The 71,119-nt window shown below is 47.1% G+C and overlaps 7 protein-coding genes across 7 annotated transcripts; 2 read left to right on the plus strand and 5 right to left on the minus strand.

Annotated features, from left to right (window-relative positions):
- Positions 1 to 16,796: 16,796 nt before the first annotated feature.
- Positions 16,797 to 18,082, minus strand: CTRU02_215756 (uncharacterized protein; the record flags this gene model as incomplete). Its single annotated transcript, XM_070206554.1, has 2 exons — positions 16,797 to 17,651; positions 17,717 to 18,082. The coding sequence occupies 2 exons, from the start codon at positions 18,080 to 18,082 to the stop codon at positions 16,797 to 16,799; spliced, it is 1,221 nt and encodes a 406-aa protein (XP_070059763.1).
- Positions 18,083 to 18,427: 345 nt separating this feature from the next.
- Positions 18,428 to 24,775, minus strand: CTRU02_215757 (uncharacterized protein; the record flags this gene model as incomplete). Its single annotated transcript, XM_036733979.2, has 1 exon — positions 18,428 to 24,775. The coding sequence occupies one exon, from the start codon at positions 24,773 to 24,775 to the stop codon at positions 18,428 to 18,430; it is 6,348 nt and encodes a 2,115-aa protein (XP_036574291.2).
- A 5,010-nt stretch (positions 24,776 to 29,785) lies between these two features.
- Positions 29,786 to 31,263, plus strand: CTRU02_215758 (uncharacterized protein; the record flags this gene model as incomplete). The annotated part of the gene is made up of 2 exons (XM_036733413.1): positions 29,786 to 29,853; positions 29,907 to 31,263. 2 exons carry the CDS (start codon positions 29,786 to 29,788, stop codon positions 31,261 to 31,263), a joined length of 1,425 nt encoding a protein of 474 aa, XP_036574852.1.
- A 4,917-nt stretch (positions 31,264 to 36,180) lies between these two features.
- Positions 36,181 to 37,092, minus strand: CTRU02_215759 (uncharacterized protein; the record flags this gene model as incomplete). Its single annotated transcript, XM_070206555.1, has 3 exons — positions 36,181 to 36,186; positions 36,278 to 36,715; positions 37,042 to 37,092. The coding sequence occupies 3 exons, from the start codon at positions 37,090 to 37,092 to the stop codon at positions 36,181 to 36,183; spliced, it is 495 nt and encodes a 164-aa protein (XP_070059764.1).
- A 553-nt stretch (positions 37,093 to 37,645) lies between these two features.
- On the minus strand, positions 37,646 to 37,972 carry CTRU02_215760 (uncharacterized protein; the record flags this gene model as incomplete). The annotated part of the gene is made up of 1 exon (XM_070206556.1): positions 37,646 to 37,972. The coding sequence occupies one exon, from the start codon at positions 37,970 to 37,972 to the stop codon at positions 37,646 to 37,648; it is 327 nt and encodes a 108-aa protein (XP_070059765.1).
- A 2,396-nt stretch (positions 37,973 to 40,368) lies between these two features.
- CTRU02_215761 (toxin subunit protein) lies at positions 40,369 to 42,607 on the minus strand (the record flags this gene model as incomplete). Its single annotated transcript, XM_070206557.1, has 3 exons — positions 40,369 to 40,945; positions 41,589 to 42,498; positions 42,583 to 42,607. The coding sequence occupies 3 exons, from the start codon at positions 42,605 to 42,607 to the stop codon at positions 40,369 to 40,371; spliced, it is 1,512 nt and encodes a 503-aa protein (XP_070059766.1).
- A 6,926-nt stretch (positions 42,608 to 49,533) lies between these two features.
- Positions 49,534 to 51,556, plus strand: CTRU02_215762 (uncharacterized protein; the record flags this gene model as incomplete). The annotated part of the gene is made up of 3 exons (XM_070206558.1): positions 49,534 to 51,223; positions 51,311 to 51,442; positions 51,498 to 51,556. 3 exons carry the CDS (start codon positions 49,534 to 49,536, stop codon positions 51,554 to 51,556), a joined length of 1,881 nt encoding a protein of 626 aa, XP_070059767.1.
- Positions 51,557 to 71,119: the final 19,563 nt, after the last annotated feature.

The raw sequence follows: 71,119 nt of genomic DNA on the forward strand, positions 1-71,119 counted from the left end.
TGATTCTCCACACCATCTGCAGCCAGCACTAGGACATGGCAGTCGCGCTTAAACGCAACGAGGTCGTCGCGGACCTTGGCTCGACTGCAACGATGACTTTTACTTATTCTTGGCTATGATACTGCGCCTGCCGGCATAACCTGCCTCATATCGACGGCGTTGATCTATCCTGTCGACTTATCCGCGTCCGAGCCGCCGGCTCACGCTACGTTTCCCAGCTGTTCTACTCGCGAGAACTTCGGCTGCGAAAAACAAAACTGGTAGGATTTCGCGATAATAATGCTGCTGATGGGCCCTGGCCGCATTTCAGCTTAAGTTGCTTATACCGATGGGCCTCATTCAATGTAGCCGCGGCCGCGACCGAATCAGAGAAAGACCACGCCAGCTACGAAGCCTCCCAGGTTGGAAAAGTGGCTGCCACATCGCGCAGTTATCCGCAAACGAAACCCAATCAACCCAAAGGAAACGGTACTCCTTCGGAGCGCAGAGAGACTTCAATCAGAGACAGCCTTAGGCAAAAACGAGCAACAAGGTGGGCTGTAAAGCCCCAGCAATCGACTGACCGGTACTATCTCAGCACCATTCAAGACCAAGGCTCTACAAATTCATTTCTCGACGACAGAGGCGACTGATTTATGCCCTACAACGACAGGACTAGCCCGTCGCCGAATCGCCGATCTCCGCACAAAAATATTGGTCCGTATCCTGGCCATCGAGGAATAGGCCGAAGGCTGCTTTGAAACGAGGACGAGTTGTGCTCCGTCTTCGAGGCAAGGGCGGAGTCGGTTCACAGCAGCAGATCGACAAAGAAAGACCGCCTCAGTCTTCAGGAAGCGTGTGGCCGAACGAGTCTATTAGACCTAGTCAGCGAAGCGACTATGGGTTCTTGAAGCGATACAAAGGGTGCGTGACGCTCTGAAGGAGCTGGAGCGGGCGGTAAAGGAGCTTTTGCTTCCTTGATGATGGTGTAGCTATTAAATTACGCTGTCTAAATCACGGCCTTGACGTTCCACCGAGACGAGAACGGCAATAGAGAAATGCTGACAGTACCTTTCTTTGCCTATATACGTCCAAGGTTGTTGACGTTTCGAAATGGCAAACATGTCTATGTATGTGCGCAGTCTCGTTTAATAGCCTAGTCAGTAGTCACTGCCGATTTAGTGCAGCAACCGGTAGGTACCTACTAACAGTATTGCCCACCACCACCACCACTACTACCAATACATCATCGCAATCATATGTCGCCACCATCCTTATTTCACTATGGATTGCTAACACATTATCTCTAGCACGGCTCCTAGAAAGATTAACCATCCACTAATCCAGAATCAGCTTTTATCATTTCAATTGTCGATAGACAGGCCAGCCTGCCCGATGACCATGCCTATCTGCACCAGCTCCACCATTCACGTCACCAAGCGTCTGGAGCAATTGAAATGCAGCCCAAGCGAAGGCACACTGCCCAGGCCAAAAAGGCTGTGGTACTGATTAGATACCTTGGGATCGGTTCAGGTCTCGTCTGATCTGGTTGAAGCTGGATCGGTCCGGCTCGTAACGGATGCCTCTCCCAGCCCTGCAGGACGCCCTGCTAGTAAAGTTATGATATATCCGGCCTACCTCGTCAACGTACACTTTCATAACACTTGACCGACAGATCACAGCTCCCAAAAAGACTGACCAATTTACGGCACTCTTACTTTACTCTGGGAACCGCCAGCTCCGAATAGCTTTGCCAGTACCAGTAGGGAATCCTTTCTTGCCGTTAACAAAATTAGCATCAACTTCCACCAAACTCGGATTTAGTTTGCATTCTAATTCAGATGTTGGGATGACTCAGGCTCCAAAACAGACTCAATGCCCCCTTCTCGCCATGTATTCGTCCGTCAGGTCTTCCATCTTCCCATCGCCTTCACCTTGCTATCTCTCGCTCTGGTCCTGGACCTCGCTGCAGTCTCCAATCCTCTTGCGACATGGTAGCATGCTGCTCTTCTTCATCTTCATCATCACCACCCATATGACTGTGGTCCTCCTCTATTTGCACGCCAAAAACCCCCGCATCATCCTCGCATATGAACCGCGGTCGCTCAATCCTCTTCTCACCTGTCTTATCACTTTCTACTCCTCCCTTCCTCTTCTTGTCCATACTCACCACCGCTGTTTCAGATAAAGGCGAGACGAGCTCAAACTCGACGTCCGCCTCGACCAAGACTGTTGAAAACTCGGCGTCTAACGTCGCCGCCGATATTAACGCTCAACTGCTCCTGTTATGCACCCAACTCCACTCCCACGCCGTTGCCTCCGCCGTCGACACAAATACAGACACCGCCAGAAACAAAACCTTGCATCTCCCACTTCGCAGCGATGCTGGGCCGCCAAAGATGCTTTCTTGGCCCTGTATTCTGCTTGGCATCAAGTCACCCCCGTCCTCATCCATCAAAGGCCGGCCGTCCGCCGTCGCCGCCGTCGCCAGGGCCATGCTACAAGACTTGCCTGCCGCACCCAAGATCCTCTTGGACGCCAGACTCCATTCGGAAGTTCTCCCTTCCACAACAATACCTTGCGCACCGTCCTCGGGGCCATTGCCCAGCACCTCAATCTCGCCACGCAACACGAGAGTCCCCTCCTCTTTTCGGCTTCCATCTAGGCTGTCCGATAGTGCGTCGTCAATTTAGTTTCGGCCCATAACGATGCAGCCTCGGAGCTTCTAAGGCTTTTACTTGTTGCTTCGAACCTTGGCGTCCATGACCGCCATGATGACGAGAACGAGAACGAGCCCGAACATTACCTTGACTCTCAAGCGACCACAGCGATCATCTGTTCCCCACCGCCAAGCCATCCTTCTCGAGGCAAACAGTATACGGCGTCACATCAACAACCTTCTCCCCTCGATTCAGGAAGCCGGAAACCATGCCTGAGAAACACGTCAGCGCGCACAGGACGTCGTTGGCAGCCAAGAGTATGTCAGTAACTCAACCTTATCGCTTATCGGATCGAGACCACTCACAAACGCCAACAACAGCAACATTGGCAAATCTTTAATCGCAACAACGCAAAAGACTTATATCACGTTCACCCGTCAGCTGTTAGGGTCATCTCTCGCTGTAACTGCCGTACTGCGGCTTTGGAGGTGACACAGCGTCCCGGACCGAACCGCCTTAGTGGAAAGCAGACGCCGCATAAGCTGATCCCCGACACCTTGGAACTGCTATGTGCTCTTAAAGCAACCTTGTGTTACGCCTTTGACTTTGGGGACGTCGTCTGGCCTCTGCAAGCGGACTGCCGCATGTAAGACTTTGATGTGGAGGAGTTATGCACAAGGTTGCGAGCTCAGTGAGAAATGACTTGCGTGGAACCCAACACATGACATTCCTGGCCTGTCGTTGTAATACGCCATTGCTGCAGGTGCCAAGGATTAGTAAAGTAAAGAAGTTTTACCATCAAGTGCTTTTAAGTAAAGTGTCTCATATGACGTTAATCAACGTTGAATCCTTTGCGCTTAAAGCAAGTGGTTCGGACTATCAAGCATATCTACCTTGATCGTGGGGAAACGTCCGGCTGGAAGATGCAAAAATACTATAGCGTACGCAAGGGCTTGTCACAATAGGCGGGTTATCAGCCAGTCAATGGACTAACATGTCATCATTGGAATCGCCGAGCCTCTGTTTTCTCCGTCCTCGACGTTCCGCTCTCTTTCCCGGTCACTGCTGTGGGACATCTATCGGACTCTACTGAGCCAAGCAGGGTGGTTGATATAATCCTCGATGCGAGGGTGAAGAAGTAGAGGCATGAAGATACACATCTTGAATGTCAACTTGACAAAGCTCACAGCGGAATTAGCATCCAGCACTACATATAGAGATCATCCTCGAACAGGATTGACTGGGCTACAAAGTAAGCATATATCGAGGCTGCTAATAAGGTAGGCCCACAAGTGCCAAGTTCATGGAGGATCTCCATAAACTCCTGCCACAGCGTTTAGTGGCAGCTATAGCTTGGGTTTGTCCATGATTTTCAACGCGTGGTTTGCTTGTGAAGGGGGCGTTTCGTTCAAAAGCCTACTCTAATGCCACGTTTATTTAGGCTTTGGCTTCTACCTCAGAAGCTTCCTACACTGCACCCGCGCTGTGACGACAGGCTTCTTGCTCCGAGATGCTGCTAAACGTTAGGTAATCCGTCATACACGTTTCTTCCTCATCTCGCACACTTGTTTTTTCACGAGCGGCGGGAGTTTTTCACCATAGTCTCACGCAATTTTTCAAGGGCCTGGAGCGCAAACTTTGCCGCAGCGTCCACTCTCCGTCTCTTCGCAGCCTCCAAGTTCACGCAGGTCTCTGCGACGCGCTTCATCCAGGTACCTAGTCAACGCAGTTCTTCGATCAACCTAAGCCATAGCCTCCGTCTGCTGGTTGACCAGGGTAATTTCGTCCGCGGCTTATGCGTCAGGATCTCGCAGCAAGGATCCGCCTCCCAGGGGTATGAAAGCCCTCATGCGCTCCATCGCCATGTTTTCCAGACTCTTGATACCTGCTGAAGCGCTGGTATGGTCTGAAAAGACTGTCTATCTGTAGACCTCTTGCAGCTCCACTATCCCGTAACGACAACGGCAGGAACACTTTTTCGTCTTGCCAACGAGACAGTCATGACTTCATGCACCTATAGCAGATAAAGAAGTTTAGTTCAGTATTGTTACTGTCTATCTGTCCTTCCCTTTGCGTAGAGAGAGGAACATGATCTGGGCGAGCTGTATGTTCGAGTTTATCCGGCACAACAGGTTGGAGGCTGACCCAGGGCTAGCCGCCAAATATTTCCACCCGCCCTTAAGTATTCCTAGCGTACATGGATACTAGACGAAGTGGTTGGTAAAGCTAGGTCTGTCGCTTCTGAGCTATGTCAATCTCAAGCTGCTGTCTCTGAGGATCTGCAAACCCTAATGGCGATTACATAGCAAGGTCAATTTTGCCCTCATTAGTTGCCAGCTTGGATCCTAAACAGGTCACTCTCGATTCAGGCATGCTTACAGGAGCCGTTGAGAGGCAAAAGGCCACAACAGATGTGTACATACTTGACCTCTCTTGCAGCTGCAAGTGACAACGAGCAACTGGGTTAGTCTAGCGAGAGTTGAATAAATCCTTCTAGATAGTTGGGAAAACCTAAAGCAGGGAAATGTTTCAAACCCCAATGTTCCTTTCCAAATGAAACTCTGATGATGTAGCCGCATTATACGGATGCTTCATTTTTACCTTTGTAAACGAAGGATATGTGCAAGCCGTTGGCATGGTTGGGAGACAAGGGGGCATTTTTTGCGGGACGTACCGCATGCGGTGACTCGTCGCCCCTGCAAACCGGCAAATGACAAGGACACTGGACATTGTGATGGAAAGATGCAGGCATGTTTTGTGCTGTGCTAATAATAATTTTCAACGACGAAAGCGCGCTCGCAGTTAATACAAAGCATAGATGCCAGGCGGACTCGAGAGTAGGCATTGACAACATGTAAACCGGACCACACTTGATGGGGTGAGTCAAATCACCCTGCCGAGTTTTGTCTTCTTTTCCTTTGCACTCGGATATTGGAAATATGGCTAAATGGGCAAACAAGACAAGATCCACCATGTGTCATAGGCCATCCCCACGACAGCTTAGTTCTCATCACTGCATAGAGTCACTCACTGTAGCCGCGCCAGCTTGGCCTCTCCTGAGCCTCCTCGCCATCCCACCGCCGAGCACGCTTGCGGTTTTGTGGGGGCTCTTGCGGCGCGAGTGTGGTTTCAAGCGGCCGCTGCTAAAATGAGGGAACGGGCTAAAGGGTTACGTCGGACGAGCTGACAACGAAATGAGGTGGCTGGCGAGGGGTGCGCCCCGGGTTGTGCAAACCTGTCGAGTGCGGCTGCTGGTACTCTTGGGTGAAAGGACTCGGAGGCTCGCTGTAGTAATGTCATCGTCCGACAGGATGTGAAAGTAGTCAAATATTCATAAAGGGGCCCAGATGCGACGTCAGCAGACCTGGCAGCACGTATCTGGAAGCTTTGGGCTGCGGCCGCAGGGGTCCAGCGGCGGGTCGACTTGCGTCGCTGAGGACTGAGTGAGCGCGGCAAGCAGAATGAAAAGGTCGCTTGTGTACTCTGAAGGTGTGTGATACGAGCGATATAAGTCCCACAGAGAGATGTCGGGCTTTTGGAGGGACGTGGAGGTATATGCTGCAGTCGAAAGATCTCTCGCGAGCAGAGCGGATCGCACTGTGATCTGGGTAGGCGATAGAGGGAAGCAGCATCTTGGAAGAGGGTTCGGTGGATGAAGTCGTGTAGGAGTAAACGGCGCACGACATTTGGATCGACTGCGGCGCGTAGTAGAAGAGTTTATTACCTTGGAGAGAGGATCAACAGCCAGTGACCAGTGACCAGTGACCGAAACGACTGAAGAGTTGGGGGAGAGGTAGATGAGTGACCTGGCAGGACAGGCGGCACCCTCTGATCTCAGATGGGGAAAGGGGGTAAAAGCGCAATTCCGGCGTGGTGATAGGAGAGTCGAAAAGGGATCAGGCTGACGTTGGAGGTGACAGCATCAGGGGTTGGCGATGAAGTGGTGGTGGGAGCTGGAAAGGCCTGCTGGAATCGGTCAGCACTTCAGGCGAGGTGTAATTGAGTAGACTGAGCTGGCGCGACGTTCAGTGCAGTAGATGCACCAGTAGGCATTCACGAGAATGCCACCGTAAGATCGCGGAGATGGAGGTATCTTGTTGAATTGATTCTGAGGGTAGGTGTTGGCCGGTCGACGCGTTCCCGGATATGTTCTTGAACCGACCAGAAGCCAGTTGGCTGATGGAAATGTTGCTTCCGCAGTAGGAAGGCTCGCTAATGATGGCACTGCTTGGACAGCTCCGTCTGACAAGCGAGGAATATGTTGAACAAAGTTGTCGATAATGAGTTCGTCAGACTTGTGAAGGGTCGGGGTACAACCGAGAGCGCGGCAGTAAAGAACGCTAGAAAGCAGCTAAGAAGCGAGTGGTCAGCTTCAAGATGTATAAGCCAGGCCATACGACAATCTGATAGCCAAAGGGGGACCAAAGTAAAGTCTGAACGAGGACAAGGTATCCTAAGGGGTTATGACAAGCGTGTTAAGCGAAGCTGAGGGTGGTTATTTTTGTATAGCATCGAGGCGAGTCAGTACCCTCCCAAGGCAACAGCAACAATGTTGCGATGGTTCTAATCAAAGATCGTAATAGTGATGGGGCGGATACGGAAGAGATGAATCCCAGAGATGATAGACTAGACGTTAGATAAGTCGATCAAAACGTTTTTCGGTGTCGGAAGTAAATTTGATAATAGCTTGAATTGGAAATGGTAAGCTCGACATAGGAGAAGGCTATTAAGGACAGCCTCCTCCTCCTTCTCCTCTTCTACTATATAAGCTAAATAGCTTTCAATATATTCTTTTTAATAAGCAGTCTCTAAAGTTCTCTAGCCTAATCTTATATACTTGAAACCTCCGGGAGCTTGCTGCGTAAAGTACGGTGGGTGCAGGTTTGGCCAGGCCATTTGGTATGGGGGTGGACATGGGGGACCGCGAGTGGCGAGCGAGGTTCGGGGCTTCTTTCAAAGTGTCTCCTCATAGAGAAGGGATAGATATGTAGTATTGTGGCGATCGTTTGGTGTTGATTATGCGACTTGACTTGCTTTAATCTTAGATCTTATAGATTATGGGTTTACGACCCTACCTGTAGTATAGAGGAGAATAGCGCCCTTAGCATCTAGGTCACCTTATGAAGGAATATATGCGCCTTAGGCGGGCTGTGTTTAACGGAGTGTAGTAGTGGAAAGCCGAAGAATAAGATCTTGACTTTGATGGCTTCTTATTCTATATTTGAATATGCTAAACCTCTCTAGCGTAACACACCCTCTTGGCCTACACGCGGTCTAGATAGCAAAATACCATCCCCCGAGTTCTCTGCGATCTGTCCTGGGACTTGAGCAGCGCGAATGCTGCGCTCGGGCTGTAAGATTTAACAACTTTAGGGGAGAGGAGGCGCCGCAGGGTTTGTATTGCCTGGCTCCATCGCCTTTTGTTCACTATCCTTAGGTACTACTGCCATACCCAGGCTAAAACCTGAAAAAGGTGATGAGATTTTCACACCTTGTCGCCTGGTATGAAACCTAAGAGCTCGTCCCAGGTATCGCCTTCGTCGTCTCCTAACGCCCGTAGGGAAATGCCCCGCCGCCAAGGAGCGGACTGCTGGCTTTCATCTGTTCTCCTCGAGATACCGCTCTTAGTTCCGTCTATTCCTTTAGTTATAACTCTCACCTCCGCTCCAACCTTGCCATCTTCGGTGTTGGGAATCACGGACCCAACCGCCGTCCCAAACCTGACCGGCCTTGTCCTTGCTGGACAAATCAGTGCGACCAGACTTGATAGACTCTTGGAGTTTTTGTGTGAAGGTCTACTGGAATTACGGCGCTTCGGAAACCCTTATTATTCTGGCTGGGAGTGTCAACGAGGGCGGCCTTTGAACTCCGGCCATGCCATCCAGTGTTGCCGTTGTTACCTTGTTGGTGACTATGGGCTCCCGGTCCCCCGGAAAAGCTGGTCAACTTGTTGCCGAGATTCACGCCAACTTAATGGGATAATTTCGGGGTGGCAAAGTCCATGCCAGGGAGCGTGGCCCAGGATGTTGTCCAGTTGTGCGTTCTGGAGACCTCTTTTTGCAAGACATTCGGAACGCAACTCTCACCCATCAGGGACGTCGTGACTGTCAACTGAAACTTTTAGGCCGCCGATTTGAGCCGCAGGAGGTGGAGAACAAGCTCCTGTCGGCTCTGGGGAATGTCAGGGAGCTGGCCGTGACAGTCGTAACCTTGAAAGGAAATGCCAGTGGGCCTGCTCTCGTGGTGCTCATTGTCCTCCAAAAGCCGTCTATCACAGACAAGCCTTCTCTCGCCCTTTTGGAGTCTTCATGCGAAAGTCTTGTGCAGAACTTGCCTTCCTACATGATTCCAGTTGGGGGCCAATCCGTCGACAAGTTCCCGAGGCTTCCCAACGGCAAGCTCGATCGCAGAAGCCTTGTTTCTCTGGCAGAACAGAGAACCTTGGCCGAATTGATAGACTTGTGGCCTAAGACAGAGAGTCGGCGGCAGAATTATGACGTTGCAGTGGCAGTCAAGATCACTCTTGTATGGACGAACATTTTGGGCTTGGAGGTTGAGTCCATCGATTCTACCCCCCAGCTTCCTTTTCTTAGGCAGCAATTCTCTCTACGCAATTCGGGTTTGCAAAGAGCTGCATGCGGAGTAAGCGAGAAGCTGATCGAGGTGTTCTCGTGCACGCCGATGCAGGCGGCACTGATGACGCTCAGTGAAGTCCAAGACGGTGCGTATGTCGCAGAGCACGCTTTTCGTCTACTAAGAACATGGGCGAAGACGGACTTTCTCGGCGCTTGGAAGGTCGTTTTTATTACAACGCTGATGTTGAGGAGCCACATAGTGCGTCATCCAAAAGAAAGGCTGTACAAACGTCACGATGCTGTTTGATACAAGTCGCGCGCTGCCGTCAGAGTCTTTTACTTGGCCAAATCCAAGGGCATGCGGATCTCAGCTATTCTAGCATTGTATCCATGACGCTCTGGGAGATGATGTTGGCTTAATCTGGCGTTGGCGGATCCATCATTCCGTCTAAGATCGATGGTCAACTAATACGATCCTCGAGATGACCCAGAAAGCCTATAGAGGCCGACAGATAACTCCCCAGACACCATTCTCGGCGTTTTCATACGGCATGACACTAAACAGATGTCCGAAGGAGCGAAAGAATTCTAGAGGTCCAGGCTAGAGTCCTTCACTGGCAGCGTGTTCCCGCCACTCTCTCGATCGTTTTATCTGCCGAGCATTAAGCTGCATCTCTTTCGAGTGCAACATCCAGCATCGATCTTCCGCCGCAACTCAAGCAACATCCATCAAAGCCAATCTTGCTTTAGCGATATCCAAAGTGCACGGTCAGATGTGATCTTTAGCATGACTGTCCATGGGCGGGGGATGTGTCACGCAGCAGTACGTCCCACCAGCCAGCTGGGCCAAAAATGTGATGTATTAGGAAAAGACTGTCTAGATAAGTAAATGGGCTTTTATCCATTTGTCTCATCGGGGTTTCATCTACAGAATGCCGACCTCGTTATTTTAATATAGGAAACAATAACCGAGTGCATAGGTTGAATGCATGCCTCGATATATATAATAGCCAATGTCCGGATCTACCGTCTAACACACCCCCTCAGAGAGGCCACCTGTTGTTAGGTTGTCTCTCTATATTCTTGTCTTAAATACAGAAATAAAGTTATTTACACTTATAGTAGCGACTATGTTTATACGTATCCAATACCTCCTCATATCAAATGTTCAATATTAGATATTCCTAACTAGGCTACAAATCGACTATGTTTCTAAGCTAGCATCGCTTTAGTTATTCCATCTACTACTATTTCGTTAGTTAGAATCTATTTAAAAGTAATAATCCCTTTCTACAGCTCCTAACGTAACTATAAATTATTAATATTGATATAACGAAGTTTGCTAGTTGCTTAAGGTCTCTTAGTAGTTAGAAGTCGAAGCGTCTACTAATTATTATACTACATAATATAGTCATTATCTAATCGAAGATTTAACTATTTAACAAGTCGAATAGTTACTATATACTCTTTTATAGCAGTAGTCAGAGCTGCTAATTTAGCTTTAGTACTTAAAGTAACAACTCTTCGTTGCTTTATTACTTTCTAGTAGATTAGCCTTCCAAATAGCATTATAACATATCCCTAAGTACTCTTACAAGTATTTCGATTATCTATAAATAATATATCTAATCCGTAGTAGAGAACTCCTTTCCCTTTATAGTTAAATTTAATTACAAGATACTTATTATCCTCCAGGTATTATAAGCATTTATCTACTAATTTCTAATATTTTAAAGACGGGTTTGTAAGGAATTTAGCAAGTCTTAAGCATGTTCAAGCAATATCTAGTCTACTAATTACTATAGTATAGTTAGCTAATCCAATCTTTCTTTAGTATAGATAAATCTCTTCTAGAGTTGCTTAACTAGGGTTTAGAACTAAGTTATCTATAGCTATTAATATCTAGCGTCGCTTAGCTAATGGTTTGATCTTGAATTCCTTAGTTATCTTAAAGATATAGTTATCAAGACTTATCTATAAGCGACGGTTATCCCTATCTCTAATAATTCTGACTCTTAAGAAGATATTTAATTCTCCTATTTCTTTTATATCATACTCTCTTTTCAGCTATTAAATCGCTTCTTTCGCCTTAGCTTTATACTTCTTTCGATATGCAAATCCAATATCATCTACAAAGTAAAATACTATAAGATGCTAGCTAATATAGATATAGTTATCTTCTTATAATAGTATAAGGCTAAGATTCTTAAATAACTTCTCTAGACTCTTCTACTATAGCAGCAAGCTCCTCCTTAATCCATAAAGTGCCTTGCAGAGGATTAGACAGTATCCCTCTTATTTATAACCTAGTAGAAACCAGACATAAACCTCTTTATTAAGTATAATATATATAAATATACTAACTGTATCTAATTAAAGAGTTTCTAAGTCAAAACAAGCAACGATCGCTAGCAGACTTCTTAATAATATGCTAGCTAGTATTAAGGCATAAGTCTCTAGTTCGTTGATTAGTTAAAGATCGCCTCGAATACAAATTCTTGCCTTAAACTTCTTAAGAATTCCCTTGCTTCCTTTATATATAAATACCTATTTCAATAGAAGGATCTTTTTAGTATTCTAATCGATATTATCTAAGTTAACTATCTTAAACGTCCCTATTTGCCAAAGTGATTTGTTCTCTATATTTATAATAGCGATCTATTTATAACTAAACTTATAGGAAATCGCTTCGCTATACGTCTTTAGTACTAGCGGAAGTACGTTCTAATAAAGGTTACTAAGATCATCTGCTAATATATCCTATTAATCCTTGTTTTTTACTATATTAGTTATTTATAATGTAAGATAGGATTCTCTTATTCTTCTTAATCTCTATAATAATCTTATAGCCTCTAGCGGTTACTAATTGACTTAACTAACCAGAATAGACCTATTAAAGATATTATAGTTTCTACTTCTAATTAGTCTTCCTCTTCTTAATATCTATATTATTACTAGAGGTAGAGCGATTATCTCTTCTTATTCTAGTTTAATTACTAGTTTAGACTATAAGATTAAGGATTAATATATTAATAATAGTTCTAGCGATAGCGATAGACTTATAGGTGTCTTTAGTAACTGCTATTTAACTTTTTCCTCTTATACCTATATATCTTCTTCTACCCCCTTAGTTAGCTAAGCATCTAGCAACTAGTCTCCTTATAATAATAAGTAAGAAAGCGTTAAGAGCTCCTGATTTACTCCTAAGTCTTTTAGCAGTAGTATTCCTAGTATTATCTCCTGCCTAGTTTTAGGTAGAATCGATCTATTAGTCTTATACGTAAAGTCATCGCTATCCTATATCGCAGTATCAATCTCCCTTTCGCTTAGGTCTATAAATAGGATATCTAGCCTTGCGAACTTATATTCAAGTTCTAGTTAATAAAGTTGACTAATATCTTTAGTTCTTAGGTTATAAAGTTAGCTCTTATTAAACGTAACGTCTCGAGTCCTTATAACTCTTCTAATCGCTAAGACCCAGATTCTGTAAATATTAATACTATTATAGCTATATAAATAGCTAATATAAGCTCTTAGCTTTGATTTATTTAACTTCTATTCTCCTCTTTTATAAGCTTAAGTTAACGGATATGCTTTATACCTATACCTTTTTAAGTAAGCTAATTATAGCTTCTTAGCCTTATTATATATTAATTCTAAGCGAGAATTAAGCTATGTATTTACAAGTCCTAATAGGGTTTTCTAGTCATAGCGTCTTCTTAGCATTCTATTTAATAGATATACCGTAGCTTTTGCTAATTCTAGCGCTAGTAATTCAGGGAAACGTAATTAGAATCGAAGTATTCTTATAACCATAAATACAATTCCTCCCGCTCTTTCTACTAGATTCTATACCCCTATATACTCGGCTAATCGCTTAATAATATAGCTATTTATAGCTACCTATAGTTCGAAAGCATTCCTTAAAGCAACCTCCTAATCTAATCGAAGAATCGAGATTTTGATAAAGTATTGCTTTTTAAGATAGGCGGCTAAGTATAAGATAGCCTAGAGCCCTTCTCTTCGATTTCGGAGAGTTCTTATCTAAACAAAGCCTGACTAGGTATCTCTAACTAGCAATATAACTTTCTCTTTATTATATGCTTTGCTAAGTATAAAGAAATCTAAGATAGATAGTCCCCGATAGTAGTTAAGTTATAGTCTAGGGATCTTCGAGATACTTTTCGGATTGCCTTGCCTATAGCATATGTATTATACTCAAATTTAGTAACTCTATTAACATAGATTCCTATCGCTATCTTTATAAAGTATTTAAGACTCTCGGCGCCTAGGTAACTAAGTCTTTTATACTATAACTTTACTTCTACTAATAAAGTTAGTAATAGTTCCTTTATTAATATAAAACCTCTAGTCTTTTATTTCTCGATAATTAGGCTAAATCTTATAGACTTCTCGTTGTTATTAAAAGATATACTTTTTACTAAGGATAGGCTAGCTTTAATAATATACTATCTATATCGGTTTAGTATCTTGAAAAGCAATTTACTATATAAGTTAACAAGACCTAGAAGTCTTATTATAAATATAATTCCTTTTCTTCTTAGTAGCTTAATTCCTAAGAGAGAAGTAGGATAGTTAGGGACAAGCTATACATTCTTAACTCTAATCTATTTTCCTTAAGTCTTATTACCTTAGTTTAGCATAATAATCATAATACCCTTACTAATAATACTAACATCTCCTCCTCTTATTATAAATTCTTTTATCTCTATATAATCGATATCTTAAAGTCTTAAAGTATTATTATAGATATGGAAGCTAGTTCTAGAGTCTATAATAACGCTATCTCGTAGGGAAATCCCCGAATAGAGACTTATTTCTTCTTACTTCTCGATATAAATAAATAATGATAAGGATAAGTATAATATTTCTCTATTAGAGATCTTTTATATATAATAAGAAGAATAAGTAGTCTTACGATTGCTTCTCTAGTTTGATAATAAAGATGCTTGATAGTCTTATAATCTTAGTAACCTTAGTAACTTTATGTTACGGCCAGCTAACTGACAGTGGGTTTGTGTTAACAGTAAGCCAGGGATTGAGAGTAGTAACAGTCGTTCCGTGGTCCTGGTCGAATAGATCGTAGATCTTCAAAGGTCTTGGTGATCAGTCAAGGCCTCAACAAGAGTCGTAGAGTAGTCGTCACTTAGGTATAGCTGAAAGTACCGGTTAGGGTAATCACAAAGTTGATTGCTGAAGAGCTATGGAAGTCTGACCTTGAGCCAGGCTCAGGTCATACTATATACAAGTCCTGAACAGTGTTTTTTGTCTACCTGGGGGTGATCACCTAGGTGCATGAGGTGATCGCGATCAGTTGGCAATGCCAACTGATCACTGAGCGTCCCGTCCTGTGCTCCACTGATCGTTTCCTTATCTTATCGTCACGTGACTTGTACCATAGTTCTTCCGTGCCGAGTGAGTTCCCGCTGTTCCCGTGATCCTGTAGTACAAATGTCCTGTCCTAGCCGCCCGACGCCCAAGTGGGTCGTTCGGCTGTTATCCTTGTTTACGGGTCGTAACACTTTAGCAGCTATTCGTTTGCCTCTCTTCTTAACTAGTCTACTATTCTTTTTAGAAGTAGCCTGTTTCTAAGGAATTCTTCTAGCTTTTCTAATGCTTTCTTATTTTCTAGGTTATTTTTATTATAAGTTATATCTCTTAGTCTTAGATTAGCGTATTTACAATCCCTAAATCGATAATACTCCTCTATATAAGCAAGACATTTTAAAGTTCTTTAATTCCCCTATTTATTTTCCTTTTACTATATAGTATAACTAGTATCCCTTATTAATAGTAGTAATACCGTTAGGCTTAACTAGTCAGGGTGATATCTCCTAACCTAGCCTTTAAAATAGTTTGATATTTTAATTCTATTAATAATAATATCCTTCTATTAGATAAATAGTTATTCTTCTTCGTTTACTTAATAGTAAAATAATACGGTAGCGAAGTATAATAGTATAATATCCCTAATTACTATTAAGAAATCTATTACTTATCTCTCTATATTGCTAATCGCTTGTTACGGCCCAACCAGTTGGTGCCTGGCCGGCGTAGCTATATAGTGCAGAACAGGGGATAATGATGCCGGAGTCATCATTACCGAAGCTTTTGCTTTGTGCCACAGTTGGTTGCCCTGACCTGCTCGTAACACAATGATGACTCCACCCCGCGTAGAGGGTTGTGGGTTCAAATCCCATACGTCGCCAGTCCTCCCTGGTCCCTGCGACGCCCGACCGTGGGCAGGCAATTATGTAGATTGGTTCCCTACTAGCCTGGAGTTTCCCTGCTTATACCCGCGATATGTCCGATTGGTCCTCGGCATAGGGACATGCCTCTTAGAGGGGAGACATGGTGTTACGGCCCAACCAGTTGGTGCCTGGCCGGCGTAGCTATATAGTGCAGAACAGGGGATAATGATGCCGGAGTCATCATTACCGAAGCTTTTGCTTTGTGCCACAGTTGGTTGCCCTGACCTGCTCGTAACATCGCTCCTATTTCGATTGCTTTCGCCTCTTCTAAGATCTTTTGATAGACTATCAACTATTCGGGGAGTCTAGTTCGTTTAACTAAAGTTAAGTATTTACGATATCAAGCAAGAACTATTTATTCTCTTCTAAAGTTTATTAAAGCTAAAAGAGATCGAAGTAACTTAACTATCTCTCTTACTTCCTTATCTTTCTTAATCTAATTGATTAGTAAAGATGCTACTATATTAAATACCTATCTATTAACTTTCATAAGATTCCTTTAAACTCGTTTATATTTGCTTAATTCCTTTTAATATAAAGCCTTGTAATAGTTAAAGGTATCGTTATAGTTTCCCCTATTCTCCCGACTAATCGTAGTTAGGTCTAGGATGTCGAGTTCCGGTTCGATACTTTCTTTAGTCCCTTTTAAGTTAACATAGTCTTATACCTTATAATATTTTAAGATTATTTATAAACTACTAAACTAGCTGTTCTAGTTAGCATTTAATTATAGCCGTTATATATTCGTTAAAGCTTCCGTAGCTAAACTCATTATTATTAATTAAGAAGAAGGACCTGCCTCTCTTTTCAAATCGCTATATAGTTGATTTTTCGCTAAGACTAAGCTTAAGTTCGTAAATAGCTTCTTTTTATTTTAAGTTAGCGATTTTTCTACTACTACCTAGTATATAACTAATTGTCACAGTTCTTCCTGCTAGCACGTGGCTACAACAGGCAGAGGTCGGAACCGTGATAAGAACAGAGATGTAAATAGAATGATGCAGAAGTCAAACAAACGGTCACAAGGCAATAAACAACGATGAATTGATAAACGTAGGTATAAGCAGTTGGTCTTCTATTGAGTTGGCCTACTGACGATGATGCTATCGAGGGCGTCTCTTATACGGGTACGGCCAGCACGTGAGATATCACGTGCCCCTGATGACTGTTCATAGAACTGTGACAGGTGCCCCTCCCGAAAAAAGGCGATCGTCCCGATCGACAGTAAAATGAAAACTAATTACATGAATTTGTTCCTTCCATTACCCATCTATCGCGAAGAATCACGACCCTGACGATGAAATCCTATCCTAATCGCGGTCCAGCATGTTACTAAAGCGGCTCTGCTTAGCCGGGCCTGCGATGTTCTCGGTGGCGACGCGCTTGTCGCCCTTCTGCAACTTGGCAACAGCTTCGCGCAGTTCCACGATCTTACCGCGGAGGACTGCAATTTCGTCATCCTTGGTAGCGATGACGCGGTTGACCTCTGCGGCGATCATTTCCTTGCTGGCAGCAGTCGCTTCGAGTGCTTTGAGGCGATCGTTGACGCTCGCGACGTCGACGGTGGACTGGGCTTTCTCGTCGAGTTCGTTGAGGCGAGGGATGATCTCCTCGTTGACGCCGTCAACGATTTTCTTCACATTCTTGGTGACCGTCTCGTTCATTCCGTGAACGTCACCTTCGAAAGCCTGAAGCGCCTTTTCCATATTCTTGAGTTGCTTGCGAGCGGTTGTATCGGTGGCGGTCATGTAGCTGATATTCACGAGCGGGGGAACTGAGAGGAGGTCGGCTCGGTGAACAGCAATGAGGTGGCCCGCGATGGTACCGTTGACCTGACCGTCGCCAGTGTAAAAGACGGTTGCGAGAACCTGGGCGCGGGACGGCAAGTGTTCTGTGTACGAGGCGTTGTTGTTGTACGCGGTGTAGGCGCGTTTGCAAGCGTCCTGAACGCGACGAATGAACAGGTTGGAGGAGGGGGTGGCTGGGCCAGTGAAGTTGTCGAGACAAGCCTCGATCTCCTCGAGCAACATATCGTCCGGGTAGAAGGCGAACGCGTCCTGGGCGCGCTTTTTAGCGTCTCGGACCTGGGTGCTATCGACCTTGGTAGCGGCACGCTTCTTCTTCTTGGGGGTGCCGGACTTCTTGCCAGCCTTGGCCTTCTTAGCCTTGGGGCGGGAGTGGCCTCGACGGCTGAGGCGTCGGACTCCTCCTCCTCGCTGGATTCGTCAACTGGCTCGGGGTTGCTCTTCTTGGCCCTGGCCTTGGCCTTGCCCTTGCTGGTCTTCTTGTGCTGGTCTTCCTCGACCGTCTCGGTAGGTTCGGCGTGGGCTTCGTGGGCCTTGTCAGCCTCGTCGGCGTCGAACATGGTGGTGTCCTGCTGGTCACCAGTGTGTTTAGTGGCGGCCACGGTGATTTCCTCGGCGGCGCTCTCGCTGACGACGTGAAGTTCCTCGTCGGCCAGGCCGAAGTTGTCTTCGAGGTTCTCGTCGTCGGTCTGGGTCTCGTTGTTGCCTACGTCGCTTCCGGGGGCTGCGACGGAGCCGGTGGGGGTTTCGGCGATCTCGTCGGTGTCTTGGCGAGTGCGTTGGGAAGACATCTTCGCGTTCTTGATGTCGAATCTCGCAATTGGGACGTGTAGTAGTGGTAAGTTGAAAGTCTTGATGAGAATAGAAGGGGTTTGTGATGTGTTATGAAGTGGGAGATTTGTTGATTTTCTGTTGTGTGGGTGGAAGTGGGATTTATATAGTAGGAAAAGTTCACTTTCGTGGTGGTGGTGTTGAAAGTGAAAAGGCAGAGTTTTTCGCTGCCTATGAGGCAAGTGCCTACGAAGGGAAGGAACGAGTGTTTTGTGCGAAATTCCATTACGTTAACAAAGGGAATAATCTCGCTGATATCGCTTTATTAGGAATCAGCTGTTTTATCGCAGAATAGCGACATTGTTCTAGTTGTTTCGTTGTTGGCGTCGCTTGGAGCGGTAGGTTGGTGTAACCTCCGCGTCGACGGGATATCTCGCCTCATACTCGTTGACGAGCTCTGCTGCGTTGGTCTCAAGCGATTCGCGAAGCTCCCAGGTGTCGACCCTTGCGGTAAATCCCTTCCAGCGAACGAGATATTCGATCCTTGGCTCGCGTTTTCTCCGGTTGATTCTGCGGCTCACAATGTGGTCGATTTCCCATTCTTCGCTGCCGTCAACCTCGATAGGTTGGGGCGGCTGTTGTTCACGGTTGAATGGGTCGTCTCCCTGGGCTGGCTTGTATAGCTGCGCTACCGATAGGATTGGAAAAATTCGCCAATGGGCCGGGAGGTCGACTTCGTAAGCTGTTGGGCTCACAATTCGAACGATTCGAAAGGGGCCCATACGTCGTGACGTCCACTTGTTATGGCGTTGGCCAGGTAAGTGGAAGCCCTTCCCTAGTCTTATCCAAACCTCGTCGCCAACGGAGAATCTGACGTCTGAGTGCTTTTTGTCGTAGCGTTCCTTTCTCAGCGAGTTCGCTATATCGATCAAAGCCGCTGCCTCGTCCTGGTATATCTTTCTTATGACGTCGATAGACTCGGTTGGAGCGTCTTTTTCCGCGATGACGTCGAGAGTGCTTCGAGGCTTGAATCCGTATACGACCTCATTGGGAGATCTCCCGATCGTTGCGGTGTACGAGTTGTTGAGGTTGTGTTGCAGCGCTGGGAGAACCTCTGGCCATGGGGTTTCCGGGTACTCTGAAAGTTGGAATCGGATTGCAATTTCCGCTGTTTGGTTTGTTCTCTCGCTCTGGCCGTCAGTCTGTGGGTGGTAGGCTGTAGACAAGAGCAGTTTCACTCCGAGAGCGCGGAATATCGCGGTCCAGACGGCTGAGATGAACTTAGGGTCTCTATCGCTGATGATACGACGTGGAAGTCCCCAGTCAGCCAGTTGGAAGGCCCTAATGAGGACTATTGCCCACTCCTTGGCTCCGTACGTGGTGTGGCCTGGTAGAAGTATAACTTTCTTCGAGAATTTGTCCGTTGTGGGCGCAAGCGTATCAAACCACTCGAATCCGGGTAATGCCCACGGACTCCCTCGTGCTTTTACTTTTGGTAAATCGGTAACGAAGTCGATTGTTACGGTATCGAAGGGGATTCCCACGACTGGAATCGGCTGCAGGCTGCCTGGCGGTCTCTGCCGGTCGACTTGGTTTTCCTTACATCTCGGGCAGTAGGCGATATATCGCTTTACTACCGATCGCTTGTTTCGTATCTGGAAGCTGGCTAGCTCTGCTAGCATGCGGTCTACGCCGAAATGGTGCTTTTGATCGTGGGCAAGGCTGAGAACTTCCACGACGGCTTTGCGTGGGATACACAGCCTTTTTGTCCCATCATACGCACGGTGGAATAGGAAGCCTGTCTCTGATAGTTGCCACGGGGAGATTCGACGACGAATCGGCGTGCGCCCCTCGTTCCGAGCGCGATTTTCCTCGTCGTCTGCCTCCTTAGGTGACCACCACTCATCACCACTCTCTCGTTGTCTCGTGAGTTGCTGGATGAGTTTTCCGTACTTTGGGTCGGCTTCGTAATTTTCAACGATGGTCCTGGCGAAGTCTTTGCTTATCCCAATTGTGAACCCGCCTGGTTCTCCTAGCCGTTCGTCGTCCTCTGAGTTGAAAGCTGCGATATTCTCATCGTCGTGGATATCTGCGAGTACGTCGCTTTCTTCGAACGGGTCTGCTCTACCTGTTGCCACCAGCAACGGTAGACGCGAGAGAGCGTCGGGTACAACGTTGAGTTTCCCTGGGACGTGGGTGACGTTGAGGTTGAATTGAGAGAGGTAGTTGGCGGCACTCGCCAACCGAAGATTTGCTTTGTTGAGATCCATCGTTCTCAACGACGTGTGGGTGAGAATTCCCTTTGTGGCTGCGTGGTCCGTAAGGATCTGTACTGGGTTCCTGTTTGATTGCACCAGTTTCCTAAGTTTCCTTACTGCCCACACCACTGCTGCTACCTCCGCCTCGGTCGCGAAGTATCGCTTCTCTGTTGGGGATGTTACTTTTGAGAGAAACAGCACTGGTTGGATATGCTTTTGTGGGATGTCTTTTCCGGGAATTCCTACGCCGTCCCAGGTAATATCCATCTGGAACACCATAAGCCCGAATCCTCCCTTGCAAGCGTCGATCTTAAAGAATAAGGGTTTTTCTGGGTTATGGTGGTATCTCACGACCTGGTCGCAGAGATTCTTTTGTAACGTTTCCCATGCTTCCGTTTCTTCTAGCGTTGGCTCGAAAGTCGCACGTTGGAACCGTTTAGTTCTTACAGCCCTATTGAGGCCTGTTGGCAACTGGTCCTCCTTGCGTAGGATCGCGGCTAGCTCGGTTTTCCTTTCGTTAAGGGGGGCTGCGATCACGTCGTACCATGGAATGTCTTTTCGAAGCCATCCTGCCATTCCGAGGTATTTCTCGAGATCGCTAAGGTTTTTTGGGAACCTGAGATTCTTAAATGCAGCGATTCGATCGTCCGTTCTGCGTATCCCTTGTCCGTCCACGATATGGCCGAGAAGTTTCACGGAAGGGAAACCAGCGAATGACTTTTTCGCTGCTATGTTGAGCCTGTTGTTGTTGATTATGTTGAGGACTGTTTCAACATGCTTAAGGTGGTTTTCGTCGGTATCGCTGAAGATCACGATATCGTCGATGTACGCGCGAACGAAGTGTTTATGGTCCTGGAAGATGCGATCCATGAATCGTTGGGCGTAAGCCGGCGAGTTCTTGAATCCCATGAGTACTACGTTCGAGATCTCGATACCACGGGGACTTATCACTGCCATCCTGTTACGGTGTTTCGAGTGGATAGGCAGTTGGTGAAAAAACCCGGTGGCGTCGAAGAGGGTTATTCTTTTCTTGCCACGAATCGCGTTCATTATGTCATCTTGGTCTGGCAAGGGGTAAACGTCTGGGACCGCTAGACGGTTGAGTGGGCGTAAGTCCGCGACCACTCTGGGTTTTCTCGCGGTCTCCGTTTGTCGCCATACGATGAAAAGAGGACAGGCAATCGGAATTGGCTTGCCGTCAGCCCAATCCATCTTTCCCTCGGCGTGAAGTTGCCCGTAGGTTTCGTCTAAAACTGCGAGGTCTTCGAGACCGAGTGGATATACCTTTATGTTGGTTTTTTGGTTCTGCCATCCGTCGACGAGGTCGATTCGCATACGTTCCTCGTCGGGGAGTGGTATGATACCCTTGTTGTGATAAATATCGTACCTGTCGAGGATTTTCCGCAGTTGTTGCGCGAATTCCTTGTCGAAGTCACATATCTCGACGCCGTGCTTGCTGAGAATCATTGGCACGTCGTCTGGTTTAGAGATTCCGTAGTCTGGTATCTCGTCTATCCATGGTTTGGTACTTCCTTCTGGGGTGCTTTCCTCGTTAGTTATGTTGAATATTGCGTTGTCCTGCTCATTTTCAGCTTCGAGGTCGCTGAGCAGGATACTCGTGTCCCCTGGTGGTTGTTTCGTGAGGTGACCGATACGGCGGCCTTTGGGGATTCGCATTTCTGAATTTCCTTTGTTATGGATGAGAAATAGCGCTGGGGTCGCGAGGTCTACCGTACTGTAGATCGCTGCCTCATGTGTTGGGTGGAAGTGCCAGGTCTCGCTCCCGTCGTTACTATCCCTTGGCAGAGGGCTGTATCGTCCCGGGACGAAGACTTGACTCTTCCGTGGAATTGTTACTGCGTAGGCGTTGTCCACGCGCCTGGCGGGTGGCGTCTGCCGTCGATACTCAACGGGCGCCTCCATATTAAATACGGATCGAAACTTAACAACAGACTTGTTGAAGTCTACGACGAGACCGTGTTCCTCACAGAAGGGGGTGCCGAGCAATAGGTTTGCTCCGAGCATGTTGACAACCCCTGCTGTGACAATAACGTGTGCGTTCACGTCTGTCTCGCCTATTTTACCAGGGACGTAGAAGTCAAATGTCACTTCTTCTGTGACCTGGAAGGTGGAATCTACGGCGTTCATTTTCCTTGGTTCGATCGCTCGAAAAGACGATTTGCGGGCGAATCGTGTGACCCAGGACTTTTCAACTAGTATAGTTGAGGCTCCTGTGTCGATACACACCTCGTCTGGTTCGCTATTGTCGTCGGCTTTGACGTGGAGTCGAAGGTGTGTTCTTTTCGAGGGCATGCCACGCTTATTCGGTTTCGTCTGAGCGTCGATGATTTGGCCTGGTGCTAACTTCGGCAACTCTCTGATTTCGTGGTTTTTCACGGCTACTCCAGCGAAGTCGCTAGGCAGCTCCGTCTGGGGCTCTGTTTGATACGCCGTCGTGACTACCGTTACTTCCTCTTGTATTTGAGGAGATGGGGGAGGGATCTCTGCCTTGGGAGTGGTCGCCTCGTGGGCGCGGAAGGCAACGTCATTAGTCCATCCTGTATGGGCTACCTCTTCCTCTTGTGGTTGTGCCGCTGGGACTTCTACGACGTCTTCGAGGATATACCCGTGATCGACGAGGTGATTGATCATGTCCTCGTCCGATTCGTCTTCCCACACGAACTTAGCGTCGTTAGGCGGTTGACCTGGACGGTTATACCGGGCGAATCGCCTTGAGTTCGGGAAATTCTGCTGTGCGTTCCAGGGTTTGCGATCTTTCCAGTTTTGTTGTTTCCAGTTGAGTTGCGTTTTCTTTTGTTGCCATTGGGGCTGGTCACGTTGTGGCTGGGGAAAATCGCGTTTCTCTTGGTTCCTGTTGTTCCAGGCTAGGCGTGGTCCTCCCCATAGAGCGTTATCCTCACTGTCTGGGGCGGTTGTATGAAGAACCTCGATTGGGGTCTGCAGGTATCTTCGAATAACTCCGCGTTTTTCCTCGGCGAGTCTGAGATAGCTCTCAACCGTATCATTAAGCGTTGGTTCGTGGAGAAATCGTTGCAGAGATGGGTCCAGAGCGTTGTAGAATATCGTGAGTAGTTGCTGCTGGGGCGTTGACGATCCCAACCATGCTCTGCCATATTTGAAGCAGTCTTGGGCGAATAATCGGATGTCCTTGTTGCTACCGATCTTTTCTACGGTGAACTTGTTGGATACTACCCATTGGATTGCTTCTATCTGGGTTGGCCCGAAGCGGGCTCTCAGTCCCTTCTGCAGGCCGAACCATCCCTGGGCCTTGTACTGGTTCCTTTCCACGGGCCCGAGGTGATATTCCCACCAGCTGAGTGCTTTGCCTCTAAGTAGGCTCTGCCATTCTCTGAAGACCTCGTCTCGGGCGTGAGGATCAACGATCTTGGCTTCGATCGCCGAGAGCCATAGGTCTACGTCTCGGTAGCATGGTGTCTCTCGGTCGTGGAATATGGGCTCCCTGCCGTACTTGCTGTCGGCGTCGGGCCAGAATACTCCGTATCGTTGCTGAATGTTCGTTATGGCCGCGAATCTCCTCCCTGGGTTCGGTAGTTCCGATCCCGGCGTTGCCGTGCCCAACAGCCTTCCGAACGCGTTTATTAGCATTGCCTCGAACTGCTGCTGCATTTGAGGGGGCGGTGGAGTCTGGAAGGATGGAAATCCCGTTGCCATTGGGTATGGCATCTGCCCCTGAGGGGGAAGGTATCCTCCTGTGCCGGGGGGCATATATTGCTGTTGAGGATTCCATCCCTGGCTCGGTATAAATTGCGTTCCCTCCGATGGGGTCCCCATGACTCGTGCCTCCGTTTTTGGAGGAATAACCTCGGCTTGCGGCGGTTTCGTATATTGTTGTTGATTTGACGGTCCTACTTGCTGAAAAGTTTGTTGAGGTTGGCTTGCAGTTGTATCCGATACCGCTGACTGTGGCTTTTGGGGGTCTTCGTGATTCCCCTCGTATTGGCCGTGCTTGAGTGGTGCCCCAGGAGGTTGTTGCTCTTGCTGTTGAAGCTGTGTTGGCGGCGTAATTGGCCCTGGTTCGGTGGTTTCGTTGTTTCTCACGGGTTGCTTGCCTTTCGTGATGTCTAACTCTTCCGAGCTTGGTTCTCCGAATTGTCCTTGGAGGTCCTGGAGTTCTCGGGCGTAGATAATCGCCCTGGCGATGCTATTTACCGCCTCGTTATAGTCGTAATTCTCTATCCTCCAGCTGTCTTCGAGTTGCGTTGCCTGAGTCCAGGTTCTATCGTCGTATCTGACGTCGATTCGGCCGATATTCGTATTCCACGCGATGAACGCTATAACACTCGTATATGCTCGGAAGGAGTCTGAAATTCTTGTTGTTTTGGGATCATCGGGATATGTCTCCCAATATCGTAGGAGACGTCTCGCTGTCTCGCGATGACCGTTATTTAACCTCGGGTTATTTGCGTAACTCATCGTGTAAGTCTACGTTGGCTACGTCGAGGTATGGGTTGTGATTTTGAGCGAGTAGGCTCGTGGGGTATTTCCCTCGAGATTCTCCGCGATATATCGCGGTTGAATCGAGAGAAAAAATTGATCGAGATTAAGTTGTGCTACCACTTGTCACAGTTCTTCCTGCTAGCACGTGGCTACAACAGGCAGAGGTCGGAACCGTGATAAGAACAGAGATGTAAATAGAATGATGCAGAAGTCAAACAAACGGTCACAAGGCAATAAACAACGATGAATTGATAAACGTAGGTATAAGCAGTTGGTCTTCTATTGAGTTGGCCTACTGACGATGATGCTATCGAGGGCGTCTCTTATACGGGTACGGCCAGCACGTGAGATATCACGTGCCCCTGATGACTGTTCATAGAACTGTGACACTAATCGTAACCGTTTAATTCTTAACAAAACGCAAGACACCCCCCCTATCTAATAAACCTGCCGTTTAGTATAATTAGTCTAGCTACCTAACTTATAACTATTTGCAAGGACCGTAAGACTAGCAAGCTCCCCTTCGTAGGTTTAATTCAGGGTTGTAGAGTTTTCGCAATTTATAAAAAGTCTTATCGGTTCCGTTATACGAAGACTATAAAGTAAACTAACTATTCGTCGTATCTACCTAAAGCTTTTAATAGTATAAAATAAGTAATAAAGTATCTCTTCCGTTTCGTAATTCTAACCCTCCTAGCTGCGTATTAGTAGTATAGTCAAGCATAAACTTATATAAGGTTTAAGTTAAAAGTCCTAGGTTTATATCCTTAGAATATAGTGCGTCCCCCTAAGTTAAGATAAACTTTTAATAATTTTGATAAATAATTATAATAGTCGATGATATCTTTTTGATTTGTTCTAATACGACCGAGTCGATTTATATAATGATGAAGGTCTTAGTGTTTCGCAGACTTGTTTAACTTTGATATTTCTCTTAGTAGGCGTAACTGCTAGAGTCTTATAGGTTAGTAACTAAATTGACTGACTGCTAATCTTTTAGTATATCGTAAACTTCTTCGTCTCGGAATAATAACTTTAATTAAACTTCTATTTCCTTAAGTCACTAGGCTTATAACTATCACGTAGTAGTACGTCCTACTAGCTAGCTAGGCTAAAAATGTGATGTATTAGGAAAAGACTGTCTAGATAAGTAAATGGGCTTTTATCTATTTGTCTCATCGGGGTTTCATCTACAGAATGCCGACCTCGTTATTTTAATATGGGAAACAATAACCGAGTGCATGGGTTGAATGCATGCCTCGATGTATGCAATGGCCAATGTCCGGATCCACCGTCTGACAGGATGCTTAGCGATCTGGATATGGCGACAGTAGTCGGTCCAACCATCGCATGTGTCCCGGTGCGTATCTATGTGGATTCACAACTGCAAACCCACGAGTTCTTCGGGTTTGTAAAGACTCAAGTCGCGCTGACGTCGGATCACAAAAATTACTCTACAAAGCATCAAATCGACCAGGCCGGAATCTGCCGCATCGTTCACGACATTTCTCATCATACAGCCAGATTTCGAGTCTGGCTTTAGCAACGACACCGAAACTATTGTCGAAACTGACAACAGTTCATACAAGTTCTACGTGGATTACTCAGTTTTCATTGAGTGCTTTTCACGCTCAGGGGACGTCACAGTGAAGATGCTGTACGACCCAGCCGTACTCCCGAGGTGGGACGCTGAGATGATGGAAAAGCAGTTTGAGCAACTGCTAGTCCAGATCGCATTCGGCCTAGATCCATTAGCAGTGGTTGCAGACTTGAGACCCCTGACACATCAACAAGCTGAAGACATCCTCAAGTTCAGCTGTAGCGATCTGACTGAGCATCGCGAATGTCTCCATGAGCGAGTTTTCGCCAAAGCGAAAGCCTGGGAGGCAAATGACGCTGTTCATGGGTGGGATGCCAGATACACCTATTCTAAGCTGCAAAGCACCGTGAAACTGCTCACTCCGCGTCTCTCACCTCATCTCGGAGGCACGGCTGGAAAAAATATCCCGATCTGCTCCGAAAAGTCGGCAGCTGCCGCGGTCACGATGCTGACCACACTCTCAGCGTGCTACGGCTTTCTGATAATCGATTCTGATCGTCCCAGCGATCGCTGTCTGCAGAGCGGTAAATCTCCCCTGCTAATCACCGGCGACGCTCGTTTTTATATAGGTCTTCTACTCTCACAAACCCCAGAACTTGACCGGTTGGATGTCGTTTCATTGGTAAGAGTGTGAATAGTCTTTGCGGCACGATTTTTATTTTCCTGATTATTCTTTTCTGACCAGCGTGGTAACATGCCCTTCCTACCCCCTTATAAGATAACCCCTAGGCAGGTACAGGTACCCCCTTTTCTCTAGATCTCCCTAATTCACCTAAACTAGTATCGACCGATCTATGATGTTACCTATACTACCCGGAAGAGAAACACTTTCGAGTAAATAAAGGTTAGTAAAAATTAGTATATATAAAAACAAAGAGGAAGTTTTCGAGAGAGAAGAAGGAGCTGTGTATTTATACACCCGTATTTGCCCTAAAACGCCATGAGATGTTATAGAAGGCCTACCTGCACTACCTAACATTATGAGTAAAGCTCCTAGGCCTATAAATACTTTATCGGACCATCATAACGCACACTAAAGATGCATTGTAGAAACGTGACCATCTTGCAGGGTGAAATCCTGCTAAACAGTCGTAAACTAGCCTATAGGCGTCCTGCTATACACTCGTCGGGCGCAGGCAATGGATGATGAAGGGTGGGATTGGGCTTCAGTCTCAACAAAGGCGCGTCCTGGTGACCGCGCCATTTGCCTCGTCATGACGATTTGGTCACGATTTCACGTGATCGCGCGAAAATCACACATGTGGCAAGATCAGATTGTGGCTGAGCTTACTATGTAAACGAAAAGTTGTGTAAAAAGTAGGTAGGAAAGCAATGTGGCCGTTTGTGGCTGGACGCTGCTTCAATTTTGCCAACAGCAAAGCCTGTTAGTCCCTAGTGGCACCCGACCCGTGGGCAGATGCTGCCTAGTAGCCGGCAGTGGCTGGTGGGGTGGCGGACTTAATTTATGTCCCGCATCTAAGACAGTGCCTCCTTAAGACTGGTTTCAGCCAGCCGCTGTGCCCTAACTCCTAGGTACTGGTCCCTGGCACAATAGAGCTGTTCCAAAGTGTCGCCTCCTAGTCTATTCTCCTGCCTGGTTTATACATTACTAGTCTTGGTTAAATGACGAAAATCTTGAGTACGAATATAGAACGCTCACAGTAAGCTCAGCAGTGTTATAATGTGGTACTGCACCACTGTGTGAATCTAGCTTTGCCTCTTCTCTCCTCTGCTTTCCCCCATCTTCTTGCCTCACTAGCATTTCGCAGGCCATAAGCAGAAATGATGACGTAGGCTTTATACTCGCAGCGGCTTTGCGCTGGAGCCGGCTTGCAGTACTCTCATGGCCCTAACCAAAGCCAGAAATGGCGTCGCCCAGCTGCGGCCACTGCAAGGTCCCTCTATGCTTAATTTGCGACGTAGATGATCGAAACGTCCAAGGATGGCTAAGGATGGTGCCTCTTTTCGGGGTTACGGGACGCACGAGCATGGACCAGCGAGCATGATAGGCTCTTCAAGATGGCTGCCGGATACCAGTCGCGTACCGCTCCGTAAATTGGGCCGAGTCCGGCGGGGTTATGATATCCGGTAGCCACTTCCGGTTCCCGCAGGGGGAGCTGTCAGTACTGGCCACAACGTTATATCTACGCTAGCGCCCCCCCATAATTAGATCGCAGCTAATTTTAGCCTCCGCTAGGTACTTGACTTGCATTGCACTCATTCGCTAGTCTAGTCAGCCTTTCTCCCAACCAATGTTGGAATAAACGTTCCGCTTCTGCTCTGGCTAGGTACTGTAATAACACAAACGGACGCGGAGCGAAACAGAGAATCAGATTCGAATCTCGGGATGCACCGGAATGGGATAACTTGGAATTCTCTACTGCCCTCGTCCCAGTTCACTTCATCACACTTCACGTCTTTACAGAACATCTTGTCCCAGGTGCTCACAATAGAAAGTGGAGGGTTTCAGCGACGGTCCGTTAGTTTGGTTAGGACTCAAGGCCATAAGTCTCGTCCTAGTATGCCTCGTCGTAGTACATTTCGTCCTGGTATGCTTCGTCCTGGTATGCTTCGTCCTGGTATGCTTCGTCCTGGTATGCTTCGTCCTGGTATGCTTCGTCCTGGTATGCTTCGTCCTGGTATACCCTCGTCCCCTGAAGCTTCCCTGCCATATAATGGAGGTGGTCATAAAGACTTCAACAACGTCGACGGCTACGGGTGTAAGGGAGCAGACAGCACCATGACAACAGGTCGAGGCTAAGGCCTGTCAGAAGTAAGAGGTTGGAGGGACACATATTGAAAATACGGCATCCGCCTTTCACCGGTCGCATTTGTATCGATCGCCGCGCCGTGGCCTCACCGCTCATTTGATACCTAGTAGTGGCCAAAGTTAAAGGCAATTAACCCGATCCGTAGTACCAACCGCCGTAACAGTGTACTTCGGTACATCATAAAAGAGTCAGTTTGCCCCTGTGGATACTGCGTAAACGGCGGTTGGTCATGCATTAGAGCGTGCAGAGTGCTTCCAGCAACTACAGTGCTGCATAACGTAGACCAACAGAAGCCCAACGACGATTTCAGGGCGGAACAAAAACGAGGGTGGAGCCTTCACCGGCTGCAAGCTTGCAGCACTAGAAGCACGCATCACAGTCGTACAGCAGGCTTTTCCAAGACATTATGTTCACTCGTCTTGTGCACGCCATGCTGCCAAGATCCTTCCTGGTTTAGTGAGCGGCTTGAATTACCGATGCAACAATCGGTAAGACGGTTCACTCTTGCATCAGACTTTGAATACATAAGGAGGCCCTTTGGGGAGGGCGTGTTCGAATATTTCGTTACGAATACTAGGAGCATTCATCTTGACAGCCACAGCGAAACAGAAAACCATGAAGGCAGCTGAATGGCAGAAGTCGCCCAGCAACGGCCACATTTCGGATGTTGGGCCTGAGGTATCGTAAGTCTCATACTTTCTGGTGACATGGAATTTGGGCCTAATCTCATTCGAAGCCCTTACGCAAGCCCAGCTTGCACGATCTACTTTAAAGATGGGCAGCCGTCTACCATTCCTCGCGATATCGTCTGCGTCAGCAATGAGCTTGTCAAGATCTGTAGTGAGCATAACAAGATCCGTCTCGACAAGGTGCCGCACCAAGCAGGCCATGTGCTCGTGCACTACCTTCACACAGGCAGTTGGCAAACCCTCTATAAGAGACATCCACTGAGTGACTACAAAACTTCAACCCAGTTCGAAACCAGTATTCATGTTTACGCCGCCGCCCGAGCTTATGGTCTCCCGGAATTGGCCGACCTTGCTAAGGATAAAATATTTGGTTTCGCCGAAGCGCTGCCTGCCTTAGAAGCCATCGTCTTAGGTGCTAACGCATGCGATCTCCTGCCCGACGATGATCTGTGGTTTTTGGCTTTCATTAAGAGGCGCATCGAGCGCTTGTTCGAGAACCCAGGCCCTTCAGACCAGCCGGTCTTTCTAAAATGCTTTCACAGAGCTTCAACATACTCCAAGATGCTCATCAAGAGCATGTTTTGGATATGCATGGAAAAGTCGGCTCTCAGTAAACCTGCTAAAGGGCATAATGTCCCAGTGTTTGATGCTGCTGCCTCCACCACCTCGTCACAACTAACGCCAGACTCAGCCTCGGAGTGGAAAATAGCGTCCCCGATGGATCCTCCACCAGCGTCAGAGTCGGACTCTAGGCCAACGAGGGAGGCTATAATAGCATCGGAACCAGCAGCTACAGGCTGTCAAATAGAAGCCGTGGTAGAAACCCGACCAGAAGCGCCAGTCCTTTGGGAATTCGGGGTGGAAGCACATGCGGAAACTCCAGCTGAACCCCAGCCAGTTCCAGAGTCTGAGCCGTTCCTGGAACCCGAGCCAGCAGCATCAACAGACTGGCTCCTAACCGAATGGTCATCGCACAAGACGAGTAAGAAAAATCGCAAGGAAAGGATACAACTTGAGTATGAGCCTGAGATTGAAGCAGCGGGAGAAGCTCGACCAGAAGAGCCAGTTGTCTGGAAATTCGAGGTGGAAACTTCGGCTGAACACCAGCCAGCGGCAGAGCCTGTGGCTGGAACAACGGTAGAAGCCCCGGAAGAGCCCAAGGTAATCGGATCAACGCATTGGTCATGGAGCACTGTAGAGGCTGCAGCGGAAGAGGCTGCCCCAGAGGACATTCCAGTTTCATCTAAGAAGGACAAGAAGAAAAAGAAGAAAGGAAAGAAGCCGAAGTTATGTTGTAGTTCCAGGACCACTCACGTTGTGGACGGCGGATGGGAAGACTGCTCTGATTGTCGTGAATTTGTGGGCGGCTTGTCTACATATTATCGAGCAGTTACCGATCAATAGCGGCCACAAGGTTGTCTCCGCCTATGCGAATTCAAAGATGACAATAACATTTAAGACATGTCTTAAGATTCTCAGGCGTTGTTTTGAATATGGTTCCGTACATCGAAACGTTTGACTGGAGTTGCGTAGAAAACACGGCTGTCTATCAAGGAATTGCATTCTTTACATCGGAACTTGTGGACTTTGAGGAATCCAATCAGGCAACAGCTTGAGTGCCTCCATTTGTCAATCGAGCATGGTGGCGCTTGTTGGATGATATGCTGCGGTGGAGTAGTGCGGTGTTAGGAGGAGCTGTGTACCCCTCCGAAGTTAGCCTTGGCTGAGGCCAGGTCTGCATCGAATTGCGCATTCCACACAGCATTGCGGATAGCGTGCCGGCACTACAGTACTGTGCAAGAAAGGTCGCAAGTTACATTAGGATATTGCATACCGACCGGATAATAAAGTAGCGTATGCTGAGTCAAGCCCTACCAGACCAGTGCCGCCATTCGACGACGGCGGAGGATACATAAAGTGTCCAATGAGGTTTTGAATTTTCATTATGCATCTCGGAGCACCATCCTATGGTTATTCTCCTGTCTCGCCTATGCTTTATTGTGGCCTTTACCACCAACACTCTATGTAGCATCAGCACACGGGAGAGAGTATAAGGCCATGTAAGCTCGAAGTCGTAGATATGCTTAACGACGTTCCTCGGAGTAGCTATAATACGCATCCCGGAATAATGTGTACCTACCCACAGAGTACCTATACCTACAACACGGAGTAATAAACGGATACTAATAAAATCCTCTCTTTGCTTATGATGCTTAGTTGAATATCTGTAGCTGGTATTGAGTAGCGAGAAAAGTAGTTATTATCTAATGTAAAGATGCCTCGTGAAGATACTGTTGATTTATCTTTTGCTATCTTCTTTTCCCTCTTCCCCCCCCTGATTATATATGATCTTCTAGTGTTGCTTAATAGTATACTTGCTTCGTTCCGGCAGCTTACTAGCAATCTATGATTAATCCTTTTTCTCGTAAACCTATGCACGACGACGTTTTTTATCTAAGTCTAGCTAGCGGCGACGTTGAGGATTTTTATTCTTCTCCTCGTTAAAACTTTGACTAGTACTATAATCGGAATTAATACTTTCACTTTCGCTCTCGTAATTATCTCCCGAATTATTATCTAAGTATTCTTCGTCTAATATAGATTCAGAGTTTAACATCCTAATTATTACCTCTACTATATGTTTTTAGTCTATTATATAGGGATCGCTACCTATGATACTATATAGAAGCCTCTTCGTAGTATAATTCCTAATAAACCCTAGGTAAAGTATGTCTAGTCCTTTCTTACTACTAGATAGCCTATAGAAACTTCTAACAAGGGTATAGACGGTATTACTTATCTAGAGTAAATATTTAGTAGAGAAGCTATAAGCATAATATATAGCTAAGGATAGATCTATAGTAGTAGTAGCAGGACGAAGGGAAGCGTGTTCGGACATTTAGGGATTAGGTTCCCTTAAAGAGTAGTCGGGGGCAAGGTGATATGCCTTCAGGTGTGCTTAGCAATCGCCCAGGTCGTCTTTCAGTGCGCTTTCGCTTTCCTCTTCTTAAAGCATTACCCGCGTTCAGGGCAGGTAGTTCATCAGGGTATAGCTGGTTATCGTCACAGCTAATGAAACTAGGTGCGTGAGACTGCGACCGTAATCTAGAAGAATAGCAGGTCTGTCTATCACACTGGGTTATGAGGCCTTCCTTATCTCCCCTCCCTACCAAGACTCGAGATGGTAGTGCGCGCAATATTCTAGCTAGCAGAGCTTATAATACTAGTCTACTATTGATATCTAGTGACTTCCTTCGTTTCTATAAGCGAAGACTACTACTATCGTTACAGTCTTCAATCATACTAAGATAACGTTTTTTCCGACTAGTAATATTATTACCATCTTCCTATAAGTCGGAGGGTTGATCCGAGGACGGCGTAGGAAGCGTAAAAATGTCTGTTTAAGGCCCCTTCCGTTCTAGCCAAGGGAGCAGCGGGAATATCGATCGAGAAAATAAGACTAGGGATTCTTAAGCAGGAGAGGATTCCACCAGAGTTGAGTTAAGCCCTGTGGAGTTGCTTATCGAAACGAGTTGTAGTATGGTAGCTCCCGACGAATCTAGTCCCGCAAGTTCAGGTCTTGAAGCTACTAACTCTAGAGCACACCTCTCGCTATCGGTATCTTCATCAGAGCTACTACTGCTATTATCGGCTAAGCTATTATCATTATAGCTTTCGCAGATATCGCTATCCTCGCTACTCTCACTATTATTTATAATAGCTATATAACGTTTCGTTAACATCAAATCTCTTCACTTTAGTAACAGTCGCTTACCTATGTCTATAATACTTATAACATAACTTATTAGGCGTAGTTCCTCCGTTAAGCGTCTAACTAGGCTAGAAGCTATAGATAGTTCCCTAGACAAAGAATTTATCTCTTTCTAAAGGGTCTATTCAGTAGGAAGGTAGTCAAGTAAGGGTATATAAAGGCAACCAGCATTCCGAGGGTAACTTCATCGCGTTAGGAGACATAAAGTTAGCTATTACTATCGCGGTATTAGGTATCTTAGATAGTAGTGCAAAGGTGTCTACAATATACGCTATATCGTTCCATTTATCGCTCTAATCTACGCCAACGAAATTAAAATTATAGTCGTCAACACTACCAAGGTTTCGAACATTAGCTATCTCTCGTAAGTCAAGGTCTAAAGGCATATAATAGGGAGCATACCTGAAGAATAGTCAATAGTTTAGATCTCCTTAGTAATAAGGTTTTTAATATCTTGTTTAAGTAGCGGCAGCAGCGCTAATGTTTGAAGGTATGTTTATTATTTCTCCTCTCCACGCTGGTATTAGCGCTTCAGTTATGCACGCTCCTTCTGCTTGCATGCCTTTTTCTTTATAAAGCTTTCCCATAGACTCTATATTTAGTTGTTTAAACTATAACTTAGCTATTATTAATAAGTAAGAAAGTAAGGTTAAATGGTTTGCTATAAGCTAGCTAGTATAGGAGTAAGGAAGGCAGGATGATAAATAAGACATGGACTACTAGTATTATAAACTCCCTTCTCCTAGGCATAATAGTTAGATTAAATAGTTACCTATCAACCCATAAAGAAATATACTACTTCTACGTTAGCATAGGAACCCAAACCTAACATCACTTAGCCCACCGGCTCAACGTCCCTTTTCTAATATATAGTACCTCTAGATAGTATAGTATTCACTTCCGAGACTTACCAATCCCCCTTACGTAGCAGTAGGCTCCTTACCCTTTATAATTACTATTTAGTCTTATCTAAAAATAGTAGTAATTAGAACTCACGGTATTAACTACTCGTTATATACGCAGTATCTTATAAAAGGAGCCTTTAGCCAAGCCCGCAAGCCACGTCACCAACTTTCAAGCAGGTTAGGGATAGCTTAGCCGCTAGTACCACCCCTAGCAGCATAAATAATAGTTATTTAACCAAGGTAGTTATCTATACATTAGCATAAAGTTAAGTATCAGACTTGTAGTTATACCGAGGGAGGCCTGTCCAGCTAAATCTAATCCTAGTAAACCTTTCAGCCGATATAACGACTCGCTCTTAGGCATGGGGGGAGCGGTCGTCTACTCCCTCTCCTAGAGGTAGCCCGTGATTATCCATAGTCAACTCCACGATCCGTCAGGGATACTACGCATAAGTATTCATCTTAGGAATATTACGCTAACGCTTCAAGCCATACTTAAGCCTCCTAGCATCCTCCATCTCGTATATACAAGGTAACTAGCGTCAGCACCACCTTATCAAAGGCAAAACGGGCATACCGGAATATCCAGCGTAATCGAAACGAAAATTACCTTTTCAGGGAGTTTTTTTATTTAAACAGGGTAGCCGCGTAGAGGCTATCCGATACAACCTAAGTAAAGTCCAACCTTTCGTCGTTCTAGGCATTAATACTTAGACGTCTAGGTTCAAAGACCGGCAGCTCTACCCATAGCATAAAAGTATCCCAATAAGGCAACTTCGTCGGCAAGCCCTTGTTTCTCCTCTTACGGAGTGCTGCGAGGAGTACGATCCCGTCCACAGGCAGACAGCGATGTCATAGCGGCCTCTACGACTGGCTGCGGCGGGTCCCGGATTGCTGGCCCGGTTTGGAGTTCAAGATGGCAGCATGACCTGGTTCTTGCGATTTCGGATAAAAAGAACCCCCTGTGCGAGCCATAGCAGAGTTCTGGGTTGATGCTGGGATATGATATACCAAGTAAGTAATTTTGGCTGTTGGGAGCTTAGAGTCTGAAACACACATGTGCTACCGAGAACTGTTAATGAAAACTGGGAAATGCTAGATGATTATAGCTCTAGAGTCCGGCTAAGTGCCGGGCGTGGGGGGCAACTTGTTTTCCGCTTAGGAATACCAAGAAGGAGAGGAGGGTGACGGCGTCGCGTGGAAGTGTGTTCCCAGGGTGTGATGTGAGTTGACCAGAGTCGGAATTCCGGACCGAAGTAGTTCCATGACAGGCCGTTCGGGGAACGATTGCCGGGGCGTCGACCACCTAGGCCTCACGTAGGTAAACGACCTTGGTTGCCTAGGTGGCGGCAACTTGAAGAAATACCTCTCCTTCATGGAAGCATGACTTGATACCCCAAGCCGTCTCAATGCTCTGAAGATTTAAACACGCAATGCCACATGCTTCATCATAGTAGACGTATAAGTACGTGCTTCCCTAGGCACATACCCTCTTTCTAAATCAAGTCACTCTTTTACACCTTTTCTAGCCTGATTCTTATGTGCCTATTTCGTCACATGACGTGTATTATCGTCTTTTCCACTTGTCTACTTACATTTTCATGGAAAAATCTAAAGGGCTTAACCAAGCAAGGCACGGAGTAATCAGATCTGGTTCCTGTCAGTCACTAACGCGCAATTGCACATGGGTCTAGTTGGCATTGATTGGCCGTCCCTGAGAGCCACACGAGGCGCTAGTTACGCTAGGTCCGACTTGAGGAACCCAGTTGCATAGGAAAAGCTGGGTGGTGACACAAAAGCGATGGACTTCTGGGCTTCTTCCAGCGCCAGGAACTTGGTTTCCAACATAGCCTGTTGCGTCGAGATGTCGACTGCGGAGGATGGACAGCGTCTCGCCATCTAGCTTCTCGCGGCCCGGCAGCAGCGCCTGACCAAGACCTCGCACGTCCTGTGCGTGCCGGATCTTGAAGGCCTCTTCCCGCTGCACCATTGCGTTAGAGAAGGCATCGAACTTGGTAGACAGCATGGCGTATGTGTATCGCTTTGTCGGGCGACGCTGGGCTAACTTCCGACCCCTAGGGCCGTACAGGTGCGATGCCAGCACGTACAGCTGAATCGCCAGAGGCATGGCCTCCAACAAGTTTTGGCGGAAGAGCGAGTCGGCATAAGTGATGAGAATCTGTATGTACTTAATGACGATCCATTTCATATACGCCCTTGGGCGCCCGCGGGCAACAACATGTGGTTGGAACGGGTTGTTTCTCCATTCGCTGATCAGAGGCCTATGATGTAGAAGAATGACGAGTCAGTTAATAGGTTCCCTTAAAGATTTCAGAATCAGAGAAGGGTGATTTAAGTGGAGACTGACTCCTGATTTCCTGCCGCTAATTACGAGAGGTAGGGTTCTATATCATCTTTAATGAGCTTAAAAGGCGAGAAAACCCAGAAGCGAGTGACATCACCATCGGAAGCACCTTTATTTGAACTGGAGACGTAGTGGCATACCGAAAGCGCCTGCTCGTACTGCTGCGACTTGTAGAGCCGGTCAATCATCATAATGGGCACGTGTAAGCCCAGCTCCTATTTGTAGAGCGAGAATAGCGTCTGTCGCTTGGAGAACTTGGAGTAATGTCTGCTATATGCTTGGTGAATGTTATTCTTGTGAGACTGGTTAGAAATGTTAGCAAAAGAAGGGCTAGTTGTTAAGGGTAATATCTCTGTGTCCCCAAACACTGGTAATCTTGCTATAGTAGTTGCAAGAGTGTTGAAGATATCGGCAGATTTGTCCCCGATACTCGATTTATCGAGCAGGGCTCTGATTGGCTTGTAGTAAAACGGCTTTATGGCATCGTCGCCTTTGTCTTTGAGGCAGAGCATTGGGCCATCCTCCCCAGACATTGGTCTGGATCTGTAACGGCTTGTGTCGTCCACTCGGAACTGACCATCCTTCAATAGCGACCCGAGCGGCCCGGTGCCACTCCTGTCCTTCGAGATTGTTTCTTTGGCCTGCATCGACTGCACTCGAGCGTTGCCACCGTCTTACATATGAAAACCAAAACTTACCTAGAAGCCCAGATCATAGTCGTCCGCACCCTCCATCCTCCAGGGATCAGCTGGCTTCCAGGGACAAATGGGAGCCATTGAACACCCAGTAAAGACGGGAAAGAGATACTCTCTCACCGTACAACTTCCGGATGGAGTTGATCCTGATCGTATCGGGGTCCAACGGCCGTTGTAGTACTCGGTCCAGCCCAGCTTGACCTCCCATCCGGCCCTGCGGGGGGCCGCAGTCGGACTCAGTGCGCCGGCGGTCGATGGCTTCGGGCGGCACGCTGTCGCGCTCCAGGCCGAGCAGGATCCGCTGCAGGCAGATGAGCACCTTTGTGTTGGTAAAATCAGAGGCCGACCCCTTGGTAAAGCTCGCGTGCTCCAACATCTGACCAATTTGAGCCTCGCTCCAACCAGTCGCCCTAGCTACTCGCTTCGCCACAGATAGTTTGTCGGCATCATCTGCAGCGGATGCTGCCTATTAAAACAGGTCGAACAGCCTGGTGTGTGGCTGCGGTGAAATCCCACCTCGTAGCCGCACCACTTCAGAGAGATATCTCAGCTGGATAATGTTCTGTAGCTCACTAAAAGTTAACCCCTCGAGTCGGTCTGAATGAGTTGCGATGTGTTCGACCTCACTGGGCAACAGCTTGATGTGTTTGAGCACCAGGAAAAGTTTCCTCAGCTGGATAAATAGGCCGTACGTTGCCCGCTGGGTGAACTCGGGCATGAATGCCGTCTCCGGGATGTCAACGCGTGCCGACTTGCTAGACTTCCACGACAGCTGCTGGCCAGAAAGTATACCCCTTAGCTTGAGATGATAGATGCTTCCGGTATCAAGCCCCATGCTCTTCTTGGTTGCCTAGACTGGCTTGGGATCCTATTGAACCTGTTTGAAACCTAGGCTGACCCCGTCTAAAGCTATGAGTAGGGGACATTTATTAGCAATAATCGAGAACGTGTATGAGTTAGTTGATTTAATATCGATGTATTCGTTCTAGGCGAGGAACAGCTCTTGGCGGTCTAGCAATAAGCCGGCGGATTTCTTTTATCGTTTTGAGGATATATAAACTGGGTCTGTCCGCTAATAGAGGAGTATATGTAGTTTTGGTATGTGTCTCTACTTGCTCCTCCGATGGATTGCAGTAGGTAGGCGTCCGCAGACTGCTTCTGGCTTCCCACCGTGACGATTTTCTCTAAGAGCATCCGCGCCATCCTTATATCCGAGAAGCTAATGCGTTCTGTTATTGTTTTAATGATGTGCTCCTAGGCTAGCTGCTCCTTCAGGAGCGGAATGAGATATAGTAGGAAGCATAGCGCCTTTTGCGTTTTCGTCTGTCCATCGCTGGTGGCCATTTTAATAGAAATCTTCGGTGAGCTAGCCTTAGGCTGCGTCTAGATGAAAGCCGGGATGACGCCTGTCCGCCTCCGGTTAATCTTCGCTGGCTGTTCCGTAGGTTGTGACGGACATTCTTGGGCTGGACTCTCCAAGTCTGCGTCACCGACCACAAGACGTCCTCCACTTCGCTAGGGAAAAGGCTGCTGAGGTGGTTCTGGTAGAAGTTGAATGACTGCTGATGAGCATGTTTGACTGCAGCCTGCTAGGCCTCCTTCTCTTGCTCCGTAGCCGGGGGTTAATTCCAGGTCGTGCCCTTCTTCACCTGGCGCCTAGCCATACTCGCGAGCTTGTCTGAATCGTCCTTGGTCAGGATGTTGTCGTACTGCGGCCTTGCAGTCTTAGTTCCCTCCTCCGACGTCGTCCTTGGCGAGATGTAGCGTGCTTTTCTCGATTTCGGCGCAGCATCGGCAACGCCAACATAGTACGGAAATTCGGGGTTAGCAAAAATAGGAACCGATATAGTGTATGTGGTCGTGCCCTATCCCAGAGCCACGATGGATGCTGCGGTCTCTTTGTCAAAGAACAACGTCGCGTTGGACTCAACCAGCTACATGGTCGGATCAGTGACGGGCGGGTGAAGCTTGTGAAGGTCGAGGCAGTCTCGCAGACGAAGCGCAGCTCCGCCCACAGAAAACCGCCACCAGCGACGATCGTATCCCACGAGGTCAGAACTTGGAGGCATGTGGCCGGGTCTCCAAAAGCGTCACCAAAGGCCTGTGAGATTTGAAACAGGTCTCCGACGCCCACACCAAGAACCTTGGCGAGAAGAGAGTACCGGCATATGACCGACAGGTTATCCATAGGCGACACGCCCTCAAGAATGGCTTTTTGGTGAGGCTTCGCTCCAGGTGGCTGCAGCAAACGCTTATGTCGTCTGGGTTGATTCTGAAAGCTGCCATAATTGTCAACACCTGATCAGAGAGTTTAGCTTCCGAATCTGAGAGATGCAGGCCATCCTTGTTCTTTCCAAAGATGGCTTCGGCCTGACGCTGGTATTGATTCAGGAATAGCTTCTCTTATAGGCGGGATGACAGCGGCACCCAGAAGGTCAACTGATCCCCGACGGTCAATTTTGTCATTGGCAAGATCCTGACCACCGCAGAAAGCGAAGCTAATAGCTCCGACGTCATGTCTGTCAACGAGTGCTCCGCGTCGACCTTGGCCAGTCCCGCAAGGGCCCTGTCAATGTCGGCAACGGACCAACACAACTTGCGCCGCAGCTGGATGAAGCGGTTCAGGCGGTCGAGGGAGAGCGGCGAGCGATCCAGGTGCACAAGTTGCGTGTTCTCGATGTGCATGGGAGACGTGATGACCCCTGTCGATACTCAGTTTGCCGGTGCTGCTGCCCTTCCAGCCACGCCAGATTTGGCCTCGATCCTGGACTACTAGATGACTCCCTTAGACACTGTGCCCATGACCGTCTTGGCCTCGTCGAAACTCAAGATCTTGAACTGGCATTTGGGAAATCGGTTGTTCAGATTGTTAGGGTTGAAACACCCGCTGTAGAAGGCAATGTTTCTAACGATAAAGCCGATGCGATTGAATGCCGTATCGGTCATTGTGCCATCGGCCTCGACTCTCCCTACAATTCGCGGTTTGACTTGTTGTTTGCTACTCTCCGAGATGATATGGCCGTTTGTGTCCAGAGATCCCATCGACATCTCACCTCCTGGTTGAGTGGCGGTGGAAGCCTGATCCTCGGCGAATAGACAACTCGCCAGGTCGAATGCCTGACCACTGGGTCGGTCTAGAACGACCAACTTGCCCACATTATCGAACTCGTTCAGCGCCCAATTACGGAGCTCCTTCTCGGTAATATGCACCTTTTTGGTTGAGATGATTGGTGCGAGGGATGAAAGGAAGGTAGCCAGTAGGCCGAGGCGCTTCTCAGGAGCGGCTTGGACAGTGCCGGCGAGCGTCTGAAGCATCTTGTAGCTCTGATTCAACAGGTCGAGGATGACTCTGGACTTCCCAGACGGGGATTTGGGATTCACAGATTGTGTTTGGAGGACTGATACCAAACCCTCGTACTCAAGATTCCCCCGCCGCCGAAGCTGTTTTTGACAAACCGGAGACCAATCCTCGTGGTAGCATGTGCGTCCTGGAGATCCTCGTCCTTCGCACAGCCCCAGTACTCATGTGTCGAGTACTCCCCCGCAACCGCCGAGCGTCCATTGGGTTCTATACACATCTATTTGGGCCAGAACATTTGTTTTGTAAGGATGAGGAATTCCTCCTAGGACAGCTTAAGCCACTCGCATGCGACCTGGTGGTCACTTGCGGCACTATGCAACTCGTCGAGACTATCGACGGTAGGCTTTGAGGCTTTCTTTTGGTCGTAGGCCGCTCGCACTTCAGGCGATGGACCTGTCCGGAATTCCTCTGCCAGCTCGGCGCGGTTCACTTTCATGAAACCTAGAAATGTGCGTTGCGAGTTCAGCGGCTGGTGATACGATAGATCGGTTGGATATATAGAGCTCGCCAACTTGCGGTAGGCCTCTGTTTGGAAAAACTGAGAGTGGGAAAGGAGCTCTTGTGAAGACTCCGACTTGACGTTGCATCATCGACCACGCTCTATCTGGGACGATGTTCGTCTGTGACGTACTGGGAGTAGTTAACGCTGAAGGACTCAAGGACCCCGTTGGCGATATCCACGTAGGGAAGCGCGGTACCCGTATTCTCGGAGCTGAGTTCGAGATGTTGAAGGTCGGGCCGACGAGGAAGCAGATACTCGAGGGCGAATCCCTTGAGATCGTCGGCCTGGCCAGATACACTCGTGTTGACCGCTGTCTTGGTCGGATTGAGATTGTTATGACGGAGAAACTCGAGCAGGTCGACAAAGTACGCGGCCGGGCTGTAAACGGTCGAATGCTCATCAAGCACGAGCTGGTCCATGCTACCAAATAGAGACTGCAGGTTGAGGTCTACACCATGTCTATCCAGCTCTCCTTGAAGCTGTCTCATCCTGTCTTCTGAGGTCTCGGCGCTGTCTATCACGGAAAGGCCAGTCCCCTTGATATAGTCGTAGACACCCATCATCGCTGCGCTGTTTCGGGTGCTTATTTCGGCATTTGTGTGGGTTGCAGCCGCCACCCTAGGCTCCATGGTGTCGACATGTTGCGCAACAAAGGCTTGCGGCGATGAATTGGCCACCGCGAGGCTGGTCAGCTGGCTCTGGCTCGATCCAGGCATCGCCTCTGGACCGGCGGTAAGTGCGGCGATGCGAGCCACCCTCTTCATCTCTTGAGCAACAGCTCTAATATACTCCGGAGGTACATTATCCACGGGAGCCACGGTGTTTCGTTCTGTGGTGTTGTCACCACTGGCCGGAGCCAATGCTTGGACAATGTACTCCTTCACTGACGGATCAGCGGTCATCTGAATTCTGTCATCCTCGACTTTTTCAAGAAGTCCTTCTCCGAGGCCCGATTGAAGAACAAAAGCGCGGGCAGCATTGGCCGAAGCGACCGCCTTCGAAACCGAGTCTGTAGTCGGATCAACATCTTCTTTTCCAACTGCTTGATGAAAAAGCCGGTGTTAGCTTTCAGAAGACATTTGAGTACAGATTGAAAAAATATACAACAAAACGGTTTATTTACCAAAGTTTGATAAAGTACCGGTCATGAATGTGGGCTTTTGGAAGTTGGGGCGTCAAGAATTTACAGGGAGAGACGAGGGACTTTGAAAGCTTCAGATTGCCGTTTATGTCATGCCTCGAGTGGTGCAGCATCAAGTGTGCCACCAAGTCCTATTTCCTATGGAGGAAAGCCAAGGGCCTGGTCAAGCGGTCCGCGCCGCATTTCTTCCCAAAAGTATCGCTGATAGCCCAATCTGGCGATGGCCTGGTAACACCCCCATAGGAAGCCAATAGCTTTGGTTATCACCAGTGTGTTAATATTTCTCATACCTTTACATAGTGTTACGATGAGCCTGGATTCTTAAACGCAACTGATAGTCGTTAGCTGAAAGTTCGTTATCTATTTCCTTTTACGGGATTGCCAGGACGCTAGAAGTTCACCTGCCGGATGAGATGTGCCCTGATTCGACTTGAGACCACAATGCCTCTCTTCCCCCCGTCCAAGTTAGTCCAGGAAAGTCACTCTTACTTTCGCTGAGGGATTCTTCGTCGCTTAAATCCACTGTATCTGTATCCCGCACAATCATTCTGTTGTGACGATCAGAAATTCCGTTGTAAAGGCTCCAATGACCCAGCAAGATATGCCTAGGCATAAGCCATGTTGTCAGGGTCAGGACGTATGGTTCCAAAGCCCGAGCAGGCTGCTCGGTCTGGAAGTGGCCCGGCCAGCAGTGATGTCCGCCAAAGCAAATTCGAGACTCATGGAAAGTGGACCGCAAGGCGGACGGTCCGTCTCTTCCAGTCGTCACGATGCCCAGCGGAGGAGGAGCCATCAAGGGGATGAAAGAAGCTTCCGACGTCAACCTAGTCTCTGGAAGCGTCACGATGAGCGTCCCGATTTCAGTCACGGCGTCTTCACGCTGGGGCATGCCGAACATATCCTTGTCATACGACTCCGGGGCTGGGAACGGGCCGTTTGGACTTGAATGGCATCTGCTTGGATTGCCCGCTATCGAACGTAAGACGGCCAATGGTCTGCCAACATACGAAGATGGTATAGACAGATTTATGCTGAATGGGAACGAAATCGTGCCACTTTTTGAACCCGACGGGCTCGGTGACTGGAAAATGAACGACGACGGCACTTACAAACTGGACCAACGACTCCAAGATGGACATCAAGTGTGCAAGTATAGCCGCTGCGTAGATCACTCATTCGAGCGCATTGAGAAGTGGACCAACGCAGGGGACCCGGCTGATGTTCACTGGCGAGTCTTGTCGTCGAAGAACGAGACACAAATCTTTGGTGGCTCTAAAGACTCCCGGGTTGCGCAAGGCCCTCGGGTATTCCGTTGGCTGCTATGCGAGTCATATGACAAGCATGGTAATGCGCAGCTAGTGGAGTGGAAGAGATAGGACGGCGTCAATGTCGATAAGTCGGCTGCCCACGAAGAGTACCGAATCCAGTCTTCACGGGCAACGGTATTGGTCCTCAAGCGTATCAAGTACGGAAACATGACAAACATCGTGGTGAAGACTGGAACACTGTAGCGTCGTCCGTAAGCTTGAAATACCTTTTCGAAGTCGTCTTCGACTATGCCGAGCACGCCAATGAGGTAGAAGATGCATGCGAAGAGTCCCCATCCGGCTGGCCAGTGAGATCGGATCCCTTCTCTGTCTACACGCCTGGCTTCGAGCTGCGAACCTACCGTATCTGTCGGCGCATCTTAATGATCCACAGTTTACCGGAGCCTGATGGTTGACCAGGTACCCTCGTTTCACCACTAGATCTGGTGTACACCGAGAACGCGAACATTTCGTTCCTAGAAAGTGTGTGTCAGACTGGCTACACAACGACGGCCAGCACGAAGACAGTCACTAGCACCCGTCCACCCATGGAATTCGAATATACTAGTGCCCCGCAAGCAATTGACCTGCAACAGCTTACGTTCGAGGCTTTTTATGCGAGTTCTGTCCAAAGTATCCCGACTAATACTTTCTCTGAGATCCAATGGGTAGACCTGGCGGGAGACGGCACAACAGGTATCTTGGGCCAGAGCAACAATGCATGGTACTACAAGCGCAATATGACCAAAGCGCCGCTTGGCAGTTTTTCTTCGGATGTATCGGCTGATAGTGCCCCTCGAGTAGAGATGGGCCTACAGTCGAGGTGTTGAACCGGCCGTATGCGGGATCTGGAACCCCAAGTATATCTACATCTTTGGTTGATCTCAATGGCGACGGCCTCATAGATCTCATGTTAACAGGACAACACTCGCAGGCGTTCTACCAATGCCAATACAGCCCCGATGACGGCAGTTTCACCTGGCTTCCCTATGCCGCCTTCGAATCATGGCCACTCATCGATCTTCAAAGCCCGGAACTACGGATACGACCTGCGATGCGGTGCCAAAGATTTCACCAATGCCCTGTACCGACACGCTACTCTCATTGTGAACGCCTAGGTCGATAAAACTGCGTCAGTTCGAAAAGCTCTTTTCGCAGGACGTTGACTATTGGCGAGCTCAGCTCGGCATCTGACAAGGTCCCTTGGAAAGAGTTGAAATAACTGCAACGCACGCACCCCATAGGTCCCGTCTCTATTATGTGTAACGACTACCATCACAAAGTTACGTAAAATAAATAATAGTACCTATAAAGTATTCTTCTAGCTATACAGGTTTAGCTTATCTTGATTAGAAAAGGAGCAGAAAATGCTATAAGCTTAGGTACAGGCGAGGTAAGTTGTTTGCTGGTGGCTGGAGCAGTGAGTCTGACAGTAGCTCCATTGATTTCATTGCAGAATGACTAACAGAGAACCAGGTGTACAAAAACATCGACGAACAAGGCCATGCCAGAGACAAAAGATAATATAAAAACATGTCTTAGCCTAAGACCGTCTACGACCTGTAAGCGTAGCGACGGTGAAGCGCGAGTTCGAGGGCTGCGTATGTAGTCGTCAACGAAGATGACAAGTCGAAGAGAGATGAAGAATCCGACGTGATTTAAACCAGTTAGTAGTGCCTTGAGTTATATAATCAGCCTTGATGTACGTCTACCAAGATTCAACAATATACTGACATGGGATGCATAAGACAAGGAGTGTACAACATTGAATATGAATCCTAGCATACTGAAGTTTGAAGAAATGTATGAGTAAGAAGGGTATGCCGGTGAGTGAGATTATGGGCGCGGAACTGAATGTGCATGAAGGGTTATGCTCTACTCTCCACCATTGATAAGTCAATGTGAACTGATTCAATGAAGACATTGTTTTTAGTTGGTCTAATGGATTAATGGAAGCTTTGCTCGGCGAGGATGACGCTGGAAGCGGTATTGATCTCGTGTCGATGAATATGAGCGGTAGCAGGGATTATGAAACAATAAAAGAACCCCTGATGAGAACAGGAGCTGGCGTGGCTAAAAGCGAAGATATCACTGGCATTCTTAGCAGCGAACATAGTCAGACGTCGAACTGGAAATAACAGCAACCAAATTCTAGCAGAAGGTCTGTTTGGAGCGGCGGCCGTCTCTTTATAGCAACATTTCCAAAATGGTAATTTTGATGCTACTGACGGTGGTGGTGGGAGGAGTCAGGTCCCTCTAATGACATCCAGTCTATGAGATATCTCATGCTTTATTTTCCTCTGATTCATGTACGGCTCATCCACCAGTCCGAGACTTACCCTTGTTGTTGTCGAAAATCGAGTTTTGTGCTCGATGTCCATGAAAAAGTTCGAAATGATGAGTATGTCAGCCTTACTGTTCATATGGAAGGTGTAAAGAAGGGTAGGGGCAAGCTTTTGCTATTTCAGATGACTTTGGGAGTATGCAGGTGCATGTTAAGGTGAGAGAAGCAAGGAATAAGAGCCTATGAGTGTAAAACTTACTGTATCTAATATCGGCAACCGGTGCATATTAAGTATGGATGAATGTCTTCATCCACGGAAGGGTATAGATATTGTTCTCATAAAGATAGGTTAACAATAGTTGTGAGCTGAGTGTACCTTATGCAGAAATTGTCAAGCCCTGAGGTAAACCAAAGCAAAGTTCTAGGTAAGGTAGGGGAGGAAGCCGGGAGGTTAACAGAAAGTAGCAGGCCAGAGGTGTATGCCTCTGATGCTTTGCCCCTCCTAATGTTAATACACTCGTTGCATCCGAGTTAACCCAAAAAACAAGCTTATTTACATGACTTACTACCCTCGGTCTTTGCATCTGCCTGACCCTCCATTCCTTGCGCTTCTACATAGTATGAACCAAATAGCACCGCTTAGAGACTTGTGGCTGTGGCTGATTTCTTCCATAGGCTAGCCGACACATTAATATTACCTGCCGGTCTACTTGAAAGAGCTGCTTGCTGTCAGAGCCGTACTCTAATGCTCGACCTCTAAGAGATAGCTAAGGTATGCCTGAAATGCTGTGTGGATTTGAAGCAGCGATGGAGCAAGGCGTAGATCATTGTCAGTAGCATATGCATGATTGGCTTGTTAAACGATGACATCGGTAGGTGTAACGGGTATGATCAGCTTGAGGCTTGGCTTGAGGGCCAGGACGTCTAGATATCCGGACCAAGAACCACATTGCCTTATCTTGTGGCGTGCTTCTGTGGCAGGAGGGGGTGGCCGAGGAGGTTTGACACCACTCCCCTCCCTCTTGTTGCCTTTGTTGTTGCTTGCCATAAAAAACCTCTCTTTCTCCCGTCCAACCTCTTCAAAGACGCCGACCTTGGTAGCTTTTTTCTTCATTAGTGACTCTGGTGAAGGGAAAGCGTTATTTAGATTCTCGCAGCCATGTGAAGAGCTCAATTTGACGGAGGTTATTTAGAGGCCCGCACGAGATTCTCCAATATTAACGAGTCTGCTAGAATATAGCTTGTTAGCGAGGGTCACTTGTGCTGCCAGACTTGAAAAATGGATTGAAATCTCTCCTGAGATGATAGTTGAGATCGCTGCCGTGGAAGTAAGGAGCTTTTACTCTCAAACAGGGCATATAAGCGGCAAAGCAACAGTCAGAATAGGAAGTAGTAAGCCAGACCGTTCGTCGTTGTGAGAGGTTGAGTCTCGGAGAAGTGTATACTATCTTGAAGTGCCGAGCCACGCAGGCTCAGCCTTTTATGTGTGAGTTGGCGAGGTAGAAACTCTTTGGATTCGGCAAAATGTCTACTGAATCCCTTCATCGTCTCGAGTTCAACGTTGCCAAGGAGGCCAGAGGAAACGGGAAGAGGGGGATATATCGAATGGGAATTAGACAAGATGACAACAGAAGTGGCTTGCATGACTGTAGCGGAGCCATTCTGATGCTCGAGGACAACAAATATCCCAAATTCCTTGCCAAAGCCGAACTACAAGGAGGCGGACTGCGTGATTGGTAAAACAACTTGATTTTACCCAAGAACGATTGCTTCATCAGGACATCAAGAAAATTGTGTTTCTATTGACAGACAGGACCTTTGAACAAGGCAACTGTGAAGGTCCAAGTGAATCGACGGTCCAGATGACCGAGTCCTGATTAAGTTTGGGACTGGGCTATTTATCAGCACTTGTCAACGGCTGAACATGTATCTAGGGCGCAAGCTGAGTTGATTTGAGATAAATGGACAGACTTTCGATTCATATGAGGTGTAATAGAGATCTGGTCGTGGTGAGCGAGAGCTGCGGAAACAAGGTAAGTCATGTCGAACATTAATTACGGTGTGAAAGAGTTGAAAGACGCCGCTAAAAGTAAATCGCAACGGTGGTTTTTTGTCAAAATTCTGTTGTTAGCCTTAGTATGGGTTGGAAATCAAAGTCACAAAGTGTTAGTGGTGATGGTGGCTGTTCCTTGTCATCTGTCATCTGTATTTTCAATACCTAGTACCCCGCCAGCTTTATGTTGCGTTGACTTCACGACTGCGTTGCGAATGAGGTAGTTAGCTAAGGCTTTTGCTGGACTATGTTAGTGATGCCTAAAGAGACAGGCCATCCATTAGGCATAAGTGCTTGAGTGGCAGAACTCCTAAACTTCAACAGGTTTGCTGTGTGCGAGAGAATAGGTTTGTTTCTCAGCAGGTGAACTTAGCTGGAAGACGCTGCAACCTACTTGAGGTATTTGTTAGGCAGCTGGCTCACTTAGGTACTACAATAGGTAGCAAGTGTGGCCCAAGGCTCCTGTGACAAAGCGATAGCGATAATACATGCTGCGACGAACTAGGCACATGAAGGTCAGGTGAGAACGAGTGTAAAAGAGTAAGTTGCTTCAGAAAGAGATGATGTGCGTAATAAAGCAGCGGGCTTATGTGAACATACCTCGCTCAGATGTGTTTGGTGAGAATTGGCGATAACGATAAGATATGCTAAGTATGTACACGTCTGGTGGATGAGTTTGACCATGATATTGAAGCCATCAAGACCTGGTGGGTGCCTGTTTATTTATATCAAAATCAAGGTCGCGTCGCGTTTTGAGGATTAAGAACATCGGTCGATTACAATGACCAAGAGCCTCATAACCCATTTCCAACCGTACATCTGCCCTGCCCTGGTTAATTTGCCAGCGTTGAAACCTCCAACTGGGGGCACTCAAACTTCTTGTAGTTCTCGTCTCGGCTCGCGAAAAAGACGACTGAGCCGAACACACGCAGCCATCTTTATTCTAATTGTGACTCTCCCATCAGCTAGAAGTGTGCTGTAAGACGTACTCTTAGCGGGGTGGAGAGACAGCCGCACCTTCTCAGATCAGGGCCGTGCACGGACCAGGTCATACTTTTCAGAGCAGAAAGTATGACGTACTCCCTGTAATTCTCCCTCTATGCACTTGCCTGCCGGTGTCCCAAATCATCACCAACACCTTCCACTAATTGACTTGCCTTCTTCCAGAATAACCATCTCAGACCTCCATCAGCTGCGCGTCATTTAGACAACAACAACAACAACAGCAGCAGCACCACACCGACCACGGTGCTTTATTTTTCTCTCGTCGAAATCAATTGACTTGCAGTATGCCACACTCACTTGCGTCTTCAGATTCGGTTTCTTCATCTCGGTCTCTTTCAACAATCCCACCAACATTACAACAGCTCCCAGATCTCCCCCGACAAGATCTCCAAAACCTCATCGCCTCCATCTCTCAGTCAGCCACGCTCATTACGCAAGTATACCCGCGCCTTCGATCCATCGAAAAAGTCTTGGACACCGCGAGGCCACGTTTTGATCCGTCTACTCTACGTTATTTGCTCCCTGACGCATTTGTCAAGGCCATTCTCGTCCATCTCCCAGCCGCTGACTTTTCTGTTTCGTCGCGAGACACTGTTGGAAAGCTGCACAAGGTCTGTCAAATATGGCAAATTGACTCAAAACTTCTTCTCTTCCAGATCGGTCATGATTACGGCAAGAAACGAGGCCAGCCTTTTTTCACAGCCCTGCTCGTCCTCGCAAAGCTCAACCACAAGTGGGACAGTTGCCTAAAGCTCCTGATCAACCAGGTATCAGTTCGCCAGCGATTGGGAGGCCATCATAAATGCGTACAACGAGTTGATGTCCAAAATGTCATCACTATCTTGACACCTCCGAGAAACAGCGTCTCCGAGACCGACAGTAACGAGCCAACGCCTATCGTAAGCAGACCAAACCAGGAGTCCCAACAAGCAATACATTCGCAAGCTTCCACTTGCAAAGCCTTTCCTAGTCACAAAAGCCCGGCAGTAGCGGCAACGAACGCCGTGGGTGTAGAGCGACAAGACTCTGACCTCGACTCTAACATCGACTCTGATCTCGACTCTGATCTCGACTCTAACATCGAGCTTGACATCCAGGTCGACCAAGACTTGAATCAGAACATCGACGCGACAAATGAGCATAAGAACTTTCCACAAGGGAGACAACCTGTCGCAACATCAGCATCCTCCAAGGCGCCTCTGAAAGCACCGCCCGCCGTGAGGGATTCGCCTGAAGCTTCACTTGATGGGACATTATCCGAGGAGCAAACCTCTTTGGACCAGGATAGACACCAGAAGAGACACCTCACAGGAGCAGAAGAAGACAGAGAGATCGAAGAGTCGGAAGAACCCGAGAAAGCCAGACGGACAAGTTCAGAGCTCGGGTATACCCTCCCCAAAACCCAGAAAGCGCCGCCGGGCACCGACGTTGAATACCAGCACGACCTCTCACCGCCATCTTTACATTCGCCTTTGCTTCTATCGTTTCCATTGTCGTCACCGTCGCGGTCGCCAACGCCCGAAGCCAACCATCATTTCGACGTGGAGCTCAAGGGTCACACCTTTCCAGAAGCCGACGTAGAAGGAGAACGCAGAGAAGCAGACAAAAACACAGACGGCACTAACAACACACCGGCATCTTCCAGCTTCCCAACTAAGAGGTGCCTGTCCTTTAGTGAGACGGATTCTCAGTTCACACTAGTCCCCGCGTTGCCAAATATGGAAGGCAAAGACCAAGCGGACGGGCCCAAGAGGTTTCGAGTCGAGCCGTCACCCCCCCTTGTCCCTGCTGAGGAAACTGATGCCCTCCTGCTCGATACTACCTGGGTCAAGGGAGCGCTGCTGAATGGCGCGCTTGGAAGTCTCTGCGACTTGTTGGCCCCGGATGTGTGCTACTTGGACTCTGCCGAAGTGAGCCGGATGGCGGAAGACAAGTACTCTCCTCGTTCTGAGACCCTGTCGCTCATCTTGGCCAGTAAGACGGTAGTACTGCCACTGCATGTGTGTAACAATCATTGGACCTTGGCTATCGTGAGAAAGGCCCGCTTCACCACTCCCTCAGCTAAGCTTTACGACTCCATGACGTCCGATAAACACACCAACGCAGCTCAGCAGCTCATAGGCGCCTTCTTCAAGCACTACTTGCCGCAGACTCCCTATTTCTCTCGCGTGGCTGACCCATGTCTGACAAACCGTCAGACGAATGGGTCGGATTGTGGAATTTTTGCCTTTGCAACCGGGATATTCAGAGTCACACAGGAAGACATCCCGGACAACTTACACGGCGGGCTGTGGCGACGGGTTTTAGCTGCGTGCCTTGGAGGAAGGGTTATAGATTGGGATTCGCTTCTTCCTGTAGCCCGTTGCCAGTCTCCGAACAAGGAAGTTGTTGATGTATCGTCGCCTTCAACGATGGTAGGAGACCGATTCGAACAATTCGAGGCCGCAAGACAACAACTAGAGAAGAGACGGGAGGCGCTGACAGCTGAACTTAATTCGGATATGATTGCAATACGAGAATGGCACAATCGTATAGCCTCGGCGCTCGCAGTTCTTGAAAGCCTCCGCCGGGCAGCGCCGGAACGGATCGAGCAGTTGCAGGCTCAGTTCGAAACAGCGACTTCGATGGAGTCAGTACTCACCCTCGTTGACGGTCATAACAGAGGCCCCTCTTCCGTCAAGATAGATCGCCAATGCTCTATGGTGCGACAGACGCGTGTGCGAGTTGAGGCCGTTATAGAGCATCTGCAATGCTTAGCAGACAAGGTAAATAGTTCGTACGAAGAGTGGTCTCAGAGAATGAAGAGTGTCACGGGTCAAGACCCAGTATCATGAGGCTTGGACTGGGTGATGGAAGTGGCGAGTGTACAAAAGGAAACATGAATACCAATGTATTTAGTGACGAGACAAACGGCACAATGGTTCTGTTCTCCCCCCATCCTCCCCTATAGTACTATTGATAAGGGTATTGGGCTAATGATTCTTCGACATTGTTGAAGACTTGAAAAGGGTTGTTTGCATAGATGACTTCCCATAGCTTTTGATTTGTTTGGGTTGGCACGAAAGATGCCGTCCTGTGACATGCGAGCTGATTACCCAAGGCACTTCGAATTCAAGGCGTGATATGGCGCTAGCAGGTGGGTATGTACTACTTTTTAGTGACAAAAGTATTATCTCATACTTCGTCTCAGGGGAGACGAGACATCCACTGAATCACATTCAACCCTTGTGCGGTAGGGGCCACCCGCATTTTACATTTTACTTGGGCATGCACACGCAACAAGTATATATACTATTATCACTCATAATGAGAATGGACGTCGATAATAAAGTGCACTTGTTGCTATGTGCTGCATCACAATTTTGGATTGACTCGATGTTTGTCATGGCGAGCCCTGAGGCAGCAAAAAGTCTTGTCGCTTACACAAGACACGTTGAGGTTAGCATCTTAGGTGCTGAAACTAAGGCACATCCTCCCAAAAGTGCTCCGTTGACAGTTAAGCAGGGTGCACTAACACAGGCTACGCCACGATTTATGTGGCGTGAGGCTGTGTCCACACATTATCCCTACTTAAGTGCAGCCGCAGCCAAGCAGCAAGTGCGCCCATTGTTGATGTGTAGCCCTTTGTATTTGGCTTAATTGGACAGTACCTACCTCTTGCGCTTTGCACGTGCTGAGGGCTGAAGGTGGTCTGCGTCTTTCACTACAACCTAAAGTCGACAAAGGCCTGTGTTGCAGTCCAAGGCTTTCAAGCGCTGTGGAGACATCGCCGTGCCCTCTCTCTCGTGTCTTCCGCTCGCCCCCGCTCCTGCCTACGGGTGCCGCCAACCGTTCACACTGTACTCAATTCGACCCATGTTTGATCATGGTCTTACAGCTATTTCCACAACGACTTCCCCTAGGCTTTGCATTTATCAAGCCTACATTTAGAAAATGTAAACGTAGCTATTCAGTATAAGGATTGAATCAAATATACCGGATAATCATGCCAAAATGGCTGTAATATTGCCGAGAAAAAAATAATAGAGGCAGGGTATTGACAGACACTGTTCATCTCCAACATGACATGATGAAATATTTTTCTCTCTATTTTACAAAGCACTCAACAGTGATTTACTTGAGTTAAATAAAATAGTACTTGCAAGATTGTGGAGAAAAAGGAGCAAAGTGAAAACAATCTACCTTGTTTCAAGACACGCGCTCACTTACTCAGTGACTCACTCACTCACTGTGGGCGGAAACGTGGCATGGAATAGCTCTGAATCGTGGTCTGTATGTGGAAAGCTGAAGTGCCTACTAACTGGGCGGAGTAGACTGGCTAGGACTACTGGAGGCGGCCGGCAGCCCAACCACACTTATCGATTCATTCATTCACCGACTCATTCACATACTCGTTCAATCTCACACACACACACACACACACACTCAGCTCTACATGTGGGGCTCTTTTTCCTCCTCCCCCTCTTACTAGAGCATCTCATATGACTTAGGACAATATTTTATCCCCCCTCCCAAAATGCAAGCAATAGACGACCAACCCTACAAGCACTTTAGTCCCAGGCAGTGAAGTTCTCAGGTCATCATTGCTCTCAATTGGTAATCATGACATACATCAGCAAAGTAGACAGGCTTGCTCAAAGTTGAAGCATGGAACGTTATTAGAAACCTCCGCACCTAAACAGCCAAAGCCTCATCGATAAGCTAACCAACACGCACTCAAGCACCTGCCCATACTGCATATTGGTCATCGACCACTCACTTACTGCGTAATCCTGCGACAAAAACTCGATTCCTGGCTTGAAGGTGTGGAGAATTTTCGAGAACTCAAATCTGATTTTGCATAGAAGCAAGCGCCATTCCATTGAACCTGTCTCACCACAATCATGACCTCTAAATACCAAGAGTATACTAATTTCAGCAAGTATGTATCTTCAAACTCGATTCAGACTCAGTCACGGCGAACAGCTCGACACTCTCAAAGCTCAACACCAATGAAGCCATCGCCATCACTACTACCGCTTTCGCTTCAGACATCCCAATCCCAGCAGGGGCCGAATCCACATTTTACAGACAAATACTGCTTCATTCTGAATTCAGAATAATACTTAATGAACAATTTATATTTAAAAATTCAATATCAAAATGCGAGGCTATCAAGAACCAGACTGCTTTTAGTACCGGCGACAAAGATGAACTTGAGCCCATATCCGAAGACTGTTTTACCTCCGATGCGGCCACTGGCGATGGTCTTCCTGAAGGCAATCACTGAGACTTCTTATTGGATGAATGCTGGGATTATTCATTTGGAAAATTAGACCCGACATCCCTCTAGCCGGGGACCAGGTTTGCGGACGTGATCGGCTTAAACTGCGAGCCAACGCATTAAGACATGACCTCTGAGTAGAAATAGGCCATCAATGAGAATGATTAGTATCTAAGAACAATCATCAACTAGAAATCTGGTTGTGTGGCTTACAGATGATTCTGTGGAGATGTTTTGGTCTATGGGAGGGGACTGTAAGACATGGTTTCCAGAACGCATCTTATCGTTTATATCATATCCGCTTTGCATGTTATATTCTGAAGAATGTAACTCGACAATAAGAAGAACTAGCACCTCGCTTCTCAACCCATCATGCAACTAGGGCCTGGTGATCATCGGCCTTTGATGCGTACGTATCAAAATCACTCCCCTATAGCCATTGCCAGTTCTGACGTGTTTGCCTAGAAGACATCAGAAGTTATGCTTCTTGATTAACCAAAACCTGATTTCTTGTTCGCGTCATAGCCAAGGCACGATGGACTTCTTGTCAAAAAAAGATCCAAGAGCTCCGACAATGTCCTACAAGCGTCTCAAGACCACACTATCAACACTGAAATCTTGCACAAGTAACGACACTCAGGTGTAACAGCATCTCGAACGCCGCTCCGAAACGTAGCTGGCGGCAGCAATAGTAACTCGTAGTCAGCGAGTGACGGACTTTGAGTAATCAAACACATCGTGGACCAGGTTGAGAGCGCATCTGACGGGGTAACCATTCCAAGAGCTTGCCAAAAACTTGCCTAACTCCGCCTACAGACTGCTAATAAATAGCACTTGAACAAAGAGATAATAAGTCTTTATGGATTTGCCTCCAACATTTTAAAAGAAAACTTTTATGGCTACCATCATTAGCAATCAAATCGGACACGAGACTGCTGTCATGGGTTCCTATTGTCTTCATCACCATTGTTAGGTTTTTTTAGACTTATTCACACCACACCACATCAAAATATTCAACATCTGAGTACTATCTTAATCATATCATACACAAAACAAAATAACTGTCATCAGATGATATAGATGAACATGAGAGGAGAATGCCGTTACATCTAACAGCATCTTGTGTGAAGGTATTAGGCATCTCGTCCATTATCCCAAGAAACTAGCCAATATCCTCTCATGTCTCGCTAATTAGTACCACCGGGAAAGCCGCATCCCTTCTGATCGAATTCACGGGCCAATTCATCACCAGATTTCTCTTTAGTGACCATACATCTTCGGAGGATCGATTTGGTCAGCTCGGTTTGAAGCCGGTCACGGAGCGGCTGTGGGCAGCCTCGGTATCAGGGTTGCCCAGGGGAAGAAGACTGTATCTATAAGAACGGAGTAGGTACACAGAAAATTCCGTTTCAACTGGGGTATAGAGAATCAGTTCATCAAGAACACGAATCAGTCTTTGTTCAATGAATCTCAGAGTAATGCATTGGATTGAAATCTGTCATCTCACAGTTGATCACATGTCCCGATTCATGCGTTCATAGCCAAAACCCAAGCTTCTTTCCACAATAGTCGAGTCGTGTGTATGTTTATGTAGCCATTTCTGGATATTCGACTAATGTTCTCTTTCCCATATTCATTGAACTGAATCTTGTGGGTGCCCTTATGCGTCGCCGAAAATAACAATATCTGTTGTTTTAACGGGACCTTGAAAATCAAAGATAGTCTGTTTTTTAGCATCTTTGTTGACAAGTGCTGGCTCGGTAGATTAAATTAAGCTTATTAATTAGCATGCGACTCCCAGACAAACAATGTGCCCAAAATGCAGTCTAAGTGGACTAAAATGTCTTGAAACCTGACAGACAAACATCGTTGTTGAGGCTATTTATGCTGCCATCAGACAGTTTTGTGAGGACCTCGAGGCATTAAATTTGAGCCGCTATGTGGAATTACTCCAGCGAAACGGTACGTCAATTGATGCATAGCGCTTGCGGACGTTGGAGTACTGGCTTAAACTATGCTCAAGACGTGCAAAGACGCGGTTGCATCGACAAGCTTGAGAATAGCCTCTCGGGAGTCAGTCAGACCATTTGAGCCTGGAACAACAACCTTTCTCAGAGCGCTTCCTGGGATGGTTGCCATCAGCTCTTTGACGAAGGCGCTGCATTGTTTCAGCTTCTCTCCAGTGCTCGCTGCGCCCGCCAGAGATGCTTCAAACTGCATGAATAGCTGCCGTTCCCCGTGTACGGTTTCTCTGACTTGCCTTGCACAACTACGTCTCCTGTTTTGTTTTATACATACATGGAAAATATGAAGGACCATACTCAGAATCAAGACAAGCCATATATGCTTAGTGTTTTAAGACAATAACAGAGCGGCATTTCTATGGTTATCTTGCAGCGATTGTCCATACTGGTTGATCAGAGGCATAACTTAAAATATTGAATCACTCCACAAGTACTGGAAAACTTTGGAACTCATCTCCAAGTCACAGAAACATACTGAAGCTGCACTGAGACGCTCGCGAGTCCTGGCAGAACATGTGTCACTTCGAACAAGGTGATGGAACATCTCGAGTTCTCGGAATTTCTGAGTACTATGAGATCTCATCCATGCTTGCGGTGTAGTTTGCAACTGAGCCCCCGGTATCTACGCTCTATCGCCTGATAAGTAGTAAAGAATAAGTCAATCGCGCCAGCGGGTTCATAAACGCCATCACATACCATTCTGATAGTGTAAAACATAAACAAACTACCCCCCGACTTTTGAGTGTTCCAAAGAACATAAAAGTAACCAAACTATGTGACTTACAGGTTATATTAAGAAAGCTTTATAAATAATCGATTTTTGAAAACAGCCCCGTAAGTTGTGTAGAGATGTTGCACGATTCTTTTGTGGTCCTTCTTGGTCGTCTTGCAAGTAGGCATCGATGCCAACAAGTGAGCAGATTCTGTTTCTGAGGATGAGCTGTTTTTACTTAGGGATAAATATAACTTATTCAAATTCAGGGGAGAATTTCTTCGAGACATAGTTGGGAAAAGCGATACAAGACAGAGGTCGACCACTGCTCATGCTAACCAGTTGGGTTTACCGACGAAGGCGACATCGATTAGACATATTAGTGTTGAGTTTGGGTCTGGGACTCGCAGTGAATTTGAATGAACTAAACGCGGAGAAGCTACCTGGTTGGCTTCCTGTAGGACATATAATGCAATTATCCGAATGCGAGATGTTGCATTGGCACCAGTTATCGTTGACCACCTGTGATACGAAGTGTTGGAGAGACTTGGCGGTATGCAGATACTGTATATCTTAAGCCAATATCAGGTTCTGTAAATCCCCTACAGTCCTCAAGCCGGTTGAAATGGCGCAGCAAGTCCGTCTTTCGGCATTGTGATTGAGATGTGAAAGTAAATGCGAGGCTCACTGAGAGTTTGGCCGTACCACCTCCACCTTTAATTAAACAGGATGATGTGCACACAAAGCCGCGTGGTATATAGTTCGGATGAAGTGTCTAAATCATATCTTAAACGGCTGAAACAGTACTTGAGACCACCCAGGGCGCTAAGGCAGATCAACCTGCTGGCCGACAGCACCTCTGAAGTTCCGTTGTGGGTGGAAGTCCATCTCGTTAAAGCCAGGGGCTACTTCGATGCGGATATCATGCAGACATTCCAGCAGCTGCAGCATGCAGCAAGAATGATGGATGTTTTACCAATACCGCTTAAAGACATAAGAAAGATAGTCAAACATAGATTGGATTTAGAGCATTACATATTGAATTTATCCACGTTATATAGTCTCTCCAACTACATATCTCGAAGGATAACCTGGGTAGAGTGTTTATGTATTATAAACAACGAGATAGATAACGAGAAAAGAACTTCTTACAGCTGGTATAATTATTGCATCGATGTCTACGCGGCACTCTAGACTATGATTGAGATCAACCGTCTTCGCTTTCTGATTCTGGATTGGAAAACGCTCTCTTGTCGCGGCTGCATCCTTTAGCCAGGCTTGACTAACGGAGGTTTCAGTCATCTCCCCTGTTTGTGCTCTGCATCGTTTATCTTATGTTTTGTTAAGGTTAAGAATCGTGTCTCTTCTGCGACCTCTCATAAAATCCATCTCTCTTCCCAAAGCCGGGAACGTAGCCAATACCGAGTTTCTGACCCAAAACGCATGAGAATGTCACCGCTATCTACGTGCACAAGTTCTCAAGAACCCGCATAAAGTTGCGTCGGCGACCAAACAAATTTGCCGACGCCAGGTGGGTATTCCTTTCGCAGCTCGGCCTTATCCAGCGAACCTTTGACAACTATTTCAGTGAAATACGTGGGACAATACACCGTAACTCGACCCATGTTCTCAGCTTAACGCATAACTACTCCTGGCTAGCGAAGAGTTATGGCAAGGAGTTAGGCTGCCTGCGGGACATACGCATGCCTGTTCTGGAAACAGTCGTGGTGGCGCCATTAATGTATAGAATTAGGTCCAGGATCAGGACAACAAACTAGAGAACCCTTTTGATTGACCTAGCGTGATGATTTATACTTATCGTTCTTATTTTATACTCAAAGATAGATCTCCTATCGATTTATTGGCCCCATAGTCAATAAGAAAAGCTAGCAGCCTCTGTAATAAACCAATCTCGTGTATGATACACGCGGTATGCTGGGATTGAGTTTGCATAATTGCTGATGAGACTTGCAAGGCTTTGTTAGGGAGGGACAGTGAGTGCCTTGGACTTGAACATGCAGATAGGCCTTTAGGCAGACTCCGCGAGCCACTTCGGTGTTGAAGCCTGCTATTTCTATTCGCTCCTTAACCCCCGACCGAGAAAATCCGACCTCGTCATTGATATTGTTATTGGCTATGTCTTACCTGCGGCTATAGCAGGCCTCGACATGAAACTGCTGGGGACCTGCAATCAGGTGAATAGATGTTCTTCTTAGATTTGACTTCCTATTGGTGCCTCCTTGGTACCGGCAGAAGCGGCCTCATTCTCATTGTTACTCTCCGCATACCACCTTTTTGACTAATCAGCGAGCTTCTTTCTTAATCCTGTGATGGCGTTAAACACTCGTGCTGGATACTGATATGCATGACATTAGTTTATAACTCTGCCAACTGGTAAAGCGAGGTTGCTTGTTGGGCAAATGTGATAACTGTAGGTTTCACAGGCGTTAAATAATCCTGTACGGGCGAAGACAAACAAACAGCAAGTTCTTTATAATCGTGATGTGTATAATTATACTAAAACCGGCAGCTTTAGCAGTGAAAGATGGGGATATAGCATACCAGCCATTACAGGCGAAAGGGAAGAAGTCGTGTCATGTAGCCACACGACTCGGTGACTTGGTGAGGAGGCCGTCTGAGCGGCCGCAGGGGCGCCTGCATTCCAAGAATTCCAGCACTGGCAGTTCTCTACCTGCGTTGTTGAAGCGGTTGGATCACGCCATTGCAGGCCATAATTCGTGTCTTCGTGACTTCGCTATCGGCCGGTATAGTTAGTCTCCTTTTATGGCATTGCTACACATCCCTTCATTTGTACCGTAATAAAACTGCGGCTGATGAATCTCTCACAGATTCGAATTGGGTTGGCCTCAATAATAGAGTCAGCCGGGTTATCTTCGCCGTTAATTCAGTCGATCTCTTGCAATTCTCGCCGCTTGTAAGATTGCGTCAACGCCCTTAGATCAACCATTAGGCGTATGTCCTTGATAGTTCTTAGCTTCATAATGCACTCGCATACTCAATGAGAATCAGTACAGACAAGAGTCTGAATCGGTAGAAGTTGGGGGAGCAAGGTGATGGTCCTAAGGGAACTCTGAGTGAAATCGTGATTGTTAGAAAATGAGAACGATCGACGAAGACGAATAAGTTAGCTGTTGAGAAATGAACGAGTATCAAACCTTAACACGCTTTCCGGGTTTACGATTTTCCATTAATTCCGTCGGTCAGGTGCTTCTATCGCGTAAGGCAAAAGTTCCTAGTGTTGGGTAGCGGTAATTAAATCGAAATAGGCTTCTGGCCGGCAGACTGCAGCGATACACGCTCCTCCTGCCTGCTGTTTGACATGATGTAGTTTTGCGTCAGGCTTATTGACGTTGACGCATCTTAACTTCATAGCTTGCCCTTTGTGGCGGATGGTGACTGAATCGCTTTTTAACAAGGTGACCACTCCACCGGTAAGTAGGAGGGTTCGTTGACTGTCATTACCGTCTTTGCCTTTGGTTTGAAAGCGGCCTTTCTTAACCGTTTAGCTTCCCGATGTAAGAAGACGTTGTCTGACGAGCCCAAATTACCTCCTTCTGTTAGAATTCCGCAGACCCGAGGTCCGAGTCTTCCACAAACGACATTGATAAACACAGATCGTACGATAGTATGTTCATCTGGAAATTCTCTTCGCGATGTTTGTGGCGCGTTGACCACCAGTGGGTCTCTGCTTCTGCAGTACGGTAAGGTGGCATGACTCCTTCTTTTGGGTAGATATGTCGGATTTGTTCTGGCAGGCGGGTGACGATGGCTCATTTTAACTTCGTAAACAATTGTAGATATGCTTGAGTGATGTCTGTAGCCGCAGTACTTTTCTTTCTGCTAGAAGTGAGGGAGATATGGCTAGAATCAGCTGTTGGCTAGCCCGTTGAGTTTCTGTGATTGGGTCAGAATAGCCTCTTTTCCATCTTCTACGTAGCCTTGTACTACGAGCGAGTCTCGATTTCTCGTACGTTTCGATAGTTTCACCCTTGATTTCTCTGACGTACGGCATCGGAAGAATCGTATGTTTTGGCACTTTCGTTGATAGAACTTCGTCAACCTTAACATGCCCTTGTCAATGTAGTCGTCAGTCTCTGGTTTGGTTAACTGTTCATTAGGTGTGTTAAGACGCCCTGTTTCCGTCATTCAAATGCCAATCTCACGTTTGCCCGTTATTTTGCGGAGGTGAAGGTGGAATATCATGCCTGGGTCGCGAACTGGTAATGGATAATAGTCTCTTTTGTGGGCTGCCCGGCTGGCTCCTCAGTCGCTCCGGTTCACCAGGTGTCTCACAAGACCATTGGCACTGCCGATGACGATAATATTGTCAAAGATCACCTCCCCTCAGGCTTCATCTGGAGCTTCTGATTCTGGCACGTTTGGCTGGACGTGTGGCGCCTGGTTAGACTCGTAAGGGTCTTCGTGATACGGTTTGACCACTGTTGAGTGGTACGTCTTTGGACTGGGGGATACGCTATTTACATAGATTTCGTCGCTGACGGTGGCTAGCTTGAAAGGCAAGCCCAACACTTCTTCTCGTGCCACACTCTCACAAGGGACTGTAGCGGGAGAATAAGCGGTGGGTGTATTTGGACCATCAAACGTTGCCGTACTGTCGTTCACCTGTCGGCGTTCGTGAAAATGGCGAGGTTCTGTTACTTTTAAATTGCGTCAGCCCGTATGGTGTTTGTCTTGTTTAGCGCCGATTGATCCGTCAGACGTATGTACGAAACCGAACCGTAAAAGCGTGGGCACTAGTCCATTGTTACCGGCGGTAATTTGGACCGTTTTCACTTATTTTTGTAGTACTGCTTCTGGTATCTTTGTTAGGGATTCCGCCTTTATGATTTTGTACACCCTTCGAAGTGGCAATTAATAGATTTCGACTTCGCAAACGCTGTTAAGGGCTTCAACTGGAACCTCTCTAAAGTAGATCGACATAATTCCCGAAGCATATTTATCTCTGGTGAACGGAAGTTTGAACCAACGTCTGTTATCAACAAGCCAGGCGGTCTCCAACCAACATCGATCCAGCAAAGGCGTAGCGTTCCCTATGTAATCTTAGTAGAGATGCTCTCTAAGAACTGAACCGCGTTAGACAATGCTACGGCATCAACCAGTGGAGAACTGGGTGGTTACCGTCGAGGTATCTTATATCGACAATGATTTCGTAGCTGAAGGAGTAATCCTCTCGAATGTGAATAAAAAACACGAGGGGACCGGCACGTGTATTTGGTAGCAGTGGCAGACCTCCTTTAGCCATTCGATGGCTGCCATTTCCACTAGGTGGCCGGCCTACTGGAAGGCTTTGTGTAGCCGCTGAAAAGATGGGCACCTTGAAGCGGCCATGAACTCGCTGTAGTCGACATCTGTAAGATGGTTCCATGCCAGTGGCTCCTCTTTTTCTAACAGTAACCAAAGGTGGCACCATTTGTTGAAGATCGATATTGACTTATTCCTCAAGTCATAGTGTTGGTAACGCTATTGAAGGGGAATTTCAGGCAATGCATATCCTCCAAGCATAAATTGAACGGGGCGTTCGTATTCATTATGTGGAAAGTGCCAACCGGAACGGTGTTGGCACATCGGTTGTGCCCATCGAATCAAGAGGTCAGCTATCGCCGAATCTGTATCTGAAACCTCCTGCTGCGTAGTTTTTGAGTGTGATTTCTCTTTTGATCCGTTGAAGCGCCAACAACTGGGAGTGTTCTGCTGTTGAGAACATAGCTGCTTTAGAATTGGGTATCATACCTTGATAGCTATGCGTTCAGTATCGCCTGTCGAGTATGAAGTATGACGGTCTCTCTCCTGACTTCTCCTGGCTGTGGAAATGGCCTTCTTTGGTAATTAAGTGACGGTTTGGCTGGTTAGCTAGGATTGAAGCGATATTAATACTGTTGAAGACTGTCGTAATGCAACAGAATGTGCCGTTGAACTGGGTTGCGCTACTGCTTTTGACTTCTCTATCACTTTTGTCAGGAACTCTATGCTCTTATTTATATCCACTCCTCGATTCCTTGCTGACTTCTGCCTCCAAGCCGCCGAGCCCTTCGTAATGTGATAAGAACTGGCTGTAAGATGGGAATGATGCGTCTTGTGTGCATTAAGCTGCTTTGCACTTCTCGTATGTCTTGCGTCTTTTCCTAGATGTGTGCCTGGTTGAGCAGCAGTTAAAATCCCTGTATACGTAGCAGTTATGTGGCGCTGGCGGCAACAGTGATCTGTCACAGCTTCTACCTCGAGAGGATTATCTTCGTGATCAGTGACAGCGACCGTTGCAGATTCGATCGGCCCGGTACTGCCCCGGTGGGTATAAGGTAGTTTTGAACTGTTAATTTAGGCGTAAAGTCGCATTGCTTGCTGTAATGTGCTGGGTTGGCAGTCTCTCGTATGATTGAGCTGGGTCAAAACACGCCATCGACCATTATGGGACGTTTTTGTATGCGTTGAGTGGAAATATACGCTTTGGTCTACTTATGGTATCCAAGGTTGAATACCTGTCAACCTTTTACATAGCAGTATCAAACACTTTTGTCTTGTTTTCACTGGGCTGTCTCTGATGACCCGAGTATAGGTGGTAGCTTGTTACTGCGACGCATACGATTGTTCGGTTTTACTCTTTTCGAAGTGTGTTTTTGCAATTGATCGTGATGTGGCTTCAAATGTAGCGAAATTGCCTTTGGCAATTCTAAAATGATACTTCCTGGCTTTGCCTTTCAATTTCCAGGGAACACCTCATAGTATTCAGTCGTCCAAGTGGCTGTTGCTACTGTTGATGTTGGCTTGTTTAAAGAAACGTGATTGGGCCGCACGGGGAACTGATTGTTGGTTATGGTGCTTGATGCTGTGCTAGACGGTAATACTGGCCATCATAGCGGGCATGGTGATCTCAATGAGACAATTCTAGCTTTTGATGAGGGTTTGTAGCGTTCGGCGCTTTCTCCGTGGCCTTGTCGATCTCCCTCATCATCTAATAGTCTGAATTATCGCTTTGGAGAAACTTTCGCGACGTTCGTAGAGATCTAATTTCATTCATCTCAACGCAATTCTTTGAGAGACAAGGTTGTCTCTGATGGAACGCATGATCCCTGGCGGTGCGTTGTTGAAGCTACCTTCTGAGCGGTCTGCGAAGTCCACAGAAGCCTCGCGTCATAGTTTAAAGCCGTTAAGGACTCGTTTACAGTAGGTTTCCATGACAATCTTGCGTATGAGCCAAGTTGCGCTGAGCTGAGTGCTTTTATGAGATCGAAGTCTGTTTTGCCCCGGGTTGCATGGTCAACTAGGTCCTCGATCCTCTGCGGGATTGGAACTGTTAATCGACTTCTGGTTGTTGCGGCGGCGGCACCGCTGCTCACCGACCGCTCAGACGTTTGCTGTTCTATCTTCCTTCGTTTGTCATGTGACAATACGGACGGCTTTCGCAGCAACTTAACTCTTTCTACAGCAACACCTCTAATAGTAAGCTAGAAGATGGCCACTCGCGATATTCTAGGATGCTCGCGGGAACTTGTTGAGATTGAGGTGCTTTTGGTGATTGCTTGCGTCGTTTAGTTTTGCCCAGCGCCGACCTTGGCGGTTCAGTTGGCAGCATATCATTCTTGCTAAATGCCTGTGGGTGAAAGACACTATTCGAAAGTTTGAACTATTTACAAGCGACCCGTTTGAACAGCGCCGGCAAACTCTATGGTTTCCGCTTCCGGTCTCATGGACAGTTGACCTTAAGAAACCCAGGACCACGTGCGCAGCTCCTCGGCCGCAGTGTTGGAGGCGTATCGGTATAGCTGTATGGCGAGTCACCGCCGGTAGCCTCTTTGTGACCGTTTCACTTTGTTATCAGTCAGATGTGGTTCTTCTTCACTTCTCCAGCCACTGGAGTTAGCTGACAAACTGGTGTAGCCTTGGGAGGGTTAGTCTTTGAGCGCCTCGATAACACCTCGCTGAATCACTGGTTATGTAATGTCTTGGACGCGGAATTCAGGAAGTGAAAAAGTAACCACTATCCGGCGCCCCATTGGTGGCACCTTGCTTGGATTTTTCTGGTGACTGTGGCTGGAGAGTTCGTCGTCGTCATGTCTTGTAGGCAGGCAACGTTTTTGTCATTGTCTCCTAAAGAAACAAGACGGTGGTCGATCATTAGTTCTTTTCTTCTGGTTGAGTTTACAACATGATAAGCGTTCCGCATGCCATTGGTTGCCTGCGATTAATCTTCTCTGCCCAGGATCAGCAGTGGGGCTTTGGGTTCAAATAGCAGAGTCAAGGTGAATGGTTTCTTTTTCTGAAGTGATGATGAATTGAGCTACTTCGAAAGCCTCCTAGTTAGAATGACTAGCTCTTTCTCCCCAGACCGGTGACGGCTGTGGTTACTGAGGAAAATCTCCCTCTTCTGATAGACATTGCTGATCTGCGGGCGGCTTGTTATCAATGGTATCTGTGAGGTTAACCGTTGATCGGTGTAGGTTTCACAAGCGCGAAATACTTCTGTAAGAGTGAAAACAATGGATAATAAACTCCTTATAATCATCATGTGCAGAAGTAAAGTGAAAGTTGTGGTTTTATTAGTGAAAGCAAGAGATAAGGTCTCCCAGCCCATCACGTGTGGAGTCTGGGTGTTCGCAAGCGACTCCGTGTTCCAACTGTTCCAACGATAACAATGAGCTTGATATTTTAGGGGATGTTAAATCAAGAGATGTAGTCAGGCAGCCGGGACATAGACGGTGGCGCCAAGCCTTTCCATAAGCATGTAACACTTGTAGCGGCTCGTCCCGACCCTCGAGGACTACCCGAGCTATGTATCACAGCTCCATTGTCTCATCCCTGTTGCCGATATGAGTGAAAAGGGCTCGCTCGCTTTGGGATGGTAATAGACCACTAGGAAGAACAGAACGGCGTCAAAGTATGACTTGTTGACGTTGTGGGGGTTTCTGCTGGAAGCCACGTAGTGAGGCTTACGGTCAGAGCTTTGTTTCTTCTGCTACCTCAATGCCACACTCTTCCAGCTGTCAGAGTGGGTTCACAAGCGATGACATCCACAGGTAACAGCGCAGTAAATGTGCATCCTTTTCAAGATGCAACAAGAAAGTCAAAGAGAATCCATAAATCGCCTCCAGTACCAGAAGAGAAGAGTCAAATAAGTAATGCTGACCATCGCTGCAGGCTTGTTAGTCAAATTTACATCCCCATATAACAATATGTAACCATCATGGATTATAACGGGAGCAACTATTTCCACAACTATGTAACATAGCATAAACGGAGACAAATAGTGCACTCCCAAGATTAAGTCCATCAACTGTGTTTCTATTTTTCGTCTTATGGATGAATGATTACCTGATGGCTAAGTATTATGATTAACTATAATATGTTTCTCTGTATGTTTTTAGAAAGAGAAAACTCAGTCAGTTTTAATCATTACTATGCACGCAAAGGGGGTTAAAATATGCGTCAAATAAAAGAATACTACCTTATGACTAAATAAGCATTCGTGTCTTATGAGTATACACCCTTGGCTATGCTTTTATGCATACACCATTCTCAACTTGTTGGTTGGATGTTTGCTTAATGTTTGCTTCCAAATCCGCCCTGTATGTTTGTCTACCTGCAGTCTGTTCTTTATTTGACCATTATGCTGATCGCCCCCTCGTCCTCAGTTAATTTCTTTCCTCTTCATCTCATTCTTCTTTGTCCGTTCGTAATACTGCCGCAACGCTATGTCGAGCCACAACGAAAGCAAATTACCCGAGACGGCGTCCTCAAAACCCGATCTTGGAAAAGGCATCCGTTTCGATGAAAAGTCCACAGAAAAACAGGCGCAGCCGCCCGTTGGTTGGCCACACGCACCGAGGCCGCTTCTGCTCGAACCCAAGGTAAAGCTGCAGGGTCCGCCGAAAAACCCAAATTTCCCCAGCATACCGGGATCCTCAAGAGCAGCTCAAGCGACCAAATACGTCACGACTTGGGTCGAGTCGAAAGTTATCCTAGACCCAAGGGACCCAGGGTACTTCAACCCCAACACGCCATACTACAACGACCCTAGATTCCCACCGCGCCGCTGGAACCCCAACTGCGCACAGCCACCACGGCTAGGCTTCGGGACGTTAAATCAAGACATAGACCGCCTGGTCAACGATGCTAAAAGATGTAAGTATTGAAGCATTCCTAAATTTTGTTCTAAACCGAGTTTGAAGCATTTTTGGATGAAAGAGTATTGTGCGGATACTAAACGGTATAGAAACTTGATGGACGAGTTAGGACCTCTCAGTGGCTTCAACTTATGCAGTACATCGAGGGAATTGAATTGCTGCGACATTGAAATTAAGTATAGTATTAGTCTAGTCTTTATGAGGCTTGCTATTCAGTTATGCGTGTATTTCTAGAATGTTACCAAGGATGTGATGGAAATGGATGAGGAGACGACTTGCCTACGCCCGGAACAATGCCTCTGCTTAGTAAAATAACGATGTCGAGAGCGACTGCAGACGACTTCATGTTTTCTTTCGCGCAATTTCTATTTATCGAATTCGGACTGAGAGATTGGATGCACATAGGGAGATGGACTAAGTCATGGAAAGTCACGAATGGGTCACGTTTTACGTAGCTGTTTACTTGTAATATCAGAACAGTACGTCTTTGAAATGTCATGGCCGTCTATATCGCTCATTTTACTTAATTCAGTGGAACTCACCTCTCCGGACGCCCCCAAGCCTGAACTCAGAATGAGCTCCAAATTGCGAAACAAACGGTGCCTACAGTCTTCAGCCTGAACCAGGGCGTCCTGTTGGCCGAAACAACGTTCGAAGCCTTGCCTCGGCCGAGCCAAGTAAATTATGTCTAGGTGTCATGATGATGGATACCCAGTCGAGAAAGTGAGAGGATCTAGCCTTGTCTGCCCCGATCTCTCGATCTCACTGCGGGATTGCCCAATTATTCATCATGACCAGTCTTTATCAAAGACCGACTGACTTTCTTTTACTTTGTGCTAGAATGGACGAGTCGACCAACTTTTAGAAAGAATTCTTAAACTTAAGAACCTACCCTTCGGCTGCGGTGCGTCGTATTCAACAGAGATATTGTCTTGTCCTGTTGTTATACCAACGGTGTTTACTGCCATGGTGTCTCCATCAACTACAAGAAAACGTATGCCGGCAGCCCCGTCAAAGCCATTGGTGCCATTCGTAACGCCACAGCAGGCGATGTGTTTTATTCTTTAATAAAGAAACAGATCGATGGAGTACTCTCACGAGAGAGGACTAATAAGCAGTGAACTTGATGAATCTGCTGTATTCTTGGGCAGTAGCTTCTAGATTTCTAAACAGGGAATCTAAAATCGATTAATGAATCTTGTACGCATGACAGCTTAAGGCTTGATCTTCTATACTGGACAGTGCGTTTTAATGCTTCTCTGGTCCAAGGATGAAATCAAGAAAAACAGATTGATGCTGCGGATCATGAAAAACCGTTTTGTAAACGGAGAAAGCGTATTAAATGAGACATAGTTGAATTGGCTAGTTTGATGGTGTAGGTAAGTGGCTAACTTGTGAGCACTCCTTGAATTATAGAGGCTCTCCAAACAACCTCGAGCGAGACATGAAAAACGCCTGAGGTCTCTTGCGTTAGAAGTGAAGGCTTTAAATAAAAGAATTGGTTATTGATTGATATTATACTGACTACTACTTTGTAGGTGGTGCTGCAGATAAACTGAAGCCCCAACAAGTTCTGTTTACAGTCGTTCATCCCGTTGTCTTGCGAAGGTAACAAGTAACATAGGCTCATTTGTTTTCTTACATGATGTAGTATGTCTAGTCGCAGCCCATTGTCGGAGAATATGGTATGGTTTGAATTTCGTCTTACTTTCTTTGTATATATAAAAAGATCTTGTAGTCTTGAGAGCGCTTCAGAGTGAACTCTACCTTAGAAGGACCATAATAACCGCCAGGTAAGAGAAGACAGAGACAAAAGCCGAACCGATCCGACGAGGCATTGGTTCAGGCAGGGCATAGTTACAACAGGTGGTATGAAAAGGATAGAGGAGCGCCAGATTAAAGTGGATAGATCTCTGATCGCCATGGTTGATTGCGACATATATCGTATCTAACCCATTTATGGCTCTGACAGCGTTGAATGTGACGGCGACGTTGCCATCGTCTGTATGTTCCAGCGACGAAAACTTTTGGCGCCACGGGTTTTCGAGTTCATATCAATTTAATGCGCACAAAAAAAATGTACAGTCTAGTCTTGAAGCGAGGAGGTCTTGGATGTGTTGTGGCAGATTGCCTCCCTTCAGAAGGAGCGAGTTTTGGGTCTGTATTGAAGCGGGACGACGGCGCACTTATTACATCAGGGATCAAGAGAAGTGTGATCTCTTTGGCAAAAGCTCGTCTATCAACGCCGAAGTCAAAGGGAGGTCTGCGCAGCAGGCCAAGAAACGAGCGCAGAGGTATACCAATTCGGTGTGCCGACGAGTGACGTGGATGTTTCAGGACGGGTGTTTTCAGGTCTAACATGGTCAAGTTTTGGCGCTTTGTGGAAAAACTACCCCCAATGAGCGCTTTGTTTTGGCCTCTCTCGGACGTTTCCCAGGAGATTCGGGCCTGGTGTACTCGACTGGGGGTTTGAGAAGCCGCGCAGAGCTGAGATGGGGATTAGGGAGAGGCGATTGGCTAAGATCACCGCTATTCAAGCCCTCAGGCATAGATAATAATGCAGTTACTGGTAGTGAATTGTTCGCCCCTTGTTTATAGCTAAGATTGGCCTTATTTGGTGCTCGGGCTTAGGTTGACGACCGTGGAAGACAAAGAAAAGCCCGTGGGGTGGTATCCAGGTATAAAACAGAACTTTATACTGCCAAATCAAATGTATTATTTTAGGCTTGTCGATATCAAAGTTCCATCGCCCCTAAGAGAGAAAGATACCAGTTGGTCTTGCTACTAACCGTATGTTGTCTGCTTTGGCCATCTATCCCATCAAATTGAATTGAGAAGATAGAAAAAGAAGAGTAATACGTTCGCAGCCTCGGATATCTTCTCGTTGATATTGACACAGAACGTGGCGACGGCGCCCTTGTAGGTAGGACTTTCGACAGTTTCCTCAGTATGATCATCTGTAGGTTGCTGTGCTGAATATTGAGAGGCTCCGGGGCTTATCTGGCTCGTAGCTGATTTTGATTAAAGACGACGTTAAAGAATGCTCGAGTTGAAATCCTTGCTGATTGTTCAAATCATTGGTAAAAACAAAGTTGCAAAAACATGGTCCTTTTCTCTCAAGTCCTGACCTGATCATCATGGCTCCCAATCTCATACCTCTCGGCTACCCCCTGCCAAATCGGCTATGACACCGTATCGATTATTCAACCTGCCAAAGCGTTGATAACTTATCATAAAAAGGAGAATGTGCTCGAGTTTCAGGTAAACGGAACTAAGAAAACTTAGCCCGGAAATCATGTAGCCTTATCATGCGATTGGCCATTGTTGGTGCGCTGATCTGGTAGTTGCTGACAATATGGCAAAGCCAGCGTTTGTTGAAGCCCTTATGATAGCTTACAGAGCTGTGCCAACTGAGCAAGTCGTCATGCTCCGAGCCAGGCAGGTACCGCAGGCAGGCGTAGCAGCTTAGAATCACATGATGAAAGATGAATCATGGATAGCGTGAACCAAGTTTTGCTGAACTATTAACGACGATGGTACAAAATATCCGTCAATCGCACCCAAAGCTCTTTCTCTCCGCCATTACGCGAAAAGGACAGCGCATCTAGCTTGTTCGAGTTTCTAAAAGCCTTGCAAGTCTCCACCATCATCCATTTCTGTGTAACCGTTAGTCAATTGGCCCTCCTAAATGATTAGCCTGTTAAGATGAGA

This window comes from Colletotrichum truncatum (assembly GCF_014235925.2).
Source record: "Colletotrichum truncatum strain CMES1059 chromosome Unknown Contig_0019, whole genome shotgun sequence".
Taxonomy (NCBI): domain Eukaryota; kingdom Fungi; phylum Ascomycota; class Sordariomycetes; order Glomerellales; family Glomerellaceae; genus Colletotrichum; species Colletotrichum truncatum.